Consider the following 72089-nt stretch of genomic DNA (forward strand, 5'->3'; position numbering starts at 1 on the left):
TATAGGCTCTGGGGTTGGTGGTCCCAATAAACAGTTCCCTAGGGATCAGTAGGGAAGCCCACATATCTTTATGAATAGGCAAAGCACAGAGCCTGTCACTGAGGAAGTGATTCAACCAGGTTGGACCTATGCTAGCTTCGAAGGGACAGAAACGATGATCAGGAAGAGCAGCTGGTAGTTGATGAAAGAAGGAGAAATAAAAGGCAAAAGTAGCTGGATAAAGTGAAGCATTGGCTAGTTTTATGCCATGAGTGAGAGAGTGTAGCCCAGAAAATTTAAGGCATTTGGATTGTAGTTCAGTAAAATAGGCAAAGAGCCAAAGCTGAAGAATCCAAAATGGTCCCCCTTGATTGGCATCTAGGGGTCTCTCACAAAAGAGGGAACAGACTCTATATACATGACCTAGAATGTATGGGGCTAAGGCTACTCTTTTCTGCAAAACCAAGGCTTTGGCAAGAGGAGCAAATTCAAGCATGATTCTTTGGGAGGAGGTGCAGAAAAGAAATTTGCAAAGCCAATATAATAAAAAGGAAAAGAATTCCCTATCAGTTACTGGACCCATTCTTTTGTTCTCGGCTCTAACAAAATCACTGTAAGATAAATTAAGAGAGGGGAGGGAGAAAGGGACTACTAAGTCAGGACAATCTGGTGTGATGGGGGTACCAATGGGGGATACTCCTAATAGATGGCAAATATCAAGAACAGTGGGAGCCATCATCCCACACCTAAACTGAAAGAAATTGAAAATAGGGTTCCAAAAACATAAAGCAGCGGGGATTAGAAAAGGGTCTTCTGAGATAGTTACCCTAGATAGTCGAAGAGCATCAAGAAGGCAGAGTTCTTGAAGGTTCAATGTCCTAGCAGGGACAACTCGGTCGTACCACTCTTGCCACTCTGGTCTCATCGTGGGCCAGCATCGGTGAGGACGATTGACTTTCCAACCTTGCCAGTCGAGACCACCCTCATACAGAAGGCATTGATTCTCCAAGCGAGGATATAGGGCGGGAAGCTCGGAAGGGATCTCCTTGAAAATGGGTCCTAGCACGTACTCTCGCTGCACATGGCGACGAGGGATAAAGATACGCCCATCGATAGCACTTTTCTCATCACTCTTGTATTTCTCACATTCAGCATCAATAAGCCGCTTCAAAGCCACAGATGAGCTTACGCGCTCTATGGTCGGAACATTTGATGGGGAAGAAGCCATTGATAGTGAGTTTTCGGAAAATATAGAAGGGAGTAGAAAGAAATGGAAATCTAGAGGGGGTTTGAATGTGTAAGCAATTCCGGGGCACAGAGTGAAAAGGTTTTAAATAACTTTTGTGTGCGGGGATACATCTCGTAAGTCATTAAGTACTAAAACGTGCGAAAACAAGGAATCTTTTTCAACATCGATAATTTCTGGAGGGAAAAGCACATTGATGCCAGCTTCGAAGCCACATTTTGGCGCTAAAATTTCAAACAACAACGGCTTCGAAATGCAGGAGCCGACTTCGAAGCATACTGCATGCTTAAAAATGTTTGAATATTCAAAGTATTGGTCTACTTCAAAAAATCTAAAGACCTGTTCGAAGTGACAACATTCGAAGCAAGCCCTAAGACTCTTTAAGGAAAAAAGGGCACTGTTCGGAACATCCAAGACCAATTATTGGTTTTTACATGAGCAAGAAGGAATTGCCATAGTTTGCCCTTCGAAGCCAAAAGAGATCAGTTTCAAATTGATTGGCTATATCAACTATGACCATATATTGGTTACAGTTAGTATAAAGTCATTGAAATCGAAGTACTAAAATAATATCTGCCAGAATTGTCAATTTTACTCCATGAATTGGAAGAAGACATGATTGGTTCTTTTAGTACTTCATTAAACAGTTGATTCGAAGGATGAAATTGTTCAATTCAAAGTTATGAATTAGCTTTTAGAGATGAAAGGAAACAGAGTCAAACAGTGTTAAGTACAGAAAGACTTTGTTTGTATTGAAGCCAATATAATTACATTAAGTAACTCTATCTCGGTACAAATTCAAGCTCATAAAAATAAGGAATGGAATAAATAACAAGGTCATGAAATTTTGTCCAGCAATGGTCAATAAATTTCTGTTCTTTCTTTATTATTTCTTCTATTTCTTCTAAAGTTGATTGCATAAGCTGATGAGCTCTCACTTCATAATAGAGTTCTTCAGCCTTTGCTTCGAAGGCCTCTTCCTTCAATTTTTGTTCATCTATAACCAAATCATCCCAGTACGCAGAATCTTTATTCCTGAAGTCATCGAACTCTTCGATAAAATTCTCTGCTTCATATTGGGCATGAATTCGGAGAGATGAAAGTTCATCCAGATTTTGGATAGTGATCTTAGAATTCTGATGCCAGTAGAGGAGCACTGGGAGTTGGTCCAAAAACAAATGGAGCTCTGCTTGAGCAAGAGGGTTGAGGACATGACCCCTAGTAAGGATATCACAAGCCCATTGAAAGTTCTTAAGAGGAATATCATCCTCAAGAACATTGAAGGGCAGGTGGGAGAAAGCCGCAAGCAAAAGTTGAGCTTGCTTTCGCTCGGCTGGAGAAGGGGGTGACGGAGGTTGATAAGGTGGAAAGACTTTGTCCATTGGAAGGGCAAGTCTTAGTTTTTCTGTCCAGGAAAGGACGGGAGGAGGAGAAGGAGAAGATGATTCTGCTTCAGAAGACGAAGGGGAAGGAGCAGGTGTTTCTATCTCAGAGGATGCAGATGCAGAAGAAGGTGTGGATGCTTCTATTATGGGAGATGGCACGGGAGCAGATGGAACAAAAGCATTAATGTAGTCAAGCCAATCAGAAGAACAAATCTTCGCCTTTTTGGCTAAAAATGAAGGGGTGTACCCTTGTGCTTCTTCTGAACGTTGGGCAGGATGCATTATCTTCGTAGGCATGGAAGAAGTATACCAAGCCACAAGCAGATTCTCCTCCAAGCTACGTCGAAGGTCAATGGGCACGTAAGGGTAGACCACTGAGCTTCGAGCGTAGGAGGGAAACTCCAAGGGGTCAGTAAACTCAACAAAATGGTGATTGACTCGCTCCCTTAGATCATAAGTCTCAGGAGTGGACCAGCTTGTCCAGCCAGAAGCTCCAGAGGATGAAGAGGTCACAGTTTCATCCCATACAGAGGTCTGTGAAGAAGAGTTTCCTAGATCCATATTTTCAACTTGTCGAAGCAAAGGCTCGAGGGTAATTCGGTCAGAATACAAAGGGAGCTTAGGGGAAGAACTCTTTGTATCTGTAAGTTTGTAAACCAAGGGATTAAAGGCAATGTGTTCATAGTCCAGAGGTTTATAATCTACAAAAGCCTCCATTACCTGAATATAGAAGGGCGGGTAAAGGTGGCTAATGAATGCATGGAGGTTCTTTCGAGGGGGAACAACATCACTCAAAGGCTCTTCATATGCTCGATCAATAGAAAGGGAAGTTGATGCAGCCATAGCCTGTTCGAATACTAAGGTATTGGGATGTTCGACGAGTTAATGTAGATGATCTCCAAATGGATGACGGTTGTGTTTCCAGAATATGGACTCCATACACGTTCTGGAAGCGCGGGAAAACTGCAATCCACTAATATCACCAAGTATTGGGTATATTAGTGCGGGGGGTAATGTTGGCTACATATTTTGTAAAAGCCAGTTACAGTTCGACACGTGGCATAATAAGGGTAATAAAGGAAGGTTATTCAAGCCTTTAATCCTGATCGTACACGTGACAATAAACATTGGTCCTCACATGATCCGAGTAACACTAGATCAAATAACGGGATGCAAGATGACGTGTCTTCAAACGGTTACTCATATTCAAATCTAAGTACAAGAGGGAAGCTCAACTGCCAGTAATGGCGTAATGGAGCTACTTGTAAGGGAGCATGACCAGCGATCATGGAGGAGCAGTTCGACAGTTCGAAGTGCAGTTCGAAGGTCATCACTGACGAGTATAAATAGCGGGGCAGCCCCCAGAAAGACGGACGGACTCAGATCATACAAACCAGTCATTTACTTCATATATTTTCTTTCCAGTCATTTACATTTCCAGTCTTTAAATACCTGTTCTTTAAATACCTGCACTTTAAATACTCGCACTGCACTTCGATTCATAGGAGTAGCTTCAAGTAGATTCAAGTAGATTGCTGTTGTAAACCTCTCCGAGGCTGAGTTCGGACCATTGTAAGTGTTCATTTTTATGAAATACTTCAATTGTTCTTCATATTACTGTTATTTCTCTTAATTTCTCCTAAGTCAAGCCACCAGTAAAAGTCCTCTTCATTGAGGCTGAAAAGAACTAAAACACAATCGTCTGATAATTGGTTGGCAATTATAATTTCTGCAAGGACTGATTGATCCTTGCTGGCACGCTCACATTCACAAAAATACCCTTCGAAAAGCCAAAAAGCCAACAATTATGTGAGAATCACAAGCTATTATTGAATAAGTTTTGCTTGTTTCAATAACCATTTAGAGCCATCCAAGATTGTACCAAAATCAAACCTAAAAGGACGAAGGCTTATGATAAAACATGAGACAAAAAATATTAAAAACAGAGCATCCTGAAACTCATCTTTTACCAAAAAAATTTCCCCTTAAATCAGTCAAATTACGTAACTAGGATTTCTACAAATCCAAAATTTTAACCGGAAATTTGCCCAGAAAATATAATATATGATGGAGATTTATTTTAGAGGGATTTACAAATGAGTGATATTTTTTCAAAATAATTATAGACTCATGAAAAAGCTTCATTACTTCAATCATTAAAATTTAGGGTAAACTATCAATAAGCCCTAATAGTTGGATTTTATACTCATAAAGTCTTATTGAAAATAATTTTGGATAAAATTGTCGCTAAAAATTGACAATTACTGACTTTTTTTATTATGATTTTATAAATTGTCGCTAAAACTTATAATTAGTGATTTTTTTATGACCAAATTTTTTTATAAAATCTATTAGACAATAAGTCCACTTAGGACCTACACGTAAGTACTCCTAAAATTTATATTTAATTTTTTTTTTTCAAACATATACTGATTTATTATTTTTCTTTTATTTTAAATATAGAGCCCATCATTCAAAAATTAAATCTGAACCATTCATCAAAATTTTAGATACAGATTTGAAGTTCTGATATATTAAAATTTTTGTTACATAACCCCTTTCACCATCTAAACTAACCATCTCTCTCTCTCTCTCTCTCTCTCTCTACCCTATATTTTGTGCACCATCCTCAGGCCTAAACACAATTAATATGAATTAAAGAAACCTGTCACCTTCTCTTTCCATTCCATTATATATAAGGGAATGGCTCCAATCCAAAAACCAACAACACCGAACTCACACAGAATTGGACGACTCATTCCCTCTTCTTCATTTGCTCAGCAAAAGTAATCACACTCTTCACTATTATACTCATAATTTCTATTCTTATTTCCTCATGTTCTTTATTTTCACTTCACTGCTATTTTTTTTTTTTATATATAATGATTGTTTCATTGTTTTTTTTAATCTAGGTTGATATACATAGATACTACAAAAAAGTTAATATGAATCATCACAAGGCAGACACAGACAGTGATCCAAAGCTCGATTTGAAGCTGAACTTATCACCTCCAAGTCCATACCCACCACAGGTAGAGTCCCCAAACGGTTCAGTTTCATTTTCCTCCATGGAAATGTCTCCTATAAGCTCATGCTTGTCGTCGGAGTTCAGCCTCAACCCTGACAATGGCCCGCTTTACTGTACCAGCAGTCCTGAGCCCGCCAAGCCGATGATGCTGGCGGGGTGCCCTCGGTGCCTCATGTATGTAATGTTATCTGAAGAAGATCCAAAGTGCCCCAAATGCAAGGGCACTGTCCTGCTGGAAATTCTTCCTGAGGAAATCACTGAGAAAACTACCAAGGAATGAGACTGATTTTAATCATAGTTTTAAATAACGGTATTGGGTATTTATCAGTATCAGTGATACAATCGTGTATATCAGTATCTGACGTTGAAAATCTCGATACTCATATTTAAAACACTCATTCTAAGCACCTTGGTTACTTTCCCTTAATTACTAGTTTAGTTTTTTTTCGTTCTTTATGTTTTCTTACTCCTTTTGTTTTTCCTTTTGTTATTTTGTTATATGCTGTGTTTGGTTGAGAAGAAAATAGAAGAGAGGAAAGACGCTTGTGAGAGTCGTTTGAGGTTGATTTTAGTGTGATTGTAAGATATTTAACTTGTACTCATTTTCGTTCATCTTCTCTGGAACGTACGTTTTGATCTTTAACAAGATTACTAGTTGTCCCTTTGGATCTCATTTGCTTATTCATTAAGATAATTTAAATATGGCACCTAATACTTTACACCGCAAAGTTATTCTAGTTAGTTGCTTTCATGCCACTCAATAGGTCATTTATTAATTAATCAAACACCCCTGCTTCATTTTCTTTCAAGCTTGAAAAAATATAAAAGACTAAAATAAAATGAAAGAAAGTTGTGTGACTTCTTGAAAGATGCTAGACATAAGATAAATTCGTTTGGGAACTTGCTATTTTAATTGTCTTTTTGGCTTTTTAGTTATTTTATAAGATGAAAAAAATTATGTTTGGAATGATTTGTACACCTTTTTGTAGTTTAATATATGATTGTGAGAGAAAAAATAATTAATTGTTGTGTAAGATATAACATTTTATTTTATTGATTATTTTAGTTTTTTTTATTTTTATTGACTATTTTATCCAAAATCCTCTTCCCCAAACGGGGCCTATATATTTTACCTTCTCGAATTATCATATCGTTTTATCTACTTATGCTAGTTTGGAAATAGACTATTTTACTTGGCTTTTTAATTTTGTATCTTTTTTATCTACTTATGCCTTGTTTGGTTTAACTTTTTTATTTGCTTATGCCTTGTTTGGAAATAGACTATTTTAATTGGTATTTTAATTTTTTTAACTACCTAAAAAGTTGTGTTTGAAAAGATAAATGACTTTTTTTGTAATAAATTTGATGGTTGTGAGAAAAAAAAAATGATTATGATTTGGATATGACACTTTATTTTTTTGACTATTTTAATATATTTAATTTTTATTGATTATTTTAGTCCAAATCTAACTTCCCAAACAGAGTCTTCAAAAAAAAATATTATATTTTGTCAGCTTGAACTATCAATTTGAACAATGTCAACATTATATAAATACATCTTAAATAGTATGAAATGCATAAAATAAGTGTAAGCTTTAAAAAAAATAATTACAAATAAATGATAAATTTTTATATTTATTAATAATGAAAATTATAAATTTTTCTATGAACATACCTCTGAAATTAAAACTAAATGGTAATTTTCCTGTTTTCTTTTTTCCCTTTCTTTCTCCTACTAAAGCAACAGGCATAGTAGCCATAATGTAGATAGTTATGACTGTTGACTTACGATAAAAGAGGGAAAGAGAAGGAGAGGTAAAATAGAAAATATCTTGTATGTTAATTTTTCTTTCCTTTATGTAACCGATCGTGAACATAATGTTTATATTGATACAAACTAATAATTTAATGTGACAAAATTTAACATTTTTTGATTAAAAATAGTAAATTAACATTGAGTAATAATTCAATTGGATAAAATATAATTTTTCTTATTGTTGAAAGTGGTATTTTTACCATGAAGATTCAGAGTGAAAAAATAATAATAATATTAGCAGATGATATGAATTAAGTATTGTAATTTTTAGTTCAAGACTAAAATGACATGTGACAATAATTGAGGGGATAAAGTGTGATTGGCTTCAAAATTTATCCAAAAAATTAGTAAATACTCTAAATTTAACTCTTATATAATAGAACCTACAAAAATTTGAACCACGTGTACACACAATAATTTTTTCAAATAAATTTCTAGTCATTAAAATAATTCTAGCAACATTCTAGCAACACATAACCAACAATAGTGATGAAAATTACCTAAAAGTTTGAAAATGGTGTCATGGAAATCAACTCACATTTGTGGCCATTGACCTCATTTGCAAACCATATAAATGAATTAATAAGTTATCAATTTGGTGATGTTAGGTTTTCAATATATATATATATTCAAAAAGAAATCTAAAAAACACAATGTGTGATATAAATTCATTTTAAATGTGTACTTCATAAACTATTAATCAGTCCCAATAGTTGGACTAAATTTCCATAAAATTATATTGAAAATAAGCCTTAATAAAATTGTCGTTAAAAATAATTTTGTGTGACGATTTTTTGTATATGTCATTAAAAATTAATGATTAGTGGCTTTTTTTGTCACAATTTTTATAAATTGTAGCTAAAATTTACAATTAGTAACGTTTTTCTATGACGAATTTTTCAAATTGTCAAAGAAAGATGAAACTTAGCGACTTTTTTTGTGAAGATTTTTTTAAACTGTCGCTAACACTTAGTGACATTTTTGTGACAATTTTCAAATTATCACTGAAAATTAACAATTAGTGACTTTTTTTTATTAATGTTTAATGAAAAGCGTCATTAATTCTCACAAGACCTATTGGACAATAAATCTATCTATTAGGATCTAGAAGTAAATTCCCCCTTTTATTATGGAGAAGATTTTCCACCAACTTATTATGTAGGAACTCCTATAACCCAAATAATGTTGCAACTTATGATTAGTCAATTGTTACACAATTTAAAACTCATTCACTCTTGTTCACTTTTCCATAAACTTCCTAATATGTTGGATACCAAATTTTAGAAAATATGCGATTTAAGAATGTTAGAGCATGTTTTTAAATCTCTATTTTTGAGGGGTTGTATAGGATTTGTTTATTTAGTACACCTTTTAATTTTTAACTAAAAGATGTGCAAAAAAATAAAGAAATGATATAATCTAAATAAGTACACTTATTTGGATTATCTCTAAACAACACCTAATTTTCTAAAAGAATAATATTATGCTTGAATCTCTAAAACAACCCTTAACATATTATTTTATTCTTACATAACCAAATAAAATGTATTAAAATTATTTCTCAATTTCTTGGTTTTAATGCTAAAGAACTTACGTGCTGAATTTTTTTCAACGAACGAAAACATTAGGTTAGATAATCAATCTTTGTTTCGCTTAAGATTTCTAGTCTTCCAAATTTTATTTATTTTTTTTTTTACAAACTTTTCACTGCCTCTAAATTATGAAACCAATTTAATTATAGCATAGTTAACTCGTTCCAATATATCAATAGTATACAATGAGTAACACCTTATAATTGGTTGGTTGCTAGATATGAGCCTCTAAACTTTAGGAATATTTGAGAAATTTAGCCAAAACCCTCCAACCTAATTTATTTTACTTCATAAACCCCTGAAAGAGAAAATACATAATTAAGGACAAAGTAAAAAAATCTTCTTTATTTATGTTTTTTTTTTTTGGACAACATGTTACTGTGAACCAGAGTAACATGTTACTATCAAATAAAATAATTGTCAAAAAGAGTAACATGTTACTGTTACTGTTTACATTAATTTCGACATTAATAATTTTTTTTTTAAAGAATTGCATAGTCAACATAGATCTTATTTGATAAATCTTGATGAGAGAATTTTAAAAATACTAATTTTATTAAAAATTGACATATACATCAAAAGTTATATTATTTTAAAGTTTAATATTTTAATAATAATGGTATGTGTTGAACTTTTCAACAAAAACCTTTTTATGTTTGCCCTTAATACATTAAAATTTTATTATAAGGAGGTTTCGACCAAATCCCCCTTATATTTTTCATAATAATTGTTTGAAAAATTCACTTACTATATAGTTTAGTTTACAAGATTTATTTTTTTATTTTTTTTTTAAGCTATAAAGTAGTTTGATGAAAATAAACACTAAAATATATTTTTCACCGCCAAAAAATGAAAACATATGTTAAAAAGATGAGTATTTTTTCCCCAAAATAATTTATTATTATTATTATCTTTCTGAAAACAGAATTTTTTTTTTTTTTTTTCAAAAGTTAAATGAATACCATAAGGAAAAGGTTTTATTTGGAATATCAATCATATTAAAAAATAAGGAAGAGTTGTTGCAGTTAATTTGGAAACAATTCTTCATATTAATTTTGCACGAGAAATATTTAACTTGAACGTAAAGTTTCTTGTGTGAATAAGAGTAATTTAGTTTTGAATTATATAACAATTGATCAATCATAAACAGGCACATCAATTGGATTGTAGGACTTCCTACATAATAGGTTGGAAAAAAAAAAACCTTCTCCTTTCATTATTCAAAATTTAAATCTAAATTTCATAATAAATTTTGTAGTCTTTATCTGTACTGTTACCAATTAACCACGGTAGGTGAGCTAATTTTGCTACTATTTTAAGAGCGAATATCAGATTTTTAATGAACCCTCTCCCTCAGATTCTTTCACAGAAGGTTGGTTCATAATAAATGTAAGTACATGTATTCTTCTTATCGGATTCTCATGCTTTGAGTTTAATTTTTTTATTAAAAATATTTGGGACCTGTTTTTTGGGATTCATGACTCCCAATTTGATCTTGGCTATGTGTGGGGTCCACTCGTGTATGTATGAGCCCCATATTATGAGTGGTTGGAATGAAAGTGAGAGTTGCGGGGGGGTCATGTATATGTGGGGTCTCTATCACAATTTTTTTTATTTTATTTACAAATATCACATGCGAAAACAGAACTTTGAAATTTAAAACCGAATCCACAAATATAATAGAGTTAATTATACGTAGTACCTTATACTTTCATAAAATTCTCAATTTTCAATTGGGACCGTTAATTCTTTACCCTTTATCTCAAATTGCAATGCCAGCCTTTTTATTTATTTAATGTTAGCCACGTTTGTGAAAACTAACCAAAGTGAGATTTTGGTAAAAATAAAAAAAATTAAGGTGTGGTTTTGATGAAATGTAGGAATGTATGGTCATTTCTAGCGTTGCATAAGATCTTTCATCAAATTTAAATTTGATGAAAAATTGATAATAACAGTACTCTATCCGTTTCATCAGATTGATATCAAATGAAAAGAGCGGTATATTTTTCATCAAATCAAAAGAGCATTTAACATTTCATCAAATTTCGTAGGTGAGTATTGTAGACAACTTCCCAGATAGCCGGATTTTGGGATGAATTTAATAAAAACTTATTTTTCACGGGACAATCGACTTGACGACAAATAGAATTGATGAAAACTATTGTACTGCATCATATCATATTAAATTTTTTATCAAATTTTTACTCAAATTATTAGAGATGCTTTGAGACAAGAAAAATGTCATGTATGGGGTCAAATCACAAGTTATGTCAATTTTATTATAAGAAGGATAGAAGGTTAATATTATAATTTGATTTAAATTTTAAGAAATTAATTATTATAAATAAAAGTGAGAGGATTAAAGTAAAATTTATGTAATTGTTTTTTTTTGAAAACTAACCATTTTTGTTAATTTTTTAATTTTTCATAAAATGACGGATAAAAAAATATATAAAAAAGTTGACATTTTGATGATTAAATTCATTTCCACCATGGCTAATTAAGTTGACAAGTGGTGAATCATCACCCTCCACCTTCTTGTTTTTATAAATCAAGGACTAACGTCAATAGCCAGATTTCACTGACGTAAAGAAATGGTATAAAAATCTTGTATTATTGTAAGGAAAAATTATTTGGTGGTCCAGATAACTTGACAATTTCCCTCATCAATCACTAAATACTATCTTGTTATTTCTCAATTATTTAATACAAAATCGTAAATTCCACATCTTATATCAATCACAACACACTTGACATACACATGACCATTGTTGGCCATATATTTTGTATCAGCCAATCACAACCTGACACGCGATCTATTAGAGGTAACTTGTGGAATTAGTAAAGGTCTCCCGTTATCAAAGGATACGTAGCAAACATATCAATGGCAATGGGTCTACAAAATACTTGAGCAATTGAAAAGAGTAAGGAGACGTGGCTAAACGCTTCTTGAAGACTTAAATTCGAATTCAAGATGGAAGCCTAATTGCAAGAAACGACTTAGTAGAGATAAAGTGCTTAGAGTCATGTCCCATGATCATGGAGGTCACTTCGATAGTTATCAATCACTTTGACGGTTACTACTAGGGCCCATAAATAGAGAGGAAAGTTGATAATGAAGACATTAGAATCAGATATAGAAACCAGTTTATTTACTTTTCATTTTTCTTTCCAGTCCTTTACTTTCCTGCACTGTATTTCAAATTCCTAGGAGTAGTTCTAAGTTAATCTGTTTCTGTAACCACCTTCGAAGTGTAAAAGTACGCAGCTACAATTGTAAACTCTTGTTTACTTAATGAAATTTGATTTCTAATATTGTTTCTCCCTTATTCTTTTACTTTTGTGATTAGTCTTCTGAATTTTCTCCTAAAACAAGCCACCAGTAAAAGTTCTCTTCATTGAGGCTAAAAAGAACTTCGAAACAATAGTCTGATTAATTGGTTGGCATTTACTATCTTTGTAAGTACTTATTGATCATTGCTAGCATGCTAAAATTGCGTTTCTAACCTTCAAAAGTCAAAAAAACCAATATATATTTTTTGCACGCCTAGTGGGATACATTATAATGGCTAGACATAGGAGATAAAAAGAAAATGAACGCCTTAAAGAAAGTGTAGAAGGAGATTTAGAAGCACATAACCCAAAGGATAATGTAGTATCATGTCCTATGGATGTGCCTGCTTTAAGTGATCCTACACAAGTGGTCGAAAAGACCAGCACTTCAAGATATGCAACGCACGTCCAAAATGTTGGATAAAGCCATGAAAGTAGACCTTCAATTGTTCTATCTACCCAACCAATGAATCCATGAGGAGGATTGGTTTATGTTATGAGACAGCAATTAATGTATACAATGGAAAGATGGGCTCCTTTTTGGATCGAATTAGCTTGTGTCAACCATCTGTCGTAAGATAGGCTAAAGAGAACATAAACTTATTTCAGCAGAGATTGGCTCAAGATAAACAACCTATGCAAAGTAATGGACAAAATAATGGGTAAACTAGCAGTCAAGCTAATAATCAAATTCATGATAGACCATCATCAGTGCCTCAATCATGGGACAAAGCCCCTTCTAGACTGCTAGTGAATCAAAATATGCCTTTGCCCACTAGCGAAACCATGCACATTGGTGAAGCAGGTCTAACACAAGGAAATGGCACATAGATGTTTTCAAATTCTATGTTTGAACCAATACCTGGTACTAGAGTATTCACTAATCCTGTGTTCGAACTTACATATGGAGGGTTGGAAGAAATTCTTGCAGTTGGAAGAGAAACAACACATGTTGCCCCTCCCGCAGTTCTCTTCGCAGCACCTTTTGTGGGACAAATGCTTGCTCCAAGAGGGCAGCCATACCCACAACATCAACCAGCACGACAGGGACAACCCATCCCTCGGGGACAACTAGTCCCAAATATGCTTTTATACGGACCAAGAGGGCCTCAAGCACAATGAGTTCCTCCAAATCTTGTGTTCACTCTTCTAATAATGGCCCAACCAGCACAAAATGTTGTTCCTAGGGACCAAATCGTTGACATTGTCAGGGAAATTTGTGGACTTATGGCCTGGGGGGTCCAGACCCCTATCTATAGAAAACCTTATCCAGAATGGATAAATAGGTTACATGAATACCCAAGGGGATATAAGATACCAGATTTTGCCATTTTTTATAGGAATGGAAACCAATCAACTGTCGAACACATTACAAGATTTACAGGCCAATGTGGTGAATTTACCGACAATGATTACATGAAATTGAGACTCTTTCCAAACTCTTTATCTGGGGCAACCTTTGTATGACACAAACCTTACACCAGGTTCTATTCAAACTTCACAACAAATGGAAGAAGTGTTTCATGCACAGTTTTTTCAAACAAAGCCTGAAGTATCTATGGCAGACTTGGCAAGGTTAAGCCAAAAGCCTGATGAGAAGGCTGCTCAATTCATTGCCAAATTCAAAAGACCACAAAACAAATGTAGGGTCATATTACCTGGACCTAAATTTGTGAGGTTAGCTCAAAATGGGGTAGAGTTTAAGCTTCAAAAGAAGTTTGACTCTATAGAGTTTCGAGATCTAGTAGAATTAACGTATAAGGTCACCAGAAAGGAAACTCTACTTGAGGAAGAACAAGATCAAAGTAATGCATCCTATAGGACCTATTATAGGGACCTTAATTTTGAAATTGATATAGTGAAGATCATAAGAAAAGAGCCTATGATCTGCGAAGCATTAATTCAGAAAGATACTACCATTGATCAATAGTTTAGAAAGAAAGACCTTCATAGGAAATATTTTTTTGATATATCAAAAGCAGATGACATATTTGATCATTTGCTAACAGCACATTTTCTAAAATTGCCTAAGGGAGTTAAGATCCCAACTTTAGAAGAAATTAAAGGCAAATGTACTGTAAATGGCATAACTCTTGGTCTCACTCAACTAAAAACTATATTATTTTTTGAGACAAGATTCAAGACAAAATTCGGAAAGGAAGATTGAAATTTCCAGCCAAAGTAGAAAATGAAATGGAGATTAATATTAATCCATTTCTGGAGATTAGAGAAGTGGCAGCCAATGTTGGCGTACCAGACTTCCTTGCCCAAAAAATGGAGAAGAGCCTCTCCTTGAAGGAATTGGATGAAGTCAACATGCAGATGCATGCTACCAGCCAAATTGCCTTTAAAAAGAACACAGAGGGTTCACCAGCAAGTGGGCAAAGCTTCGTGGGCCAAGAGGATGATTCCAGCAAAGAAACTTTAGATGATGACTCGCTTGAAGTAGCTGTTATGCAGTAAATGTGTCCCAGGTGTAGACTGAGTTACAAATGGCTGAAAGAGCTTCCAGTTGATAGAAAGCAGTACTACAAAGACATGCAGAAAGATCGTAGGCTAGTCAATACCTACAACAAGAGGGCATACCAAAGTGGTCCTAGCAAGCAGCCATCCTTGGTTAGGCCACCAGATACCAGGAATCTGTCAAGCGGTGAGAGACCTCTGTATGAAACTAGTCCACCAAACTACTATCGAATGGTCAACAAGCCTGTAAGTAAAAATGAAATTGGTTGAGGCAGGGAACCAAGGCCAACGATTGGCCTTTTAAGATAAAAACAGTAAGCCCAACGAATAGCACAGTAGGTTCATGGGTACCAGGAGTACTAGATTGGTTTATCATGCGAAACAAACCTAAAATGATATCAACCCAGGAGAAGGCCTTTGTAGGCAACGATAGAATGATCAAGCCTCTTTTGGTGACTCCAAATAATTGGGTCTTACTCAAAAACCCAAAGACAAAGGAACCAGACATGGCTCTCGTGATCTCTAGATCTCAGAGGAGGAAGATCCAACGAAGGTTCACTCAATACCAGAAGGATCTGAAAGGAGCCGGTGAGGGCATCTCTTTGGCATAATCAAGAGGTCAAATGGGAGAATAAGAGAGTTCAAAGCCTAATCCCAAGATCAATAGAAGTGCCAGTAGAGAGAAATTGGCTAAGGTCCATGCTGAACTAAAAGCCAAAGAGAAATCGAGTTTGGCAGACCTCGAAAAGGCCTTAATGGAAAGTGATGACGTTAATGAGACTGATGAAAGAATTGAGCCAGGCCAAGAAAACATATTGGCTGAAGAAGAAATGTTTGAAGCCTTCATGGCTGAACAAACAGAATCTGTATTCAAGACAAACCAACAACATAATGCTACTAAAGAGCCTACTAACTTAAAGGTTCCAGAATGCAGTATGGAAGATACATCCTGGGCATCAGGTCAAAGCAACACAAAAGGGGAGTAGATACAACCAGTAGTATAGTTTGGCTCATTCTTTCTAATGCCAATCAATATGGTCTACGTGCTGCCACATGAGTTTCAAGCTAAAGAAGGAAATCAAGAGGGTCAGGTGGATGATCCTATAGAAGTCTATAGTGAGGATTCGCAAATCTGCATAGTCCAAGATGAGTCTGAAATAGCCATGCCCATGGAGACTGATGAAGAAAATAAAGAGGTAAGCATAGTTACCCTATCATAGCCCTTTGAATATCCCACATTGACAATGACTCAACATGTTATACCCTTGTACATTAAGGCATACTTCGATGGCATAGAGATGAACAGGGTATTAGTGGATAATGAGGCAACAGTAAACTTGCTTCCTCATTTATCTTTGAGGAAATTGGGCAGGGGAAACCCCAGATTGATCCCAACGAGTACGACCATTGCTAGTTTTGCCAGGGACAAGCAGATGGCTCAAGGCATACTACCCATTAATCTGAGTGTGAGAACAAGGGATTGTATGACTGCCTTTTTTGTCATAGACAATAATGCCAAATACAATGCCTTGCTTGGTAGAGATTGGATCCACACCAACAAGTGTGTGCCCTTCTCTTCACATCAAAAAATGATAATAGCCTCAAGCAATGGGAAAACAAAGGAAATAAATGCAGACCCACAGCCCTTCATTGCATGTGCAGATTTTGCAGAAGCAAAGTTGTATACCGAAGGAGTGGTTCCACTAAGCATGCTGAGAAAGCCTGATGAAACAGCCGAAGTAGCGGCTGATGGGGAAGTGGCACACTTGAAACATTTGGTACAAGAAAGTGCTGATGATGAATACGACTACTTCATCAAGGATACCAACAATGCCTGGTTGTAGGCAAGAGGATCAAGAAGCCAGACCATTGGCTTTAGTCAAGTTCTTCACATTGGACATTGAGGCAATAGTCCAGAAAGTCCAAGAAGAAGAAAGGAAAGCCATGACAATTGGCTGCAAACATGAGCAACAATAAGCTAAATCATTGGCTCTAAGTAAGTATTGTGCGTTGGACATTGAAACTAAAGTCCAAGAAGAATAAGCTTTATGGATGGATTTTATCTATGAAGAAGAAGGTAAAGATACTAAACCAGGAAGGGTTGTGATAGATCAGAGTGAAAAAGTTGCTTCGAAACTAGAAAAAGCTGAATGGGAAGCATTGGTAAGCACTCCGATGCGAGATCCTTTGGAAGAAGTCAATCTAGGAGAAACTTCAGTACAACAACCTACCTATATTAGCGCTTGGTTAGATCCCATTGCTAGGGACCAGTTATTGGCTATCCTGAAACAATATAAGGATTGTTTTGCTTATAATGATCTACCTGGATTGGACAGGTCATTGGTGGACCATAGACTTCTAGTCAACCCAAACTTTAAGCCATACAAGCAGAAACGTTGACGAATGAGTCTTGAGGAGGTTTAGAAGGTGAAAGAGGAGATTGCTAGGCTCCTCAAAACAGGCTTTATCAAACACAACCAGGTATGTTAGGTGACTGTCCAATACCATGCTTGTGATAAAAAAAAATGGCAAATTGAGGGTATATATTGATTTCAAAAATTTGAATTTGGCAACTCCAAAGGATGAGTACCCCATGCCTGTAGTTGATTTGCTGGTAGAAAGTTCAGTAGGACACAGGATCTTGTCTATGATGGATTGACACTCTGGCTACAACCAGATAGGCATAGTTGAGGAGGATGTTCACAAGACAGCTTTCAAGTGTCCTGGGAACATTGGGACCTTTGAATGGGTTAAGCTACTATTTAGGTTGAAGAATGTTGGGGCAACATATCAAAAGGCAATGAACACCATCTTCCATGATCTCATTGGAGGGTATTTAGAGTGTTACACTGATGATATTATTGTAAAATCTCAATCTAATGAAGAGCATCTGGTCCATAACAACTTTCTAAAGAATGAGGAAATTCAAGTTAAAGCTCAATCAACTTAAATGTGCTTTTGATGTATCACCTAGAAACTTCTTGGGGTATATAGTGTACATGAAGGGAATACAGATTGATCATAACAAAGCCAAAGCCATCATTGAGGCCAAACCCCCATCAAGTAAGAAAGAATTGCAAAAATTCCTTAGTTAGGTTAATTTTTTGCGAACATTTATTTCTAACACTGCTGGGAAAACTAAAGTTTTTTCTTATCTGTTGAAGTTAAAAAATGAAGAAGAATTTATGTGGACAACAGAGCATCAAATTGCTTTCGAAGGAATAAAAGCCTATGAAGTTATACATTGCTGCCACTGAAGAATCATTAGGAGTTTTTCTGGCTCAAGACAATGAAAAAGGCAATGAGCAAGAAAACTATTACCTTAGTAGGTTTTTAAACTCTTGTGAATGTAAATACTTAGCTGTAGAAAAGCTGTATCTAGCCTTGTACTTTGTAGCAATAAAATTAAGATATTATCTTTTGTTTACTGTGATATTCGTAATTATAACCACATATTTGGTTAAGTATATGTTATCTAGACCTATATTAAGAGGAAAAATGGGCAAATGGATTTTAGCTTTGTTAGAATTTCATTTGGAATATGTCTCCCAAAAGGCAGTAAAAGGTTGGGAATTGGCCAACTTCTTAGCTGATCATCTATGTCAAATAGAAAGTCAAGAAATAATGGAACTTGACACAGTGAATTTGAAGCCATGGCAGATGTTGTTTGATGGATCAAAGGCTAATGGTCTAGTTGGAATTGGTTTTGTGATTAAATCGCCACAAAGGGCAGAAACCACACATGGTTTCAGAATTGATAAGACCTCATGTTCCAATAATCAAGTAGAGTACGAAGCCTTAGTTATGGGACTTAAGATACTTATTGGTTTACAAGCTCATGTAGTTGACATATTTAGAGATTTCCAATTGGTAACTAATTAAGTAAAAGGGGTCTTTAAATGTCAAGTGCAAGCATATTGTCATACTATGTTGCTGCTATACATTTGTTTTACATCTCAAGATTCATGAATCACAAGGCCAATGATGTGGCCCATAAAGCTTTGAATTTCAAAAGGGATTATACTCAAATAGACATGAGCCAAGCAACATACCATAAACTGATACCGCCTTTAGCAAAACAAGGTATATTGGTAGAAGCTAATCAAAATGACTTGGAAAAACAGGATTGGAGACATCCAATCATTCAGTATTTGATTGGCCCTTCTTCGAAAGAGAGTAGAAAGCTTAAACTACAATCAATGCAGTTCATAGTGTATGGGAATGCTCTTTATAAAAGAGGGGCATATGGTCTTCTATTGGAGTGCCTAGGACCAAAGGAAGCATTAACTACTATGGCTGAGGTGCATGAAGGCATTTATGGTGCTCACCAGCCTGGTGTTAAGATGAGATGGTTACTTTGAAGGCATTCTTATTACTGGCCAACTATCCTTAAGGATTGCATAGAATATGCAAAAGGTTTCCAAGCATGTCAGAAGCACGGTATGATAAGGCATGTTCCAATAACTGATCTACACGCAGGGGTGAAGCCTTGGCCATTTAGAGAATGGGCAATAGACATGATAGAGAAAATTTACCCACCTTCTTTGAAGAAACATTGTTTTATTCTAGTGACCATAGACTACTTTACTAAGTGGGTTGAGGTTAGGGATGACAATTGGAACCCGGCCCGACGGGGACTCGACCCCCAACCCAGATTTGAGCAGTTTTTCCCTGAAAAATACCCCAATGGGGCAGGGATGATATTCAAAAATCAATCCCCGATTAGTTTCGGCCCGGGGATAGGGATAAGTGTTCCAACCCTGTACCCGTCCTGTCCCGTCCCCATCCCCGTCCCCGTCTCCGTCTCCGTCTCCAGCCCCATCCTCGTCCCCGTTTGTGCCTGAAGTGAAATTACTATTTTACCCCTCTCTCTCTCTCTATATATATATATATATATAAACCAAGCCTCTTTATATTTTACCCCTTTCTATCTACCGCGTCTTTCATCTCTCTCTCTCCTTCACTTAGATTTATCTCTCTCAGTGTCTCACATCTCATCATCATCATCATCTAGAACAGATCTGAACAGATCCGCTGACATCACTCCCTCGTCTGTCGCAACACCGCTTCTGTCTAGCCTCCGCCGCAGCTCCGATGTTTGACCACCCAGATGACGGCATACGGCTTGAGCCAACAAGTGTGCCAATTGATCTGTGAGAACAACTCATATCTATATATGTGTGATGATGATTGTTGATGATGATGATAGATACATATATATGTGTGTGTGCGTGTGTGTGTGTGTGTGTGATGAACAATTTCAGTTTCAGATCTCTTTTTTTTTTTTTTTTTGGTTTTTAAGTTGTTGATGATGATGATGATAGATACATATATCTATGTGTGTGTGTAATGAACAATTTCAGATTTTTTTAGTTTTAAGTTGTTAATGATTGTTGTTGATGATGATAATAGATACATGTGTGTGTACTTGTGTGTGTGTGTGTGTGATGAACAATTTCAGTTTCAGATCTTTTCTTCTTCTTTTTCTTCTTCTTCTTTTTCTTCTTCTTCTTCTTCTTCTTTTAAGTTGTTGTTGATAATGATGATAGACACACACACACACACACACACACACACACACACATATATATATATATATGTGTGTGTGTGTGTGTGTGTGTAATGAACAATTTCATTTTTTTTTTAATTTTTTTTTAAGTTGTTGATGATTATTGTTGTTGATGATGATGAAACATATTTATCATTATTTGTTTAATTTTATTTTTTGTGTTAAAAAAAAAAAAGAAAAACAAACAAACAAACAGACAAATAGGTCGGGGATCTTTCGGGGTCGGGGAAACCCGATCCCTATTAGAGGGTGGAGGCGGGGGGGGGGGGGTGATGGCGTCCCCGTTGGGGATCGGGGGTGGGGGTAGGGATTTTTTTGCCTTCGGCGATCGGGGATGGGGAGTGTGATCCCCGACCCGTTGCCATTCCTAGTTGAGGTTTAGCCTTATAAGACTGTAGATCAGATTTAGGTAACTGACTTCATCAAGGAATTAATCTATAGGTTTGGTATTCCATAGACCATATCTATGGACAATGGAAATGTATTTGATGGAAAGCTAGTAAAAGCTTTCCTAGCAGAATTTGGAATTAGTCTTGTTAATTTCACCCCCTTATTATACACAAGCAAATGATCAAGCAGAATCATCTAGCAAATCCTTGAAGAAGGGAATATAGAGGGTTGTGGAAGATAATCCTAGAGATTGGCACAACTTATTATGAGATGTATTATGAGCTTATAGAACTTCCCAGAGATCAAGCACATGACTTACCCTTTATGCCTTGGTATATGGGCACCATGCAGTATTGCTTGTGGAGAACAATATAAAGTCCTTAAGGGTCAAATGCCAAGATCATCTAAGTACTAATCAATATCATCAACGCATGCATTTAGAGTTAGAAGATGTGGATGAAATTAGAATTTTGACACTAAATAATATCTTTGTACAAAAGAGAAAGGCAGACAAAAGCTATAATAAAAGGGTCCAACACATTAGCTTTGATGAAGGAGATTTGGTGTGGAAAACAATACTTCCAATAGAAATTAAAAGCCACAAGTTTAGCTAATGGTCACCTAATTAGGAGGGACCATACCAAGTCCATAAAGTCTTGCCTAGAGAAGCTTACCATTTGAAAAATCTAAATGGATATGTGCATTCCAAGAAAATTAATGACAGGTATTTGAAACCTTATTACCCAACTGTGAGGGAGACACAAGGAGTTTAGAGACATTATATAAAAACATCAAGAAGAAACAATAAAGACTTGTGTAAATAATAATATTTCATTTTATGAAAATTTAAGTATATTGTGCCATAAAATTCATTACAATGTTTCAATTGTTCACTTACAATAAGCTCTGTACTCTTAAGTGATGGGAACACTTATATAATTGTGTTCATTTCCTGCCTGCGAGTAGATAGCCCCTGATGAGTAATATGTAGCCTCTCTACATTGTGCTCCAAAGCCAGGTTGACTACTACTAACTTCTTCTCCAATTCTGCCTTCTTATGCAAGAGTTGAGCTTAAAGTTGAGAAGTAGGGAAGTGTTGCCCCTTCAATGCTGACACTTCAAAGTGAATGTGGGAGGCAATCTCCTTATCTTTTAATAGTTCCTTCTCTAAAAATTGTAGCCATTTGGCAGATATTGACATAGAAGTCAATGGTTGTTGATGCCTAGGTTAAATGGCTTCTAAAGGTAACATTGGATTGATTGAGTACTTGACAACATTTGAGGAATCCATTCTTAATGATTGCTTCTACAAAGCTTCAAATAGAATCCTTGAGAAGGTTCTCAGTAGCTCCAAACAAGTGCCTATGTCTACTTGGGGAAGAGGGATGGTCTCAACAGTAGATGAGCTTTTGATTATCTCTAATAAAGACTCAGCCAAGAATACTGGCTCAGTCTCACTACTAGTTTATAGGGTTGGTGTAGATATGTCAAACAATCTTGCTAGTTGAGCTTCGAAGATGTCCATCTCCTCTTCAAAAGGTGGCATTACAGAAGGGTCACTTGTGGAAGGGAGGGCTGGAAGCATTGGTATATGAGAAAGAGAGGAGGATTCCTCAACAACATCCATTGTCCTGGCTACTAGCAAGTCTAGGGAAGAAGGTCTAGAGCTGGGTAGTAGAGGAAGAATTGGTGTACCACCAGTGCCACCCCTAGAAGTTCCAGCTGCCACTGAAGTAGGAGTAGCAATAGATGTACCCTCAGAAGGTAAAAATATAGCCAAGAATTTGGAGGATAAGGAAGTATGCAAGGGTGAGGCAATGGACACCAAGGGCAAACTATGCAGTTTAGCAAGACTAGGAGTTAGGGAAGATATGATGATTGGCATATCAAGCCTCGAAGGAATCAAGAAAGAAGCTATGGGGAGTGTAGAGGCAGGGATTGGAAACATGGCTTGCAAGGGCTTTACACTCATTGGCAGGTTAGGCTCTACTTGTCCTTTTCCATTTAAGGCTTCTTTTAGCTCAAAGGGGCTCAAAAGTGGCCTTTTAGTTCTAGTTAAGGAAGAAGGGGATGGTATTGAAGAAGAGAGAGGTAGGCTAGTTGCTGCTGCATTTTGAAACAAAAGAAGTGTTAAGGCAATATTAGCACAAAAGATTTGAAAAACATATGGCATTATAGAATGCTGAAAATAATAACCAGCACCAGCAGTTGTAGTAATGATAATTGGAGAACTACGAAGGGTATGATGTTTAGCATGTCTACTTTTCCTTGCAGCCTCCATTTGTGTTGCCTCAGCAATAACAGCCTTTTCCTTCGAGATCTTTTACTGTCTTTTCTTCTCTGACCTTTGGAAGATTATCACCTCTTTAGCCTGCTCTCTTTCTACTGCCTTAGCAGCTGCTTCATGAGCAAAATCCATAATGAGTTTGGCAGTAAGAGAGCCTGGCCTCTTCCTTATTTTCAGAAGAGATTCTTCTTTTTCTTCCTCCTATGCCTCTAAAGGAACGTCAGGTGCCTCTTCCACAAGCTCAAGCTTGAGTTGGGCCTTTCTTTTCTTTAATTCCTTTTGTTTGCCCTTCAGTGTTTCCAGGGTTTGTGCTCTCTGAGGTAAAGACTCCTATGAAGCTCTTATACTAGTAAAAGAGACACTGAGTAAAAGAACAGTACATAAGAGGAGAAATGAAAGACAAAAGAAGCGACAAAGCCTATACATTTCTTAAGAGAAGCCCTAGTAACTCTAGGTTAGGGGTTTAAAGCAGTAGGGGTTGAGGTAGCAAGGGTGGAAGCTATAGTGATGCCAGCCTCCTTGGTTGTGGTTTTCCCACCTTGGGATGGCACATTCAACTCCTTCAGTAAGTCCAAAGTGGGAGTGGCAAGATGCACCTCCATATTGGTTGTCCAACAATCTTGGAATCTTTTCATGACCCCATTGTGATTGGTGAAAGGCACGAATTCAAAGTTGGAGAAATCATGTACAACTTTGATTATGGCCTCATCCAACCTGGATTTTGGCACTTTCAAATTTCTAGTCTTAAGGTCAGAATTGGAGAGGCTGCAGAGAGGGACAGGGATCTCCTAAGTAAGCCCAAACTACCTTGCAAATCGGGAGGGTTAGTATACCTTAGAAATGCATTTGTAGGCTCTGAGGTTTAGAGTGCCAATAAGGAGATCCATTGGAACCAAAATTGAGGCGCACATTTCTTTATGAATAGGCCTAGAGGAGGTGGTATCCGTCAAAAGGGCTTTCAACCATGCTGGCCTGATATTAGCCTCAAAGGGATAAAAGAAGGAAGGGCGAATGAATATTGGAAGTTGATGGAAGTAAGAACAATAGTCGGCAAAACTAAAAGGGTATGATGAGATTCTGGCATACTTTTCCTCATAAGTGGTGGGCTTTTGCACCAAGAATTTTACGCAATGGGAATGAAAGTCAGTAAAGTAGGAAAAAAGCCAGAGTTGAAGTACCCAAACTGGACCTCCTTGATTAGGCTCTATAGGCCTCTCATAAAATTTATAGCAAACCTTATATACATGGCCTAGACCGTAAGGGGCCAGGGCTATCTTCTTCTTCGGAGCTAGAGCCTTGGCAAGGGGGACAAATTCAAGCATTATCCTCTGAGAGGAGGTACAAAAAAGAAATTTGTAAAGCTAATAAAAGATAAAAGAAAAAAACTCTCGGTCGGTCATAGGACCTTCCCTTTTGTTCTTAGCTGCTACAAAGTCGCTATAGGAAGAATTCAAAAAATAAACAGACAAGGAGACTTTAAGGTCTAGGTAATCAGGACCAAAAGGATAGGTAAGAGCCTTAAAAGATGGCACATATCAAGAACGGTAGGGGCCATCATTCCACGCTAGAATTAAAAAAAGTTAAAAGTAAAATTCCAAAAACGAAAAGCAACAAGTATAAGATAAGGGTCCTCAGGAATTATGACCATGGAAAGTCAGAAGGCGTCGAAGATGCAGAGGTCTTCTAGGTCTTGTTCTTTAGCCTCCATGACTTTGTCATATCATTCCTCCCCATTTTGTCTTCAATGTTGGCCAACATCGATGAGGTTGAGTGGCTTTCCAACCCCCCCTCCCCAGTTGAGCTTTCCTTCGTAAAGGAGGTAGTGATCCTCCAAACGTAGGTACAAGGAAGGAAGTGTAGCAGAAGTCTTCTTAAAAATAGGGCCAAGAACATATTCCTCTTGTATATGGTGGCGAGGAATGAAGATCCTTCCATCCATTGCACTTTGACCCTCTAGTGTTCCGTACTTGGCTATTTCGTCATTTATACATCTCTTCAAAGCCACTGAGGGATGTAAACGTTCAACAACTGGTAGATTCATGGAAGAAGAAGTAGCCATTGGTAAGGGACTGAAAGAAAAGTGAGACAATTGAGAATAAGTGAAGGAAGAGTGAGAGATGAAGTGAGAACTGAAGTGAGAGTGAAAATAAGTAGAAGTGAGTAACAATGGGAGCAAGAGTTAGAAATGGAAAACTGAATAAGAGCATGAAAATTAGGGCTTCTTGACCTTCTTGTCCAAGTTGCCCATTTAGTTTGATGGGTTAAGTAGTTCTAAGTTGTTCGGGTTTTTTTTGACCCATGTGGAATTCAAGATCCATTTAACATTTCGAAGGTCTTGGAGATACATTTTTGGACTTTCTAGCCAAGAAAATTTCCTTCGAAGTGGATTCTTCTATCTTTAGAAGAGAAAAAGTGTGCTTCAAAATGCTTGATTTGGTTTCCAAAGGAATGGGTTACTTCGAAGCTAGTATTTGTTAAATGTGAGTCTTGAAATTAAAGGCATACATATTAAGCAAATATAAAACCATAAAACCATGCAATTGGAACAAAGAAACCCATATTTTATTAACATAAACATTTACATTAGGGCGGCCTATTTGGCTATATTCTCAATTTCGTAAAGTAAGGAATAGAAAAGGTTACAAAGTCATGGAACTTAGTCTAGCAAAATTCAATAAATACATGTTCCTTTTCTAACCTTTCCTCTATCCCATCTAAATGGGGCTTCTCTAACTAGCGTGCCCTTATTTGGTGGAAAATTTGTTGCTCATTTCAAATTCTGTTTGCTTAAGTGTCTTCTCCACCTTATCCACCTCATCCATGCTGGTATCCTCCCTGTATGTTGGGTCATTGTTCTTGAAGTCTTCATATTCTTCAAGGAGATTCTCTACATCGTATTGGGTTTGAATAGGAGTGGCAGAAATCTCATCCAAAGATTCGTTGGTGGACAAGGCATTCTATGCCAGTTGAGCAAAAGAGAGAGTTGGTCCAGAAACGTATGGAGTTTTGTCTAGGCCAGTGGATTGAGGATATAGCTTCAAGAGACGATATCACAAGCCCATAGGAGGTTCTTGTGAGGGGTGTCATCTCAAAGCACTTCAGAGGATATGTGGAAGAAGACAGCGATCAAAGTTTAGGCTTTGTACTGCTGGTAGGCAGTAGGGGGAGCTAGGGCCTAATAGGGGGCGAAGTGTTGGTCCTCAAAGAGGGTGAGCCTCAATTCCTCAATCTAGTTAGGATTAGGAGGAAATGGAGGAATAGTTGGGTCCCCTCAAAAGAAAGGTGGAAATTGGGGCTCATTCACACACTCTAGCTAGTCAGAAGAGTAGAGTTTTGCTTTCTTGGCCAAGTGTGAGGGGCTCAGTCCCAGAGCCTCGATTGGGTGATGGGTCTTCCACACTATTTTGGTCGACAAGGTGGAGGTATACCATGTCGAAAGAAAATTGTCTTCGAGGCAGCGGAGGCTGTCAAATGGTACATAGGGATATACCACGAAGCTACGAGAATAAGGGGGAACTGAAGTAGAGTCATCGAATTCAACAAGTTTATGGTGAATTCGCTTCCTTGTCTGAGGTTGGGTTGGTTTTGGCCAAGCATTCCAACTAGTAGTTTTTGTAGAAGAGGAGGCAGCCTCATCCCATGTAAAGATCTTTGGAGTAGATGAAGAGCCTTCGAGATCCATTTGAGCAAGTGTTTGTTCTAAAGGTGCATATTTTGTAAAAGCCTCCATAACTTATATAAATGGAGGAGGGTAAATATGGCTAATAAATGCATGAGAGTTCTTCGAGGTTGGCCATCGTTGTCCAAAACCTCTTTGTATGCTTGATCGATGAAGGAAAAGGTTTGATTGGCCATCAAGGAAAAGGTTTGTGGAAGTAAGGTTCAAGCACAAGAGGAAGTTCAGTGTTTTAAACATTGCGTAAAGACGGTTATACTTCCAGAACAATTAATTACCATGCATGTCCTGGAACGTGGGCAGTAGTGCATCAAGCCACTAATATCACAAAGTACTGGTTATATTAGTTCGAGAGATAATGTTGGCCATATGTTTTGTATCAGCCAATCACAACTTGACACGTGGTCCATCAGGGGTAACTTGTGGAATTAGTAAAGGTCTCCCATTATCAGAGGACACATGGCAAATCATATCAATGACAATCGGTCTGCGAAGTACTGGAGCAATCGAAAGAAGTAAGGAGACGTGGCTAAATGCTTCTTAAAGATAAATTCGAATTCAGGGGGGAAGACCAACTGCAAGAACCGGCTTAGTGGAGGCAACGTGCTTGGAGTCATGTACCATAATCATGGAGGTCACTTCGACAGTTATCAACTATTTCGACGGTTATTAATATTCTTCTTATTCAGAGCCAACCAATTTCATTATTAATATTTTTCTCATTTAGAGCCAAGAATTTTTTTTTTATTTTTAAAATCTTTATCACTTGGTAGATAATAATGAATAATAAAAATTATCAAGAGAAGGTTAAGAATTTAATAAGAGATATGAAGTTATAGATAAGGGCATTTCATAAGATAAAAATTTAAAATAAAAAAAGAAGAAGATAATATGTGATAGAAGGAGGAAAAAAATATGAGTAAATTAAAATAAAGATTTAAATATATATATGTTTTTGATAGATATATAGATTAACAAATCATATCTTTATCTGAATTTTATTATTTTAATTTTTTTTAAATCAATTATTTAATCTTTATCTTTATCTGTAGGCCACGAAATTAATTTTTATAAATTATTTATCAATTTTAATATGTTTATTTATCTATAAGTCATGAAATTAAAATTTTTAAATAATTTTTTTTAATTTTTATCTTTATCTATAGGTCATGAAATAAATTTTCATAAATTATTTATGAATTTTTATATGTTTATCTATAATGAAATTAATTAAAGTACAAAATGAAGGGGAAAAATGAGTAATTTTGTTTTTTTTTAAAATCAATTATTTAATCTTTATCTTTATTTGTAGGCCATGAAATTGATTTTTATAAGTTATTTATCAACTTTTATATGTTTATTTATGGGAAGAAATTTTAAATTATCTATAAGTTATGAAATTAATTTTTTTTAAATTAACTGTTTAATTTTATCTTTATTTGTAGACTATAAAATTAATTTTCAGTTTTCATATGTTTATCTATATGGGGGAATTTTGAAATTCAAATCTTTATCCAAAAGCAATGAAATTAATTTTAATTTTAATTAATTAAACATATAGAAAATGAAGAAAAATAGAAAACATGAAAGGCAATCAAAGAAGGTTGCCACGTCGAAAAGACAGAGTTTTAAAATTATGAGAATTTAGGAATAAATGTTTGGAGGTTTTTGACAAAATAATTACATTTGGTTATATATATAGTATAGATAGATAGATAGATTAAGATTATTAGAATTATGGAAAAATGGTAGAGGTAACTCTCAAATGAATTTTGTATTATTTTCTCAAAATGTTAAAATTTTGAAAATATTTTAATTTTCACAAAATAAAAACAATTACTATCCTATTTTTTTATTTTTTTTAAATTTCAAAAAAACAAAAAAAGTAAAAAAATGGGCTTTATTTTAATATTAGAGCAATTCTTAAGTGTGCAAATGCATACCATATGCACTTGCGTAAGTTCTCCTAAATATACGTAAGTTAACTCATAAAATTGCATAAATTTTCACAAATATATGTAAGTTAACTCATAAAAATTTGAGAAATCATAATTAACGTTAATTTGTAAAAATTTACCCGATTTGTAAAGCAATTTATATATATTATGTATATTTATGAGAACTTATATAAGTACCTACCATGCACCTTCCCAAACACTTCCATATGCTAATGTTATTAATTTGCCCCAATTTCCTTTTAAAACCATTCTCCAAGGGATGAGGGGTGACTTTTGTGCCTCAATTTGAGATTTATTATGGGCTTATTTTTATGATTCGAACAGTTCATGTTGTAGGGTTCGTTGATACTTCATGCTTACAAAAATCATATTAATTGGATATCAGTAACTATATGATCGAATTATATTTATTATAAAAAAACAAATAATAAGTTTTTCTTTGGAGAATAGTATAAAAAATATGTAATCCGAACATATAATTATTGATATCTGATGAATATAATTTTTAGTAAGTATAAAATTCTCAACGAATCCTATCAAATGAACCGTTCAAATAATAAAAACACGCTCATAATAAATCATAAATTGAGACATAATAATTACTGTTGCGCTAAAGACACAATAACAACTGGGTTATTGGCGGAGGGGAGGGGCACCCCATGCCCTCGAAGGGATTTAGACTTGAGAGAGAGTACTGTACTAATATCATGATGACTTTCAAAGGTACAGAGGCCATTTAAAGTTCTTCTCACTACTGAAAAGTGGAGGGCGTGTTTGGTGATAGGGAAATCAAAGCCTCAAATAGCTTGTTCAAAAAAAAGTCTTAAATAGTAGAAAGAATTGGCTTTTTTCTCTAAATTTAATGAATCAGCTTCCTACACTGTTGTTTTTCAGTTACAGGGAATGAAATAATTGTCAAAACAACAAAAAGGAAAAAGATTCTAAATCAAGTAGTTACGGTCACTAAATTTTATACCACACAGCTGCATTTGTACGCATATCTCTACTGATGTAAAACATGGCATTGAAGTTCTGACATGTGATTTTCAATTGGTAGTAGAAATTAGTATTTTAATTAAAAAGTTTATGGTAAATTATAAATACATCTTTTAAGATTTGTTTAAAATATAAATTGTTTCTTGTGATTTAAAAAATTATAAATATTTTTTTGTCAAAATTTTTTATTTAACAGAATTAATTGAAAAGTGAAATTTCTAACTGTTTACGTATACAATAATAAAATTATTTAAATTATTAATTGAAATAAAATTTTAATATTATTAAAAACTATTAATTAACTTGATAATTTATTAATAAAAGGACCTATTTGTTATGAAATTAGAAATCTTAAAAGGCATAATGTAATTTTTAGAATCACATTGAATAATTTATAATTTAAATAAACTTCAGGGGGTGTATTTGTAATTTACCTTTTATTTATTTATTCATATGTGATACTATTATAAAATAAATTATAATCATAATAATGAATATTACATACAACCCATAATTATTACCCAAAAAAAAAAAATCTCAACAAATATATGAAAAATAAAAATTTCACATAAGTGAAAAAAATCAAACCAATAACTTCCAAATAAAGTACGAAAATTTTAACCAAACAACTAACTCTATTAATTTAAGTACCTACGTTCGTCAAAAATTATAAATAGACATATACTCTCTACAAAAAAAGATATATACTTAGGTAGTGTTTGGTTTACGTTTTTGGTTTATGTTTACAAAAATTTTATGAATTAGTTTTTATTTATTTTTAGAAAAATATAAACTACAAACGCGTTTGTTTTAAACAAAATATTTCAAAAATTTTAAAAACATAAACTAAAAAATATATTTGTTTAGGTTTAAAATATTTATATTTATTTTTATTATTTATGACAATGAGATTATACACATTATAATTGAAAAAAAATAATAATTAAAAAAAATTAATTGAAAAAAAATTATTTGAAAAAAATTATTTGAAAACAAATAGTTGAAAAAAATATTATTTGAAAAAAAATTAATTGAAAAAAAAATTGTTAGTCAAATTTTAAAATTTCTGTTTAAAAACTAACGTAATCTTATTTTTTTGAGTTTATGTTTTTCCCTCAAATTTATAAACTGAGACAACCATTTATAAACCAAAAAAATCATCAAATAAGTTTTTATGAAAGTTTTTAAATTTTTGTAAATATAAATCGAAAACTGAAAACGAAATGATTACCAAGCAGGTACATTATTTAAAATGAAAGTTATTATTTCAAAGATTGTTTTATTATGAGTTATTTACGTAAAAATTCGATTTAAAAATGTAATGGTAGTTTAGATCATATCTAAGATTTTTTGAACCAATAAATTCTATTTAGTAAAATTGAAAATATTATCAGTTTTCTCAATTTTTAAAACTAAGAACATTATCAATTTTGCATAATAATGTTCCAGATAATTGTTTTGCTAACTGATAAAAAAAGAGAGCATGAGATTAAACGTTTTTGCCCTTTTACTTATTAGTTTCATTTAACTATCCAATAAAACTGAGAATATTATTAGTTTTTTTCTAATTTTAAAACTGGGATTATTATTAGTTTTTTTTTCTTTTTAATTTTTTTTTCCAATTTTGCACATATCATCATGCTCTTTTATAGATACAAAATTTTTTGTTTTGCACAAAAAATTAATTAAATTTTTTCAAAAAAGTTTTTTTTTTTTTTTGCACATAATTTTTTATTATTATAGATTTTTCAATTTGAAACTTGATGTTTTAAAATTTTGAAAATTAAAATAAATGTCAAATCATTATGATCCTTTATAGATAATTATAAATGATAAACAATCACTATTTGAAGGTGAACAATCGCTATTTGAAAGGCAATTTCGACTATTAAAACTTTAATGAGTCTTGAAAGTCTAAAAAATCTTAATTAAGATTTAATGGAATATAAGTCCATAAATTATGACTTGTATGTAAATTCCTCTTTTATTATTTTTATTTTTTTGAGAAAAAATGAGAATCTATTATCAAAATTATACATTACATATTTACAAATTTAATTTAATCAAGTGAGTACCAATATTCAATTTACTTAAATTTTTGTATGAATGATTAGCTTAAGGTGGTGTTTGGGAAGGAGAAGCCGAGCTGAAATAGCCACGTCGCGACAAAATTGGCTTTTTCAGCCACGTCCCGACAAAATGCCATTCACGGGTATCCAAAAACCCTTACTCCTGTAAATTGACTCAAATGCCCCGAAGACCCTCTTCATTCATCAATCTGTATTCATCAACGCCTCATTGCCATTCACACCCCCTTTGGAGAAAGACGAAGAGAAGAACCACTGAGGTATCGGAGGACAGCTGACCAGGGCCCCCCGCAGAGATAATCGCCACCGAAGTACCCATCGGCGGCGGCGAACACGTACCAAGCCTCTCAAACTCAAACCGATCTGATTCAGGTAATGCTTTATAGCCTATTGATTGATGTTTTTCTTCTTCCGATCTGTGTAGTATGGGTTGATAACGGCATCGGTTCATGACCGATCTGTTCATTTCCGGTCGTGATTGGGTTGATTAAGCTTACATTACACACATTTGGGGCACCGATCTGTCTCTGTGACAAATTTGGGTTGCGGATCTGTTCTTATGTTCAAACTCTGTTCGGTTATCACAAATTTGGGGCTGATTTGTATACATACATATATATATATATATATGTGTATATATATACGTATATATGTATATAAAATATATATGTTCTTATTCAAATATCTGTTCTTAGTTATGAACAGCAGATCTGTTGATCACAAACCGTTGTTAACACTGAAGGAAAACCACATCTTATCAGATCTGTTGATCACAAACCGTTGTTAATATCTGTTCTGATTTGCAAATATGTTCTTATCAGATCTTGTTTACAAAATGCTCAATTACTAGGTCTTCTATAACTCGGTTCTGTTCGGTTATCACAAAGTTGGGCCAGATTTGTTTTATTTTTTTTTTTTGTTTATACTCTGAATTGTTGCTAATGGAAATGCTCAATTCCCATTTGTATGGTTACATATGAATTACATATATATTAACAACAAATTACAAAATATATAAAACTTATAGTACAAATATATTACAAAAATTGGGTTTATTAAGCAATATATTTAAAATATATCTGAAATATATCTGAAATATATATTACAAATTTAGATTGCAAAAGGAAAGAGTGTCAAAATTTAGGTACACATATATGACACAATTTAATTATGAAAAACTATATTATTAAACATATATGACAAAATTTAATTATTAAAAAACAGTGTACAAATATATTCACAAATATTTTTAAAATTTCATATAAAATATATATAAAATATATTACAAAATAGTACTATATGCAAAAATATTTTGTAACAATCATATAAAATATATTACAAAATAGATTTATTAATTTCAAATTTTTTTTTACTCAATACGAATTGCTCAATTCTCATTTCTGCGCAATATATTAATTACATAAAAAAATATTTCAAACTAAATTTGGGAAGGAAGGTAGATATATTATCCATATATATTAACAACAAATTTTATCCAAAATATATTAAAATTATATTACAAATATAAATAGAAAAACTGGGTTTATTAAGCAATCTATTTAAAATATATCTGAAATATATATTACAAATTTAGATTGCAAAAGGAAAGAGTGTCAAAATTTAGGTACACATATATGACACAATTTAATTATGAAAAACTATATTATTAAACATATATGACAAAATTTAATTATTAAAAAACAGTGTACAAATATATTCACAAATATTTTTAAAATTTCATATAAAATATATATAAAATATATTACAAAATAGTACTATATTCAAAAATATTTTGTAACAATCATATAAAATATATTTAAAATATATTACAAAATAGATTTATTAATTTCAATTTTTTTTTTTTTTACTCAATACGAATTGCTCAATTCTCATTTCTGCACAATATATTAATTACATAAAAAAATATTTCAAACTAAATTTGGGAAGGAAGGTAGATATATTATCCATATATATTAACAACAAATTTTATCCAAAATATATTAAAATTATATTACAAATATATTACAAAATATGGTTTACTAAGAAATATATTACAAAGATATTAAAAATATATTAACATATATATGACAATTTTTGATTTCAAAAGTAAAAGGCGTGCAAATTGCATTAAACATATATGACAACATTTAATTATTAAACAATATAGTACAAATATATTCAAAAATATTTTTAAAGTATCATATGAAATGTATTTTAAATATATTACACAATAGATTTATTAATTTCAATATATTTTTCACTCAATACGAATTGCTCAATTCTCATTTGTGCACAACATATTAATTACATAAAAATAATATTTCAAACTAAATTTGGGAAGGAAGGTAGATATATTATCCATATATGTTAACAACAAATTTTATCCAGAATATATTAAAATTATATATTCTAATACATTACAAAAATATGGTTTACTAAGAAATATATTACAAAGATATTAAAAATATATTTACAATATATTTAAAGTATCATATAAAATATATTTCAAATATATTACACAATAGATTTATTAATTTCAATATATTTTTTACTCAATACGAATTGCTCAATTCTCATTTCTGAACAATATATTAATTGCATAAAAAACATTGTACAATTATCTTAAACAAAATTTCTTCAAAAATATGTTCAACATATGTCAGTAAAATTTGTAGTAAACATATATTAATTTAATAAATTATTAGAAAATATATTAACAATATATTCACAAATCTAATAAAAAATAAATTTCAAAATATATTACCAATATACCTAAATTCATGATGCACAATACTTTTACAAACAACGTAGTTAGTTCATGGAATAAAATATAAACTTGCGTTAGTCTTTGTATGTATTCATGTTGATTCATGTAAATTTAATTGCAATTTAAAGCGTACCATGGCGTCGTTCACCTCTACTGCAACTTCCAGTACATGGCCACGACGAATGTGTGCCTGTGGACATGGCCCCTGTATTGTTAAGATTTCCAGGTCCACCAAAAATCCAGGGCGTCCCTACTTTGTCTGTCCCCGCCCTGTGGTGAGTGACCCAATCTTTACCGATCATAACTGTATGAACATTACCAACCATTGAAACTAATAGTTACATAATTTCCACTCATCAGCCCTGTGTCAGTTGGATTGGTTGGTGTGAAGAACCAAGGCGAGAGAACCAAGGCTATGCGTCTCCCAGAGATGAAATTGCCATGCAATTGCGGGCTGATGTCATAGACATTCAACAATCCTTGAGTGTCCTTAAGACCATTGTGTATGTGCTCTGCATTGTGGTTGTCATTTTGTTGTGCCGTATGTAAGCACCATTACCATGTTTGGGGGTATGTACAAAGACGTCAGTATGTTGTCAGTATGTTGTTACTATGTACGAAGACGTTAGTATGTTGTCAGTATGTTGTTACTATGTACGAAGACGTTAGTATGTTGTCAGTATGTTGTTAGTATGTAGTTAGTACGTTCGCAGTCTGTTGGTAGTATGTTGTCGCATATGGGAGCCGTAATACTAACTACCGTATTTTTTTCCACTACTAACTTCCATGGAACCTGTTTACGTACGTTAGTAATTTTCAATGGGTATATGCAAATTTAACTTTAGCATCATATATGTCTGTTTGTTGTTAATAATGTGTCATGGCTTATGCGTGTGTATGTAACAACCAAATTTGTGATGGTAATCTTTTGTAACTGTACATTAGTAATGGCTTCCACACATACTTCGCCGCGTAACCACTCGAAAAGCAAAGGCATTGTCAGTGACAAGCCAAGCAACCTTGAAGAGACACAAAATCAGTTAAGCCACAAAGGCCTCATGGGACAGTAACTCAGTCCGAGTTTTCCTCCAGTTGATCGCAAATGAGATTAGTAAAGGAAATCGCCCATTCTTAGTCCTCAGCCAGGCAGGGTACAAGTCGTTGTCAAGGAAATTTGAGAAAAAAACAGGAAAAAAACATGGACTAAAACAGTTGAAGAATAAGTACATGAGCTTGAAAAAAGAGTGGCAGGCGTGGACAAAGTTGATGGATTCAAGTAAGGGAGTGTCCGGGATAGGCTTTGACTATGACACCGGTTTGTTTCAGGCACCTGACGAGTGGTGGGACAAGATGGAATCAGTAAGTACATGTACAAACAAGTTTCATATCTGTCATTTACAAGTACATTTTTTAGTTCTTCATTTAACTGCAATACAATTTATTTATATGAAATATAACGTCTGCCTCTGTTATACATCTACATTTCTGCAGATCAACAAGGTGTGTGCGAAGTTCAGGAAAAAAACTTTGGAACACCGTGACTTGATGGAGACGGTTTTCATGGGGGCATTAGCTACTGGGAAGCACCATTGGACCCCGGGAGAGATCCTCCCTGAAGCTGATGAGGCCTCATCTGATTCAGTGCGTAGTTTGGGAGCGCAGCCATTTGCAGATCCGATACCCGCAGGAGTACATGACGTGGATTCTGATTCTTCACTCGAGCATGTTCCGATTGAAAAGCCAAAAAGGAGAAAGACGCCATCAACAAGTGTTTCAAAGTCGAAGAAGGCAACAAGTGGTGCGTCCGTTATTGCGGAAAGCATGAACAGAATGACAGATGTGGTTCGTTCGAAGAATCAGCAGGTCACGGTTAGGCACCTCATAGGCAACGAATCGCTGTACAGTATCTCCGAGTGCATGCATAAACTGAGCAGTATTCCATCCATGATTGGTACGCCGTTATTCCACTTCGCCTCGACACTTATGGATAACGCCGATTACCGGGAGATCATGATGTGCCAGCCTGATGACGACCACATCATTGGATGGCTTACACAGAAGCAGCTCCAGTGTACTGCGTCGGCGCCTTTTGCAAACTTGTTTGGGGGTCGCCGGATGTGATGTAGCGGTGTTACGAGTGTTTAGAATGCATGTCCTTGTCTTCCTTTCTAAAATGTTGACTTATGGTATTGTTGGCAATATACTAAAACAGGATGGTGCTGTGTGAATGTTTTCATTATGTTGTTTTTTTTTTTCTTGCTAGCTACGGGCAGCAACAAGTTTTAGGTAAGTGTATGGGTGGACGAACCGGAAGCATGGTTGTGCTTCGTTTTTGGGAAATGAATGGGATGTTGGTGTTTTAATATTTTGTGTGCCTACGTTTAAGCCAGGGAATTACGTTTTACTTGCACGCTTTTGAATGCCTATATGTCTCAAGTTCATTTGTTATTAGTGTAGTTTGCTGGCTACTTTTGTGGTTGTTACCACCATGACATTTGTGATGGCATTGCTTTGATTAAAAACATTCTCGGAATTTTTTAATTGCAAACTTCAATATAATTTAAGTCAATGATTCACTTGCCAACTGAATGAAAGGCTGCCACTTTTGTAGGTTTCGCATGAACGAAGACGCGATGAATCCCTGGGATGCAAGCAACCATGATGACATAACAGAAATGCTTAATCAAATGGCGGACCAGGTGCAACAAGAACAGAATTGCACATTTGTACAAGCATGCTAGTGGGCGACAGAATGGTACGAGAAACACATGAATAAAACGCCGTGTCGCACTTCCATACTAACCGGGAATGCATGGATATGCGAACTATATGCGAGGCATATGGGTCGATTTGAGGAAAATGTTTGCATGCCGAAGGAAGTTTTTGCCGCATTGTGTGAGACATTAGTAAATGATTTTGGGTTACAAGTCCCGCAACGTCCACATGGCTTAGCTGTTGAAGAAAGCGTTGCGATGTTTATGCATGTGTTGAAAGGGAAGCAAAATCGGGAAATCCAAGAACGGTTCCAACATTCCGGGGAGACTGTGTCGAGGCACGTGCATAAGGTATTAACTTCCATGAAAGAGTTCACTGTTGTTCATTGCCGGCCCACATACAGTCAGCATCGCACACATCCATACGTGCGGTCTAGACGGAAATACCTACCGTTCAAGGTACTTCTAGACGGAAATACCTGATTGACATATAAATCAAGAAAATATATTTTGTTTTTGTTATGAACTGCACGTGACGCTTGGCAAAAACGAAACACTTGTTACCAATTTACGCAACAGAACAATTTATCCATGTTTGCAGGACTGCATTGGCGCAATAAACGGAACACATGTCAGTGCATGGGTTACGGGGCCAGATGCGGCAACATATTTCGGTAGGAAATACTGTCACACGCAAAATATAATGGCCGCTGTCGATTTTGACATGTGTTTCATATTCATTTCTTGCGGATGGGAAGGAAGTATGCATGATAGTCGCATATTCAACGAGATACTAACAAATGACAATGTCCCCTTCCCACATCCTGACGAAGGTAACACATGGTCATGTTATAAAATATATTAACAAAATACTTTTTTCTTGACAAAGCGTTATATGAAAATGACGCAGAATGTTTGTTTTGGTGTCATACATTGTCGTCATGTCTGCAGGCAAATATTTTCTTGTCGATTCAGGCTATGCAAACCGGATTGGTTACTTAGCACCATTCAAAGGCCACCGTTACCACCAACAAGAATTCCGGCATATTGCACGGAACGCGATGGCAAACACGCCAAGGGAATTATTTAACAAAGTGCACTCGTCCTTACGCAGTGTGGTGGAACGCACTTTCGGTGCCTGGAAAAATCGATGGGGGTTTATTCGAGACATGCCTCGATATAACTTTGCAAATGTGCAAGTTTAGTTAGTAGGTGCGTCAATGGCATTACATAATTATATATGGCGAAACACAGGTAACCCAACAACTGTTCAGCCAATCTGTGACGAGGAAGAGGCTATGACAATAGTAAATGCCATACTAGAAGTTGAACATGACGAGGATGGTTTAATGGTTGGAGATGAGGACCCCCATATGGCATTGGTCCGCCTTCACATACGTGACAAATTATGTTACATGCGTAATAACGGAATGTTAGGAAATATATAGTAGTCGAAATAATTTTCGTATGGTTGTCACGTAATGACACACATGGAACAGACTGTATTCAAATATATTATCATGTACAATATGTATGAGTTGTCACGGGAATGTAACCCCTTCCAGTTGCTGACGTGCCTAACTTTAAAAAACAACAATCCATACGAATTTTGCTTTTGGAAAAACAAAAAAATGTGAAACAAATAAAAACAAATGAAAAAGAAAACTAATACACAAATTGTCATGTGCGACGTAACTTACAAATAAATGAAACACATAAATATATTAAGGCACCGTTTGGGAAGCCAAAGCTGGGCTATTTAAGCCATGTCACGACAAAAGTGACTGTTTTAGCCACATGCTGACAAAACCCTCATAATCACTTGGCTAAAACCATTGCATCGGTAAATTTACGAAAATACCCCCATGAGAGAGGGGCATCACCTCAGCATTTCCCACAGACAAAAGCTTCAGCACTTCCAAAGAACACGTTTTCCCAGAAAAGGAACTAATGGACGTTGAAAAAAAAAATTAAAAAGATTTTTTTGATTTTTGTTAAAATATTTTATAAAAATAAATTCAAACTCTATTTATAAAGTTGTTTTTAAATTAAAAATATTAACATTTTAAATTATTTAAAATTTTTGAATATTTAAATTATTTAAATCTTAATTATTAAAATAATTTTTTGAATATTTAAATTTTTTGCAAAATAAATTTGTTACTCAATTCCCATTATTTAAATATTTAAAATAACATTAAAATTAAAATAAAAATTAAAATAAAATTCAAATTCAAATTAAATTAAATTAAATATTTAAAAGTAAATTAAAATTAAATTATTTAAAATACACATCCTAATAAAATAAAACCTCACTTTTTATCATTTCACCGAAAATTAAAATAAAAATAAAAATAAAAAACACATGAAAAAATATTTGCAAAAAAAAAAAAAGAACTTAAAATACATAAATTATTAACAATAATTTATTAATTGAGTTTTATTTTACGTGTTTGTTTACGATTTGAGTGTAAAGTTGTTTTTAAATTTAAAATATTAACATTTTAAAATATTTTTATTTTTTGAATATTCAAATTATTTAAATTTGTTTGTTAAAATAATTTTTTGAATATTTAAATTATTTAAATTTTTACGATGTAAATTTTTTGAATATTTATTTTAAATTTTTTCCAAGGTAAATTTTTTAGAATATTTACATTATTTAAATATTTTAAATACAAAAAAAATATAAATAAAATTAAAATAAAATTTTAATTAAGTTTTGTTTTATATATTTAGTTACGATTTGAGTATAGAGTTGTTTTTAAATTAAAAATATTAACATTTTAAATTATTTAAAGAACGTAAATTAAAGAACAATAACTAATTAATGTATAAAAAAATGTAAATGACAAAAACATAAATTTAAAAAAAATAAAAAAAATTTAAGCAAAAAATAAATGAAAAAATATTTTACCAAACTATGCCAAAATAAAACCCAAAATAAACAAATAAACAAATAAAAAAATTTAAGCAGAATACCCCAAATCGAACCCCCCCCCCCAAAAAAAAAAGTAGCAAAAAACGGCAAATCAAAACCGAAAATAAGAGAAAAAAAATAAAAAAAAAAAAAAAAAAAAACAACATTGGTGGACCGTTTGGGAAGCTAACGTGGATGCCAAAATCTTTGAATTACAGGTACATGTGGATCAAGGGCACTTTGGTAAATTAACAGGAGGCCACCTCACCAAAAAGTTAAAAAGTCAAAAAAGCCAAAATGCCCTTCCCAAACCAGGATTTTTAACCCCAGGATAAAATAGCCAAAAAAACTAAAAAGCTAAAAAGCCAACTCACTTCCCAAACGGAGGCTTAGTGAGCCAATTAATAATGTAAATCGGGGGCTGTTTTGGTAGTCAAGGCATGTGATCTGGGGTGTGCTCTCTCTCTATAGTCTTAAGTTCAAAACTAAATAATTACTTAGGTTGTGTTTGGTTAGATGAATTAATAAGAAAATAAAAAGAAAAAGAAAAATAGAAAGAAAAATGAGAAATAATTGATAGAATTTGAATTCTAAACCATATTCGATTGAGTTGGAAAATCGAGAAATAAAAGAATATTTCTTTTTTCTTGTCTTTCCATTATAACTAAACAAAAAGTGAGATTATATTTATTTTTTCTTTTAATTTTTCTCATCAAATCCTCAAATTAAATATAACTTCAAGATGAGTCCCTATGAGACTTTAATTGTCTCCACTAGTGAGTGAGTCAACAAACCTAAATGATTTTTTTTTTTGACCAAACCTAAATGATAGATCTCCGGTTAAATGTGCAACAAAAAATAATCTATTATGGTTCTAAAACTCGATTTAGTTGAACTAGGCCAGGCATGGTACGGTGTCAACTTGAATCAAATTAATCAATTATCTAGTAGCTTTGAAAACTGCAAATGTAGCCTCCACAGTCTCGATCAAACTCGAACAAGTTGAAGCAAAACTCAACTACTTTTTGACTTTTCAATATGTGTCCATTGTTAGCCTTGGATGACTACTAATATTTAAATGAAGACCTTATTTGTAGATTCATAAAATATATAACCTATAATTATTTTTAATTTTATGATAATCATTTCAAATAAAGCACTTATATGTAGATTCATAAAATATATAACATATAGGCCATGCTTGTTTGGGTGGACATGAGCTTAGGATTGGATTAATAGTCCAATAAAATTATTAATCCGATGTTTGGTTAAACAATTGAAGTACGAACTAATTATTTTAAACTTGACTATTAGTTAAGATAGGATACATAATCCAACGGATTTATAGTCGTAGGACTATTAGTCATGAAAATACTAATCCAGTCCGCCCAAACAAACATGACCATACAGTACAAATAATCCCACTCGCTATCTTTAAATCTCTTGTCGTGTACCTTGATAACAAAACTTTTTTCATTATGAATTCTTTTTTTTAAGTTGGTTGTTGAACTTCATCCTCAAAAAAAAAAAAAAAAAAATGGTTGTTGAGCTTCAAATATGTAATTCTCCTTATAATTATAAATCATTTACAAAATTAAAATAAAGACACATGGGGATGTTATGCGAGATTTCTTTTCAAATTTAAAAAAAAAATCCATTTCCTAATCATTCTTAAAGTTGGATTAAACATAAATATTAAAATTTTGAAAATCAAGTTGGTCCACTAAGCACACAAGAAGAAACACTGTACATTTATCTTGTTTGGTTTTAGAAAATTAAATTTTTTATTTTCTATTTTTTATTTTTAGTCAAAAAGTTATCATATTTTAAGAATTTGTTTTTTATTTTTTAGATACATCTAATTTAGATACGCTTAAGAAGTATAATATTTATAGAAAAAAACTTTAAAAATCCATCAAATAAAAAAATATATATATTTTAGTATATTTTCAAATTATTTGTATATTTGTTGAATTTTTAAAATATTTTGGATGCATCTAAGTTTTGAACATTTAGAAAGCAAAAGGTTTACTTAAAATATTTAAACAATTAAATAAATAAATAAATACATAAATAAATAAATCAATTTTCAAAACCCAATCAACCAAATAAGGTCATTAATCCCAAGTCTATCGATACCCCTTCACCTCAAAAGAAACAATGGCCCTATTTGATACAGCTTTTGTTCAGCTTATTTCAACTTTCAGCTTAATTTAAATTATTTTGATGTGTTTGGTTTAGCTTAACAATGCAGCTTATAGCTTTTTGTAAGTCAGAAATCAACTTATTCCTTGAGTGGGGCAGGAGAAATTTAATTTATAAGTCAGAAATCAGCTTATGTTCATAGTTATAAGCTATAAGCTGTTAAGGCATAAGCTATAACCACTTTCCCACACCTCTACCAAACAGGGCCAATGTACATGAATTAATCTCATTTTAATTCTGCCCTACTCAATATATGTTAAGATGATTTTAAAATATTATATATATTGATATATAGGAGGTGTTTGGGTGTGCAATCCCTTAAGGGTTGCACATCATATGTAGCCTAAGTATTAATCCTTGGATTAGAAAGAAATGATCAAGACCATTGAATTGTTTAATTGTGGAAAATGAAAACTGTTGGATCAATCCGGCTTGAATTTTTTAGTTAGTGGTCTTTGGGTCTTCAAAACTTGGCAATGATCTTGTCTATGTAGAACAGAAAATTGGCACTTCAAGTCGCGTTACTTAGTTACTTTCCCAAAGACAATATTTGCACCTACCAAAAGATGCGCATGAGGTTACAAGAAATTCACCTGCAAGATACAATGAAGCCTGATATAAGGATCAAATCTAACGGCGTCTGCACTGACAATACTAGATCATACTACTCTTGATATAATCAAGAAAACCAAGACATTGCTAATTAAGTCTTCAGAATTTGATTACCAGTAACAAAAGCAGAAACTCTTGATTGAAAACTCTAAATCAAGAGGGAGAGAGAGACAGAGAATTGCAGGAATGCTTCCAGGATTTTAGATGGATTGAAATGGCCGATTTCGCAGCCTACTTATAGGCCTTAATGCATCTAATCGAATGGTCATGTCCTTTGATTGCATCCGATCATATCGGACCATTGGATCGACAATCTATGGGACATATCAATCTCACACCAAATAGATGCCTTGATTAATCACACCTGATCACGATCGGGTTCCATCTCAATCGTATGATTATTAGGCACACAATCATTCGATCTGTTAGTTGACTCATTACCAACGGATGCCACATCACTGCCACGCAGAGTTGACTGTATTTCACATCACCTATGCTACGTTGGATCCACATCATCGCTCCAACCTGTCCGATGCAAATAGAAAAACATCATCATAGTGCCTTGCGCTGATGTGTTCGTGCTAAGTGAAAAGTGCGCAATCAAGCGCCACACAACCCACTGCCCACGTGAGACGCGCACATATGCGTGTGCGTGTGCAGATGGTGCGAAGCACCATCCTTGCGGTGTAAGTGCATGCACACTAGCATCCATTCCACAATTCCATATTTCAAAGGAATATTTCATATAGCACTTTATTAAGTACTCCATGTTTTCCTCTCTTTCTAATGTGGAACAAAGTCCCTATACTTATTTCAAGCTTTCCAAAGAAAAACAAGGAAGATTTTGAAAAGACCCCAAAACTAAATTGAAAATTTTGAAAATCATTTTGAAAATTCCTAACATTCCCATGCCATTTTCAAAATACCAGATAACGATTCTTGGTTCACTTGGCAGCCTACACGTAGGTAAAGATACCTTACAATTTGAATCATTCACTTAGTAAAGGCACCTCAAAGTTAGTCAAGATAGTATAGTAGCCTTGTCTTTGAACTAGCGATCTTATACAGCTAACCAGACGTGTCCCACGAACTGTATAAGTTATCTCAATTATTCAAACAAACCGACACGTGGATTGGCCTTGTGTCTATATCCTATTTCATGAGAGCTCTAGAGTTAAACCCTTGGACTCATAGGAAATGACACCACCTCCTACACTTACATAGGTAAGCTTATTGAGAGTATTCTTGTAATTTACAGTACCCTAACAACCAAGTTGTAAGCTAATCAAGAGTTTGGTAACTCATTCTTTTCTTTTCACATTACAAGTATCAAACACTTCAACGTTGGGATGAAAATAAAATAAAATTAAGTGCTTGTAATCACAACAAATGGTGTACTTGGGCTTATTGAACTCAAGATTTGATATTTCTTCAAGTGTTAAGTCGAGTTTCCACCACGAGTAATTATGTTAAGTGAGCTTAAGCCCTATCCTTTTTTATGTTTTCCATACCAAATCCCTTGCAAGTCCCTTTGTTAAGGGGTCAACCAAGTTTTCACTTTTACATAACCAATGGTAATCACACCTTCTGTGATTAACTACCTGACACAGCTATGTCTTAGTCCTATATGTCTGGACTTTGCAATATAGATATGGCTATAAACCCATGATAGAGTTGCTTCATTATCATAATGCAAATATATTGGTGGCATAGGTTTTGGACATAACTTAATCTCTAACAAGTGACTCCTTAGCCACTCTGCTTTTTTGCTACAAGAAGCCAATAGAACAAACTTAGATGCCATGGTTGAGTCTATTATGCATGTTTGCTTCTTAGAACTCCAGGAAATAGCTCCTTTTCCAAGAGTAAAAATCCAATGACTAGTGGACGAGTGATCGTCACGGTCAGTTATCCAACTGGCATCCATGAACCCTTTCAGCACTGCTAGATAGCCATTATAGACTATTCCATAGTCTATTATTTTCCTTAAGTACCTAAATACTCGGTTAATAGCATGCCAATGCACACTACTGGGATTACTCGTGTATCTACTAAGTTTTCCCGCTACAAATGTAATATCAGGTCTAAGTGCAACTCATGGCATACATCAGGCTACCTATTACTATTGACTATTCTAGTTGATCAATAACTCTTCCAATATTTAGGATACAAGTTCAAATTTGAATCAAAAGGTGTAGACATTGGTGTACAATTATATTGATTAAATTTATTAAGAATTTTCTTAATATAGTGTGACTGGGTAAGAGTCAAATTATTGTCCTCTCGTTTGATCTTAATACCCAGAATTAAATTAGCCAAGCTTAGTACTTTCAATGACATCATTGTCAATATTAAAAATAGGCATGTCATCTACATATAGACATATGATTACACCTTTATTGCCAGTAAACTTATTGTACACACACTTATTAGATTCATGTATCCTAAAGCCATTTGACACTTTTACTTTGTCAAATTTCTCATGCCATTATTTTTGAACTTGTTTCAATCCATATAGTGACTTGACAAGTTTACACACTTTGTGTTCTTGACCTTATACAACAAATCCTTTTGATTGTTGCATGTAGATTTCCTTATCTAACTCTCCATTTAAGGAAGCGGTCTTAACATCCATTTAATGGATTTCAAGCTTGTAGATTGAGGCTAAGGCAATCAATACTTGAATGGTGGCAATTCTGGCCATTGGAGCATATGTATCAAAATAATCGATACCCTTATTTTGAGTAAAACCCTTAGCAACTAATCTTACTTTGAATTTGTCTATTGTGCCATCAACTTTCATTTTCCTTTTGAATATCCATTTAAAACCAATTGGTTTGAATCTAGATGGAAAATCAGTAAGTATCCAAGTATTATTACCCATGATAGAGTCCATCTCATCATTTATTGTTTCTTTCCAGAAAGTAACATCTTGAGAGTTCATAGCCTTCTCAAAGGTTAATGGATCTGAATCCATCTTCAAAGAAATTAGTGTTTACTTGCAATAACCTTTCCTAGTTCCTTTACAAGGTAAACAATGAAGTAAGGGCCAAATGACTTCTCAATCCTAGCCCTCTTACTCTTCCTTAGCTTACAGGCTCATTAGGCTCAATGGGTTCATTTCATTCACTTTCCTCTGTAGACATCAAACAAGTTGATTCATTTCCTTGATTAGAATCCAACCTTGGAATGATTCTAAAACGATTCTCATAAAATACCGTATGTGATTCAATAATGATATTTATTTTTACCGAACAATTGGGTTCTATTACCAAAAACCTATATGCTTTGCTATGTATAGCATAGCCAAGGAATATGCATTCATTTCCCTTTTCAACTAATTTCTTTATTTTAAGTTCATGCATTCTGACTATTGCTCTACAGCCTCAAGTTTTCAAGTAACCTAGATTAAATTTCTTGTTTTTCAAAAGTTCATAAGGAGTAACATTTCTTCCCTTGAGAGGAATTCTATTGAGTATGTGACAAGTAGTGAATAAGGCTTCAGCCCAATAACCAAAACTTAAACTAGTGAAAAAAAGTATAGCATTAATCATTTATGTTAATTTTCTATTCTTTCTTTCAAGTACTGGTGCAGACTTCTCATGAATAATACCAACATTTTCACAATATTCTAGAAAATAGTATTCATTGCCTCTATCAGACCTAAGTCTCTTTATTTTTACATTACATTGATTCTATCTTAAAAATCTTGAATTTATCATGCACCTCATCTTTTGAATGCAAAAGATAGATATAACAATAATCAGAAAAACCATCAATGAATGTTACAAAATATTTCTTATCACCTGTAGTGGGGTACTATGCATGTCATATACATCACTATACACAAGTTCAAGCAGAGATATGGTTCTATCTATTTAAGGAAATGGAATGTGAGTAATTTTAGATTGCACACAAAATTTTCATTTTTCAAACATGTCAATGTCATACTTAGGAATTAAATCTAAATTAACCATTTCATGCATTTTCCTAGTAGTAACATGACCTAACCGAGTTGTAGACACCCCATTTTGACTGACCCTAAGACTTTGGGTGCTTGCAAGTCTCCCGATGACGAAATGGTACCCAATTCTTCTTTAGATTGTTAGAGTTGCTGTATAACCCGTTTTGGCCAAAAATTAATTTTTATGAAATGACCATTTTACCCCTGGACTAGTTTTACCCAAAAACCAACTTCTTAACCCCGAAAAATCCGATTGTGCTTTGATTGATCGTATTTTCGAAAATTAGTGATTTGTTTTATAAAAAAAACATTGATCAAAATGCAATTCGAGCTTATTTGTACTGCAAACAAGCGAAGAGCATAGGACCATGTAGTTGTGTATGCATGCATGGCACGTGTACCAAGGCAAAATGCACGTACACATGTTAGATGTGGGTGCACACATTGTTTGTACATGCGCACAATTGTTAGCGTGTGCATTTGGTTGTACGTTCATACATTGAAGCATCGTAGAGTTATTTTTGGAAACTTCATTTTGGTGCAATTTTGGTGGAAGCGGCGAAGGGGGAAGTGATGAAACCCTAGAGGGGTTCAAGACGCTTCCCCTAGCTCTACAAATAGAGCCTCTCCCTCTTTCTTGGAAGGGGTTAAGAAGTGAGAGCATTTTTGAGAGATTAGAGAACAAACATACCCTTTCCTCCCCTCCTCTTGCCTTAGCTCTGAAATACCCTATCCACAGCAACTCTAGGCCTCTAAAAATCATCCAAAGACTAAAAAACTGAACCTCAACTCAGATTCCAAGCCTGAGAAAGGCTTGCAAGTAAGGAATTTAGTGCTTTCTTGCTTTTTCTTGCATTTTCTCCAAACAAGCAAGTATTTTCTCAATTTGTTTCTCAACTTCAATACCTATTCCCTATTTAGAGTATTAATTCATCATTACATCATGTAGTCCATTAGTTTTTCCATCTTCTTGTTTATTTTTACATGTTCGTCTCTCTATCTTATTAGAATGGCATGTTTTTAGGTTTATTTTAATCATGTAATCAACATACATGGCTCGGTTTAAGCATCACGTAGGTTAGATTTTCATTATTTTATGCATTACTTGCCTTTTATGCATTAAATCATCTTAGAACCCTTAAACCAAGCCTAGGTACAAGTTTTGTATGATTAGTTGCATGTTTAGGTCATGTTTATTTTATGTATTGCATGTAAAATATATGAAGTGGACATTCGGGTAAGTTCTCTAAATCTCCATAGCATGTGTTTGTATTTCGTGCATAGTCTTTTTAATTACGCAAGTTAGATGCTTTTTATTTGAAAAATTTGTTGTTTTAAATGTTTTTACGAGTGTTGTTCATCTTAGTTCAAGTTTATGGCCATTGTTTTATCTCAAATCCATTTTTTGGTGGAAACTCTTTGTTTTACTTAAAGACATGGCTTTATTCTTGCAACTAAAATAAATGGCACTTGTTTTTTATTCAAATCATGTAGTATTAGGTTAGTTAAAAGATTTAGGTCTAAAACGAACTTTTGTGAACATTTGACCGCTAAATTCATAAAATAGAGAGTGAGTAGAGGCCAATCTTCAGATTGGGCAAAAGGGGGTGCTTCCATGTAAATGGTGTTTCCCTTTTGTACCTAAGCACCCGAATCCATAATGTTCTTAGTTATGACGGACTAGGCCTTAACTTAGTTTTCATTGTTAAAAGTTTCTTAATTCCCCTGTAAAAATTAAGTGGCGACTCTATATCAATAAAGCAAGTCGAAGTGGGATGCATGCCTTAAACTTGAAAAAGGAACGACGCCCACAGTTGGCGACTTTGCTGGGGACTTAAGTTAGCTTGACTTGAAAATTTCTATTTTATGAAATTAGTGGTTAATTCTTAATTGCATTACATCATTTTAGAATTAAGGAAACCTTCCTTATGGCATAATATCCCGGATACTATTTGGAGGCTACGTTATGTCAATAAGACAAGCATTAGATTATGCTATTAGTCCTATTTGATCATTCCCTTGTGGGATGCGATGTATATTGATAGTAATAACTGATGTATCCTTTTGTGACCAAACCTACCTTTTGTTTATAGAGAGCATTAGCACCTTCAAAAGTACGACATGATACCTTCATTTTTAGTGTTGTAATGTTGCCCTTTTGTATGATTTAGTGAATCTTAGATCCTCTTTCCAAAATTAGGACAGGGCAACCCTACCCTCAAATAGGCATGAATGCAAATTATGTGCTTACATGGTATCTTGTGTTGAATGGAAATGGTATGGTTTGATTTGATTTCGGGGATGAACAATCAGAAAGGTAGTGATTTAATTACAAAAAAAATTTGGGGTTCAATATAGGCAGTGATTTGATTATGATTATGTAGAAAATTAGGAGGTGGTTTGCCAAATTAAAGGATTTGAGTTTGAATTTGAATTCCTATCTTAGTGATCAATTGAGAATGATTGCCTCTTCCAAAATTTGAATCCCTAAGAAAATGCGATCAAAAGACAACTAAAAAAACAAAAACAAAAAAAAAATTTCCAACTTAAGTAAAGCTTTGGAAATTATGGAAGATGTTTGATTGAAAAAGAATCTTTATGTCATTGACTTTGGGTGGAATTTCAAATTTTATTAAAAAATGGTAGATAAGGAAGTGGTGATTAAGTCTTCCATTTTGAAATAAAATTCCAATTCCCTTAAAAGATATTTGATTACATGATGAATTTTGATTAGATACTTGGAATAAAATCCAAAGTTCTTTGTGAGGAAAGAATTTTGAAAAAAAAAGAAAAGTTTTGAGTAGAATTTTGGAAATTATGAGATTTTTCTGATTAGACGAAAATCTGTAAGTTATTGACTTTAGAGGGAATTTTGATTTTATGGAAAAGCGTTAGACAAGGAGGTGATAACCATGTCTTCTATTTTGAAATGAAATTTTGAAATTTCTTAGAAGGCATTTGACTACACCAAGTACTAGATTATCTACTACCTAGATTCGAAAAAGTCACATTCACCCACATACTAAGAGAGAACAACTAGTTTGCCAATGACAAGTTGATTGTTATAGTGGAAGTCGCCCAAGATGGACATCCTTGGTACTAAGACATCTGTAATTTTATAAAGAAAAAGGTCTATATACAAGAGGCAAAAGACAAGGACAAGAAAAGCATCCATTCTGCGAAGGACAATTGACAAATACGAAGATTGGCAAGCCAAACTGTCATTTGTACTGTAGGGTGTAGACATCCCATTTTGACCGCCCTTAAGACTTGGGCGCTTTACTCTGGACACTCGATGATGAAATGTTACGCTGTGCAATCGTTCAATTCTTTAGCAAAAGGATTCAGTTTCAAGCTTTAAAACCTAAACCTTGCATGTCCTTTGGACAAAAACGTTATTTTTTCTAGCACGACCACTCAGAGAATAACTAGTCAGCAGATAGCCGGCAGGTCATTTTCATTGGGCTAGCCGTACAACCTCATGGCCGGCCAGCCGGCCATGCTCAGCGTAGCAGAAATTTTAACAGCTGCCAGTTGCTCCCATGCACATGCTTTGGACTAGTTGTCTTTTTTACAGATATTTTCGACGTGAAAAACTGTTTTTCTATAAATAAAACACCCCCCTCATGGTTTGGGGTAAGAAAAAAAATCTCAAAGAGCCTATAGTTTGTCCAACACACTTCTCTTCTCTCTTGGAATATACATACACAATAGATACACCATACAAGCTTAAACTTAAAGCTTTTGATGAGGTTCTTAAACATAATTTTAGATACTTGAGAGTATAGAGAGTGAGGTTTGTCAACTAAGAAGTTTATCATCTCTTTCAAAAGGTGAATTTTGAACTCTTTCACTATCTTTCCTCTCTCTTTTCTTGCTCTTTACATACTGATTTCAGAGCTATTTTAAGCTTAAAATGTGACTAAAACTTGGTTAAAAGTGAGTGAGCTAGCCATCCTTTCATTGGCTAGTTCACTAGTTGTGCACCCCTTTGTTTTCTTTAATTTTTTTTGCTTTCTTTTTACTTCATTTGATTAAATTTCAGTACCTTTTAGCATTGTTTTTAGATTGTTTTTTGTGTGATATGAATTGAATATGGGCTTACAAAATAGTCCTAGTCCTCCCCGCTACATGTGCTCTTACTTCTTATGCTTTGAATATCATATTTGTGTTGTTGTAAGTCCTCTAGGATTTGGCATGTTTAGGATATAGCGGCCAATCTGTTTTAGTTGGTTGTTTTCACTGTGTTATAGCTTTCATTATGTCTCTTGGAACCTTGTAGTCATGGGAGGATTAGGGTTTAGGCTTAGCCACCCAGCCACAAGTTTGATTAACTAGTGTTAAATTTCTTGCTTTCATCGTTGTTGTCCACCTTGAAGCTAGGTAGTAGCTTTTGTGTTTAAAGTGTTGAAAAACTCTCCTGTCGATCATTTTCAAAACATGGAAATGGATGTCTCATCGTTGTTTCATGAAAAAGAGGAATTGTTAACAACTTTAGCAAGTTGTGTGTTTAAGCTTTGATAGATAACTTTCTCTTTTCTTTTCTTTTTTTTGTCTTTTTTTCCTTGCTTTGTTGCTCCTAGAAAGCTCTTTATTGAGAAATGTTGAAAACTCTCTCCTAGTTCCACTTTGAAGCATGAAAATGGATGTTTCATCCTTATTCTATTAGTAGGGAGAGGAGTTGACAATAATTCTTGAATTGTTGTTATTTTTTAATTTAGTGCTCTATGATCATCACATATTATCTTGTGATGTTTGATGATCTGTGAAGCATGTCTACCTCTTCCTTGAATACATTTCATGATAGGAAGTGATGATACAGTTCGTGATGGTAGAACGGGTTGGACTAATCCACGCTCGGGTCGGACTGATCCACGCTCCTTAAGTCTATGTCTGAATCACCAAGCCCACCTGAAGACCTGCACAAGAGTTCAACGGGGAACGGGGAGTCCCCCAGCAAACCCTCCGACGAGCAAGTTAGAGAGAGAAGTGGAGTGTAGAGATGGAATAGAGATAGAAAAGCTTAACCTTCTTCTTGTCTTCAACGTTTGCTTATATCCTTTGGTAATCATTTCGTTGTCCCTTCCGACCTGTCACCTTGGCCAAAAGTCTATGCTGTAGCTCACCTTGTTCAGGGTGAGGGGGTGTTGTCCCGACGGAGAGGTGTTGTCGTAATAAATGCTATGAGGGGCTGCATTAATGGCGATGTGCAGTGGCAATAACTTTGCAGATCTTTGTCTGCTGATGTGGTTTGCCCTTTGCCCGCCACGTGTCTGAATATCATTGGTCCTTCATGTCATGTTGACTTCCAGCTGTGCTGGGCCTTATCAGTTGGGTTATGTATTGGGCCCTAAGTGGTAGGCTTGGGTTGTTCACAGTGGGTTATGGCCTTTATGGGCCTACCCACGTCAGTAGTCTCTCATTCCCAAGTGCAGCTTTAGCCCAACGAAGGGAATAATGAGGAAGATGGGGGTTGTAGGTAACCGAGTGGAGGGACTGACCATGAGGAGGGCCGACCGCGAAGGGTAACTGAGTGGAGGGACTAACCATGAGAAGGGCCGACCGCGAAGGGTAGCCAAGTGGAGGGACCAACCATGAGGAGGGCCGACCACGCAGGGTAGCCGAGTGGAGGGACTGACCATGAGGAGGGTCGACCGCGAAGGGTAGCCGAGTGGGGGGACCGACCATGAGGAGGGCCGACCGCGAAGGGTGAGGTGGCGGGGTGCGGGGCTCGAGAGGCGGTGGGTCACGTGATGACTTAAAGTGGAAAGGACAGGGTAGGGGAAGGGGGCAGTGAATCATGGTCGTACACGTGGCAGCATCTCGTGGTGGGGGAGGTTAGGCGTTGGGCCAAAAGTGAAACGATAGGTCATAATGGGTGTTGAAAAGACAGTTTTGGCGGATGGTTGAAAATTTTTCAAACTGGTGAAAATTAATTGTGACCCCTGGAATACAGGCAAGCCTTGGGCTTTTGGGATTATATGTTTTACCTATTTTTTTCGAAAAATCAAAACATTCCAAGTATAGACTCCTTCGTTGCAAGTGATACACCCTTGCGACATTTTTAAAATTTCCTTGCGCCCGCATCCGAAGCTATTTGTAGACACACCACAGAAATGGCCCAAGAAGGAACTGCAAACGCCAGGGTTGATCCATTGGGGGATGACGACGTGGTGGATTTGGCAGAGCAATATAGGACGGAGAGGCGAGTGGGAAGTGGGGGGGAGCTGTCGGGGCAACCTCGTTCGTCCACAATGATGGCGGCATCGACGCCAATTAGTCAGGTAGAGCCAAATCACTGGCATACAAAGGCCGATAAGTCGATTATTATGGTGAAGGAGCTGGAGGGTATGCGGGAGAAGTACCAGATTCTCGCCGAGATAGAGTTGAAACTGCTGTCCACGAAGGAGAGGCCATCCGACGCCTGACCGGGGGAGTTTGCTCTCTACGAGGAGGCGTTGAAGGGAGGGTTGAGGTTACTGATTCCAGAGGTAGTGGTTGGTGTCCTAAACTGGTTAGAAGTGGCGCCGGGTCAATTGATGCCCAACGCGTGGAAGATTGTACTAACCTGCACGAGCGCATGGCCAAAGGCGAACGAGGGGGCGGCCATGACAGTGGACGAGTTTTTTGCGTGATACAAGGCGTCGGGGCAGCAAGAGACTTGGGTCACTTTGCAGGCGGCGGAAGGGAAGGGGTTGGTAGCGGGGTTACCGTTGTCGATAAAAGGGTGGAGGTCGCGGTGGTTTTATGTTTCTGCTAACGGAGGGGTTGGAGTGCGCACAGTTTGGAAAGTGCCCACCAAGTCTGTGGAGCCAAAACTAGGGGCAGCAGCAGAGGCGAGAGTGAAGAGGGTGAAAGAATGGAGGGAGAAAAAGGGCGCCCGATGGGATGAACTTGTTCAGCCGTTAGCCTTGTTTGCGGCAGGGTTGGGCCCTCAGCCGATCAGTGGAAACCTGGGACCGGCATAGTTAGAAGCGAGAAGAAAAGAGCAAGAGACCATCCTCGCCAAAGCCAGTAAGTTCAAAGAGTCCCAGGCAAATCGACCGCTGAAGTCGATCACGAGGGAGAGGATCCGGCCGCGCCCAAACCCCTGGGGGAAAAGGACTTAGATGGATTTGAGCCACGACCGCCACCAGTCGATCCTTTGTAGGAGAGAGCCTTCGAGGAGATGGAGGGTGTGGTAAAAAAGAAGAGGAGGTTGAGGAGGAGTGAAGGGGAGCCTGCCTTGAAGAGGATGAAGGAGGCGACGACGGAGTAGATTCCCTTGGCGGGGGAGGAAGAGGGGACCCCTGAAATGGGGTTGGAGGGAGAGGTCAAAGAGGGAGAGGGTGGGGCGACTGGCCTTGGGGAGCAAATACAGAGTGGTGGGGTCGGCGCTAAGCCAAGGGTGGAGCCAAGGGAAGAGCCACAACCGCAGGAGGGTCTGGCACCCCAAGGAGAGGGAGAGAGGCCTGTGTTGAAGACCGCCCTCTACCGCGTTCCTGCGGTGTTTGGGCGAGCGGAAGGGGAAGGGAGAGAGGCCAAGATGGCTGCAGATCGCCTCTTGGGGGTGGTGGAAGACGCAGCCGTTCACTCGGTGGCTTGTTATACTGAGGCTAAGCTGATGAAGGGGTTGTGCTCAGCCCAGATGGAAGCGGCTGCCTTAGCAGGAGCCCTATTGAATAAGGCGGCGGTGGCGAAGGGAGAATGGAGGAGAGAGAGGGAGAAGTTGGGGGGAGGTAGAGGCCCAACTTGAAAATTTCACGAGGGAGAGCGTGGGTTGGAGGAGGGCTGTGCGGAGAGTGTGTGCCAGGGGGTTGAAGGAGGCACAGAAAGCAAAGAAGATGGAAGTAATGGCGATCGTGTCGCGGTCAAGTTGGAGCTAGAGGACAATCGCTGCAAGGTAATGTCGCTCGAGTTCCAGCTGGCTGGCGAGCAGAAGAAGTTGGGGGATGCTCAAAATGCCTGCACGGTCGCCATCGAGCGATTTGAAGAGGCTATGACCAGCAATGAAGAACTGCGTGCCCATCAAATCAAAGAAAAGGATGAGGCAGACCTGAAGATCGCTGGGCTACAGAAGGAGCTGGAAGATGATCGTGCGAAGGAAATGGAAGAGAAGGAGAGATTGAAAAAAGAGTTGGAGGAAGAAAGAACCAAGGCAGCCTCTGAAAAGGCAGCATACCCCGACCTGTATGTCGCAGCAGTGGAGCAATTCAAGGGGTCTGCTGACTTTCAAATGGCAGTCGATGCCGCGATCGCCAGCAACTTGGCAAGGGAGGTGTCAGGGAGAGCGGGCCCGTCGGGAATGACCGCTATGCAGGACTAAAGCAGAAGTTATTGAGAGCTTCCAGCGATCGGACTTCTACAAACATGAAATGGCTGAGTTCTGGGACAGTGGCTGGAGGATGTTCAAGCAGAAGGCAGAAAAACTATTCCCAAACTTGGACCTTAGCGGTGTAAGGATTGATGAAGACGATGTGGCCCAGACCCCCCTAGATGAGGGCGTTGAAGAAGAAGACCTTGTTTCAAGTGAGGAAGAGTGACTGGTGTGAACAAAACCTGTACTTTGGGTTTGGGGTATTTATTGTGCTTTGGGTTGTACAAGTTTTTTTTTTTTTTTTTTTTTTTTTTTTTTGTTTGTTTGTAATGAACTTATGTACAAGTTTGTGAATAAATAAAATTTGAGCTGTGTTTTTATTCCATTGTTTTTGCTTATGCATCTGGAATGAATGAGAATGGTGACTTGTGTATGAGGCTTGTGTAAGGGAAACTCAACGCAAAGCCAAGGTTGAAATGTAAGGAAAACTGAATGCAGAGTAAAGTTAATAAGGACTCAATGCAAAGTGAAGTTGGACTTGTAATAAAAAACTCCATGTAGAGTGAAGTTGAAAATGTAATAAAATTATGAGTTTGTGTTTGCCACATTGCTGTCTTTCTTTTGCAAAAGTTGATAAGTAATAAAATGATCTTATTTGTAAAGGAAACATGTGAGAATGGCAAAGATGTGAAGTTTCAAGTTATGCCCAAAATTGGAGTTGTAAATCATGTTGCAAGAGTGTTGGTAAATAAAAGATGAGTTTAGAATTTGACTAAGTGAAGAGTGGTGTAAAAACATGGACTTGGAATTTTGACTAGGTGTGTCTACTAATGCCACAAGCATGAAGTTTGCATGAATGCCCTTGACTGAGCTCTACATGCGTGCTCAGTTGGGGTTAAGCTATGATTAACTGACTCTGCAAGTAATTCAGTAGCTTGAAGTAACTCAGTCTGGCTGAGGCTGTGTAGGCTCGGTCTAGCTAATGCTTTCACGCTCAGGCTGGCTAAGACTTGTCATGCTCGGTCTGGCTGAGGCTTTGTATGCTCGGTCTGGCCTAGGCTTTGTATGCTCGGTCTGGCTGAGGCTTTGCATTCTCGGTCTGGCTGAGGCTTTTATGCTCAGTCTGGCTGAGGCTTTGCATGCTCGATCTGGCCGAGGTTCTTATGCTCAGTCTGGCTGAGGCTTTGATGCTTGGTTTGGCCAATGCTTTTATGCTCAGTCTGGCTGAGGCTTTGCATGCTCGGTCTGGCCGAGGCTTTTATGCTCAGTTTGGTTGAGGCTTTGCATGGTTAGTCTGGCCGAGGCTTTTATGCTCAGTCTGGTTAAGGCTTTGTATGCTTGGTCTGGCCGAGGCTTTGTATACTCGGTCTGGCCGAGGCTTTGCATGCTTGGTCTGGCCGAGGCTTTTATGCTCAGTCTGGCTGAGGCTTTGCATGCTCGGTCTGGCCGAGGCTCTTATGCTCAGTCTGGCGGAGGCTTTGATGCTTGATTTGGCCGATGCTTTTATGCTCAGTCTGGCTGAGGCTTTGCATGCTCGGTCTGGCTGAGGCTTTTATGCTCAGTCTGGCTGAGGCTTTGTATGCTTGGTTTGGCCGAGGCTTTGTATGCCCGGTCTGGCCGAGGCTTTGCATGCTCGGTTTAGCCGAGGCTTTTATGCTTAGTCTGGCTGAGGCTTTGCATGCTCAGTCTGGCCGAGGCTCTTATGCTCAGTTTGGCTGAGGCTTTGTTGCTTGGTTTGGCTGAGGCTTTTATGCTCAGTCTGGCTGAGGCTTTGCATGCTCAGTCTGGCTGAGGCTTTTATGCTCGGTCTGGCTAAGGCTTTGTATGCTCGGTCTGGCCGAGGCTGTTATGCTTAGTCTGGCTGAGGCTGCGATCAAAGTGTTATTTGAAAGATCACACATATATTTGGAATATAAGCTTGTCGTCATTAAAGTGTGGCTCATTTGACCAGAAATTTACATTACAGGAGAGAAGAATAAGAGCAATGAAATGTGCAAATTGTCAAAAGAAAATACAGCAAAAAATTGATACAAGAATTAAACTTTTATTGAAAATAGCGCTTCAAGTGCTCGGCGTTCCATGGGTGGGGGAGATCGCAGCCTTCCATGTCTTGAAGCCGATACGTGCCTGGACAAGGTTTGGTGTTAACAACGTAAGGTCTTTTCCATTTGGCCGCCAGCTTCCCTTCAGCTGGCTTCTTAGTGGCGAGGGTTACTTTGCGAAAAACAAGGTCCCCCACGTCGAACTCCCTTGGTCAAACTCTGCGGTTGTAATGTGTTCTCATTTTCTATTGGTATGAGGCCCATCTGACTGCAGTTGTTTCTCAGAGCTCTTCAATCAGGTCTAGGTCTGCCCGACGCAGCTCTTCAGTCAGTTCTGGATTCGGATGTAGAACCCTTGGGGTAGGAAGACCGATCTCCACTGGGATGACCGCCTCAGTACCGTATGTTAAGCGAAAAAGGGTCTCCCCAGTGGAAGTTCGAGCGGTAGTGCAGTAAGCCCATAGTACATTCGGCAATTCTTCAGCCCAGAGTCCCTTAGCAGCTTCCAGCTTAGTTTTGATAATCTTGAGAAGAGAACGGTTGGTGACCTCAACTTGGCCATTGGCTTGGGGATGGCTTGGGGAGGAGAAACATGGTTGGATTTAGAGCTCTTCATAGAATTTCCTGAATTTTGCATTGTCAAATTGTTTGCTGTTATCAGAGACGATGGCTTGAGGGATGCCAAATCTGTAGACGATCGACTGCCAGATGAATCTAGTTGTGTTCCACTCGGTAATGGTGGCAAGTGGTTCTGCTTCAACCCATTTGGTGAAGTAATCGATAGCAACAATGGCGAATTTGGTTTGGCCTCGGCCAGTGGACAGTGGGCCAACCAGGTCGATCCCCCATTTGAAGAAGGGGTAAGGACTGCAGAGTGTGTTCAATTCTGCAGGGGGGGCGTGGGGGATGTTGGCAAAACGTTGGCACTTGTCACATTTGAGCACAAAGTCTGTCGCATCTTGATTGAGAGTAGGCCAGAAGTAACCAGTACAGAGTATTTTGTGGGCTAGGGACCTGCCGCCCGAATGATTGCCACATATACCCTCATGGACTTCTCTCATTACGTAGGTTGCCTGAGCAGGATTGAGGCATCTCAGGTATGGGCGTGAGAAGCCCCTTTTGTACAAGAGTCTGCTGACAAGAGTGTAATTAGCCGATCGGGCCTTGACTTTGGCGGCCTGTTGTTTGTCGTTTGGAAGTCCCCTTGTTGTTAGATACAGGAAGATATCTGCCGCCCAAGGGATGGGTTCAATTTGGAGGAACTGGACTTCTTGCTGGTTAGGGGAAATGGCAAGGTGGGCTAGGTAGTTGAGGCGAACACCATGGCTGAGGTCTGACTAGTCTGCAGAAGCCAATTGAGCCATCTCATTCACCTTAGAGTTTTCACCCGAGAGATGTGCTTGATGTGGAAGGTATTGAAGAGGCGAACAAGGGGGAGTGCTATATCCCTGTAAGCCCACATTGTGTCCTCCTTGGCATCGAATTCCCTCGTAATTTGTCCGACAATGAGCTGGGAGTCACTGAACACCCGGATGTGGCTGAGACCAATGTCCCTGGCTAGGCGGAGACCTGCTATCAATGTCTCATATTTGGCCTCATTGTTACTGGCCTCGAACAAGAAACGGAGAGCACATTTGAAATAACCACCCTCAGGGGCGGTGAGGATGAGACCAGCCCCACTACCTTTCCTGCGGAATGATCCGTCGACGTTGAGAGTCCAAGAGTAAGGGTCTTCTGGGTCGGTAGGGGTTGGTGGGGGTGGAGGGGCCGTGGTTGGGGTAGGATTAGTGAATTCCAGGATGAAATTGGCGACAGCCTGCCCTTTAATCATTGTTTGAGGCCGGTAGGAGATGTCAAACTGGCTGAGTTCCACTGAACACTGCATGAGTCTGCCGGAGAGTTCTGGTTGCTGCAGTACCTTCTTCAAGGGGTGGTCGGTGAGGACCATTATGGAATGGGCTTGGAAGTAAGGACGGAGTCGTCTGGAGGCGGTGACCAAGGCCAAGGACAATTTTTCTAACAGTGGGTAATTCTGCTCCGCTCCCCTAAGAGCCCGATTGATGTAGTAGACTAGCCGTTGGACAGAGCCGTCTTCCCTGATAAGAGCTGCACTGACTGCGGTGCTTGGCACGACTAAATAGAGGAAGAGGGGTTCGCCCATGATTGCCTGTGAAAGGAAGGGCGGCAACTCGGCCAGTGAGTCTTTGAACCTCCTTAACCGTTCTGGGTGACTTCATTTTAATCAAGGACTTGATCTTTTAAGGGTTGGCTTCAATGCCCCGCTGGCTGACCATGAAACCCAAAAACTTCCTGGATCCTACGCCGAAGGAGCACTTCTCCGGGTTGAGCTTCATTTGGTACTTTCGTAGGGTGGCGAAGGTCTCTCGCAGGTCGGTCAAATGATCAGCGGAGAGTTTGCTCTTGAGTAGCATGTCGTCGACATATACTTCCATATTCCGACCTATCTGATGATGGAAAATAGCATTGACCAACCGTTGGTAGGTGGCCCCAACATTTTTCAGTCCAAATGGCATCACACGGTAATGGTAGGTACCTCGGTCGATAATGAAGGAGGTGTGTTCCCGATCAGATGGGTGCATCAGAATTTGGTTGTACCCAAAGAAGGCATCCATGAAGCTGAGCATTTGATGACCGGCCGTGGCGTCAACCAGTAGATCTATGCGGAGGAGAGGATAGCTGTCTTTGGGGCAAGCTCGGTTGAGGCCGGAGTAGTCGACACGGAGGCGCCATTTACCATTGTTCTTACGGACCAGGACGGCGTTTGATAACCATCTAGGGTAGTCCATGTTTTTGATGAATTGTGTCTCAAGAAGCTTGTCGACCTCTGCGGCAATAAGAGTGTTGCGCTCCGGATGAAAGATGTGCTGCTTCTGGCGGTAAGGTTGGAAATGTGGTTCAATGCTGAGGCGGTGGGTGATGAGTGAGGGGTCAATACCCGGCATGTCTAAGTGGGTCTAGGCGAATACATCGTTGTGCTCGATCAGGAGGGCAGTAAGGTCGGCCTTTGCTTGGGGGGATAGTTGGCTGCCGATTTTGGCAGTTTTCATCAGGTTAGAGGGGTCGATGGGAACCTCAATGAGTTCCTCCACAGGCTCCCCTCTGACCAGCTCGTCCTTATCTCGGACGTCAAGCCCTTCAATGATCATTGCCTCCTTCAGCTTGACTTCTTTGAGTGAGGCGACATAACATTCCCTGGCTACTGTCTGCTCTCCCCTCACTGTCCCGACCCCCAGATCGGTGGGGAACTTAATGGCAAGGTGGTAAGTTGATGTGATATCTTGAAAAGCATTTAGGGCGGTGCGGCCAAGGATGATGTTATAGGCGGAGAGGCAGTCGACAACAAGGAAGGTGAGCAACTTGTGGTCTGCCGCGGGTACTCGCCGATTGTGATAGGAAGATCGATGGAGCCGACGGAGGTCACCCGGTCACCAGTGAAACCGACCAAAGGGGTTTGGAGAGGAGACAGACTTTCCTCCCCAATCTTGAGCTGGCGAAAGCAGTTAAGGAAGATGATATCGGAGGAACTACCATTGTCGACGAGAACCCGTCTGACCTTGTAGTTGGAGAGGAGGGTAGAGATGATGAGAGGGTCGTCATGAGGTAACGGATGCCGGTGCAGTCGGCGTCCGTAAAGGTGATAGGCTCCGTCCACTGTTTGGGCTGTTTGGAGGGTCGATCCAATGTGGCAACTTCTTTGTCCGAGCCTTGCCTTATTTTCCTGAGTTCTGCCCGTTGAGCCTAGCGGTATGGTCCTTCACAGGCAAGCCCGCCAGAAAAAACTCTGATTTCTCCAACAGGTGGGACGGGATTACCTTGTGCCCGAGGTTGCTGTGGAGGGCGATCATGGCCTTGGTTAGGTTGGGCTGGCTGTTGGGGAGGAGTGCGCCGGCGGTTGTTTCTGATGGGCATAGTCCTTTGCCTCTGCGTAGGACGAGTATCCGTGAATCGGCTGAGGCGTCCTTGGCGAATCAGGCCCTCTACCTGATCTTTAAGGTTAACACACTTCTCGGTATTATGGCTGTGATCTTGGTGAAAACGGCAATATTTGGATTGGTCTTTTCGATTGGAAGGAGTTCGTGATGGTTGGGGCCATTTTAGGGCGTAGTCCCATTGGATCTGATTGAGGACTTGTTCCATGGGGAATTAAGGGGTGTCTACCGCTCGAACTGACCGGGTGGTCGGATTGGTGCCGACCGGTCAGCTCGGGGGGTTCGGTCGGCATAATGCGGTGTTTGGTTATTGTAGTGGGTATTTCTGGCTTCTGAGTCTTTTCGCTTTTCTTGGGGGGTCGGATTTTTTGATGTAGGGTCTTGGCGAGCGGCTAGGGAATCTTCTGCGTTCATGTATTTTTGGGCTTTGGAGAGTAGGACTGCCATGGAGGTGGACGGGTTTTTAGAGAGGGCGAAGAGGAAATCAGACGACCATAGTCCGGCCATGAAAGCCGTAAGGATGACCTTATCATCGTTTTTTGCCACCTACAAGGCTTCGGTGTTGAAGCGGGTAACGAAACTGCGTAGGGACTCCCCCTCGGTCTGGCGGATGTTGAGGAGTTGTGTTGCCGGGCGGCGTTGGCGCTGGGCTCCAATAAAATGGTTGAGGAAAGAGTCATTGACATGCTGGAAAGTGGAGACGGAGTGTGTTGGTAACTGGCTAAACCACAGTCGAGCTGACCCCTTCAGTGTTACAGGGAAAGCTCGACACATGATCTCATCAGGGAATGCATGGAGGATCATGAGGGTTCTATAGGTCTCCATATGGTCGACTGGGTTTGTCGTACCGTCAAAAGAGTCAATGGTGGGCATTTTGAACTTGGGGGGTAGAGGTTTGTCCCGGATGGAGGCAACAAATGGTGAGTTTGCTATGGTAGAGGGTTTATGTTGGATGTTCTACATGACCCCTTGGAGTTGGAGCTTCATGGGTCGGAGTTCTGCATCCCAGAGAGGGATGTTATCACCACCGGAAGGCAGCGGGGTTAGACGCTACTGGCTTCCCCTTCAGGGGCTAGTGCCAGGACCGATGGATGCGGGGGTCGGGGTGGTTGATTTATATTAGGAGGAGGAGGTTGCAAGCCTTCCAAGTTGGGTGGATGGGGCTGCGGGATAGTATGGCTCGGGGCCCGTTCTTGGTTGGGCGGAATATTTGGAGGTGGTGGAGGGGGCATAGAAAGGTTTCTTTGGAGTAGGGCATTTATCAGGGCTTGGTTTTGCTCGGCCATGCGGTTAATGCTGCTGGTAAGCTCGCTAAAATACTGTGGTGGGTTGTTTGGATTGAGGGGGTCGGCTTGGTGGTCGGCAGCATTTTGGTGAGAAGCCATGGATCTAGTCGTGACCATACACTTTGATGGGTAGCAGGAAAGGGTTATTGGAACAGGGTCTCTGGCGACAATGAGCATAACTGGCGCACGGAGCAAAGCCGTTCGGCGCCAACTGATGATACAGTTCGTGATGGTAGAACGGGTCGGACTGATCCACACTCCTTAAGCCTATGTCCGAATGACCAAGCCTACCTGAAGAACTGCACAAGAGTTCAATGGGGAACGTGGAGTCCCCCAGTGAACCCTCCGACGAGCAAGTTAGAGAGAGAAGTGGAGTGTAGAGATGGAATAGAGATAGAAAAGCTTAACCTTCTTCTTGTCTTCAACGTCTGCTTATATCCTTTGGTAATCGTTTCGTTGTCCCTTCCAACCTGTCACCTTGGCCAAAAGTCTATGCTGTAGTTCACCTTGTTCGGGGTGAAGGGGTGCTGTCCCGATGCAGAGGTGTTGTCGTAATAAATGCTGTGAGGGGCTACATTAATGGCGATGTGCAGTGGCAATAACTTTGCAGATCTTTGTCTGCTGATGTGGCTTGCCCTTTGCCCGCCATGTATCTAAATATCATTGGTCCTTCATGTCATGTTGACTTCCAACTGTGCTAGGCCTTATCAGTTGTGTTATGTATTGCGCCCTAAGTGGTAGGCTTAGGTTGTTCATAGTGGGTTATGGCCTTTATGGGCCTACCCACGTCAGGAAGGATGTAAGGAGAATAACTTTGTTTTGTGTTTAGCCAAGTCTTTTCCTTTTTCTTTTAAAGATCATCATGCAACAAATTTGCAACGATTGATGATTTGGGAAGCAAACCTACTCCCTCCTTGAAAATCTTCATGACAGGGGGGAGCAGGGAGGATGAACAGCTTTTGGAAACACTTTGTTTTGCTCTGTTCTAGTTTCGTTACAGCAGGGTATTCCTTAAAAACAGTGGCCAGCCGACCATTATTATGTATGGCCAACCAAGAATGTTGTACGACAGTGGTAATTTTCCAATAAAACAGAGCAGATTTTGAGGCCGAAACAGAACTATTTTCTGACTGCTAATAGGGCAACTTCTGGCAGCAAACAAAGAGGTTTCCAAAGGATGTTCTCGCTTGTACGCATGTGACTCGTTGCTCATTCAAGTCCATTAGATTAGTAGTTTTGATATTTATTTTGTAATAATTAATTAATTAATTAGTGCATTCATTAGTGTTTGTAACAATTAGTTAATTAGGCCATTCAAACCCTCTTACGCGAGGGCAAATTTGTAATATGTGATGTATGTCTTTCAATCCCCTTTTATTTCTCCCTTTTATTTATATGCTTACCATGGTTGTATGTAGTATCATGTTTTCGTTTCATATCATTGCCATGCTTTGCATCCATTTTTGCATGCATTAAGGTACGGTTCATCATTTTTGAATATCATTGTCATTTCTTACTTGCTTGAATATGCGTGTTGCTGCATGATTTGAGTTAATCCATATGGCATAATAAGCCGAACGTAATAGTTGCATTCTTGTATGTATTGCATTAGTCATGTGCATTGCTAGGGTCATGATTTTTTCTAATTACTTTCTTTTTCTTTGGCTACCTCGGACCATTAGGTGAGCAATTTTTTGCTATTCATGTATGTAATTGTTGCCATGCTTAGCATCTTACCATGAGGCTACGTGCTTACTCGAAATGAACTGTCTGAATGCCTGTGGATAAAGGCTATTTTACTTTCATTGGGGATGATTTTGATCAAATAGATGTACTAGCTCATTTCTTTGCTTTTGAGTTGTGTGCACTCAAAACTCTTTTAAAAAAACAAATCACATAAAATCAAGTCATTTCCAAAATAGTCTATACTTGTGTGCCTCACATAGTAAGTTAGCATAATAAAATCAGAACAAGAGCATATAATGTTGATGAAATTCGCATCATCATTAGTAGAGGCCGATGTTTGATCGGGTGAGGGGGGTACTCAATTCATGACCTTTCCCTCTCATACCTAAGTTCCCAAATTGAGACAACTTTGGTTACGACGAACAAGTGACTTTTGGTACGAGTCACGGGTTTCCTAAATTTTCCAAAAATATTTAGGTGGCGACTTTGAAATCTGACAATGCAGTCCATTTTTTGGCATCTCTGATGATTAATAGATTTTCAAAGATTTGTCGGATTTAGACTCTCATTTGTTTTTTTTTTTTTTTTTTTTCTATTTCACATTGTACTTGTGAAACCATATTCAGAGCCGCGGGAGTCTAAACTATAAGTCAATTGCATCCGAGGAGACTAAACGCCTCTGAGGAGCGCAAAAAACTAACTATAGTTTTTGGCGACTCTGCTGGGGATTTAGAGAACTTGACTTGGACTTCATGATGTAAAATTTTATCTACACTGTGGAGAAGTGGTTTGGAAATACTCTTCTGATCCTGGAGAACGCTCGTGATCCTCTTCTGGTCACCTGAAAAGGAATAAACACTCCGATCGGGGGTGCCGGAATTAGCACTCTGACGGACAAGTCAGAATCCACACTCAAGAATGCTTGTATTCTAAGTTAAGCACAATAATTCTCACCTCCCTTTCTTAGTCTATTGTTCCTTTATTTATACTTGTTTCCTGGGCCTCGTGGCCAGGCCCACTTGTCATTCATTATCCTTTTTTTTATTCGGCTCCATAGCTCAGTATCTATTCGGCCTATCTATTATATTCGGCATCCTTATCATGTAGGGTAGAGCCGTGTAAAGTCTGTCTTCTAGAGTATGCTTCTGATTATTCCAATTATTTGGCTCTCACAATTGCCCCCCAAATACCTCGCTAGCATCAGTTAGTCGGCATGTTTGGCTAGAAGTCAAGAATTTCGCGGTTAATCCTCTTCCCGATGCGTGTCAGAATGCGTACGTGTTTTTTGGTCACAGTAACACTTTCCCGCCCCATTCGTGCTTCTCTCGCATTTATTACGATTTGAAACTCAAGTCCCTTCGAAAATATGCTTTTTCAAATATTTGAACCTCCTGGACTGCCAGTCGGTATCTCTTCTTTGACGTGTTTTTTGCAACTCCTATCCGTTCTCTCCTTGTCTCCTTTGCCTTTCATAAGTTTTCTTCTCTTCTCCTTGCAGTCCTATTCCGCTTTTATTTTTGATTTAGAATATCATTGAGTCCTTATTAGAATGGCTAAGCATTTGAAAGACCTCCTTTTCGAGGGTCGAATTTCTGGGTTCCGAAGACATTTTTCTATCCCTGAGGATGTCCATCTTTCTCTGGTAACGGACAATACCCTTGATATGGAGAGGGACGACCAAAACCTAATTGTCTTCCCTCTCCTGTCCATTGCGGAGGGCGGAGTTCGCTTTCCCCTACACCCATTTCTCTGGGCCGTCCTTCGCTATTGGAATCTGATTCCTTTGTAAACCAATGTGAATTTTTTTTGAATCCTAATGGGAATTGTAGAGTTGAACCGACGTCTCAGGATTAACCTTGGCATTCCGGTGATTTGGCACTGCTATGCTTTAGCCAAATCCTCCGGTTGGCTCGGGCGCTACTTTCTCAGGGCCAAGGACACCGACCATCATTTGGTAACGATGCTTGCCAGCTCTGGCAAACGAGTTGACGATGTAATGGTCAATGTCCGAGGCAATTGGGAGTTCGGTGAAGGTGAAGATCGCCTAGACCCTATTCCCAGACGGAGGGGTGAACCAGGTTGCCGTGTAACTCCTTGTTTGTTGATCTTTCTTTTATGCGGCTCTTTCTCCAAACCTTACCTTTTGCTCTTGCAGGCAATAAGTTGAAGAGGATTTTGACTTCGGTTGATGACGCAGTCCTTGCGGAAATTAAAACTGCACTAAAGTACTTTGGCCGTCCAAACGTACAGAAGCAAGGGAGGGCTGCTCATTCTCCTGCGGTACGAGCCTACCTACACTACGTTCTCGGCCGCAGACGACATCCTGATCCCAACCGACGAACAACACCTTACGACTCTTATCTTTCCCAGTTTCAAGATCCTTAGGCAAATTGGTCTCGAAGCTTCTGATTCGGAACAAAGCATAGAGCTGGTTGTCGAGGTAGATGCCGAATTATCGAGCGAGTTTGCTGCCGAGGCCGAAGAGGTCGACGAAGCTCTGAAATCAGCGTTTGAGGCAGCCGGTCTTAACCAGCCTAACTCACCGTCCACTTCGAGTCGGGCGGAGTTTTCCTTCGGAGATATTTTTACAAACTTGGGAGACCTTCCTGGCACTTTTTCAGAAGGCATGGCTGGGGAGAATCTCACATAGATGGCGAGAAAGAGAAATGCCGAGCGAATGGCCGCTCGAAAGAAAGCCGAGGTCGCTCATTCTGAGCCTGCCCCGGTTGAGTCTTTACAACTGGTTACTGGCGAAGAAACGACGCAAGTTGTTATGGCCGAGACGGAGGGGGCTGAACAACAGGTTACGGAAGAACGGCTGGTTTCAGAAGAGCGGGGCGAAAAACGTTCCGCCGAGGGAGAGGCCAGCTCAAAGGATAGCCCTGCTGACAAACGGCCTCGCTTAGAGGAATCCAACGTGGTTGTCCCCTTTGTTGTTCAACTGAAGATCAAAGACACGCCAATCTCCTCTGACGCATCTGCCATGAAGGATCCAGCCGTGGCGTTGAGCTTGGCTGCCTCGGTTTCGCTACCGGCTGACAAGGCCACCTTTCGAGAAGAGCCGGATTTGGTAGCTATAGCGTTCGCTGCCCAGTCGGCCCTTCTAGTATGTATACAATACTTTCTTTTTTGCCCATTTGGTTTGGTTTGCATACGATGTTGCTTGATGTGGTGATCCAAACTTGTTTTGCAGACAGTTGGAAGAATAGCCGAACTAGGCTGCTGGCAGCGTGATGCCATTAAAAGAATTGGTCATTTAAAGTTTGAAGCTGAAGGTGAAAGAAGCACGGCCAAGTTCGAGATGATGAGGGCCGCAATAGAAAGTGCTAGAGCCGAAGTTGAAAAGGAAAGGGCTTGGATTGCTGACCAGCTCAGATCCGAAGCCGAGGATACGGTGAACGCGAGTGAGGAGTCGCTCAAGTTAGCCTAGGAGGCGCTTTCCAAGGCAGAGGCCGAGTTAGAAGAATTGAAGGCGGCCAAGGAAAAAGTCGAATCTGTAGCTTCTACGGCGCTAGAAGCTGGGAAGAGCGCCGCCTTGAAGGAATACGTAGATGAGGTCCCTAAATTCGAGAATCGGGGATTCAAACATGGGTGGCTCAAAGCCCTTGCTGCCGCTGGAGTTACATTAGCCTTGCCAATTCCATACGAGCAAGTGGACGTTGAGCCACTTGAGTCTGATCCCGAGGATTGATCTGGGAGACATTCTAGTTTTATCAAGTATCTTTAATTTCAATATATGTTTTTGTTTAGTGGATTCAAGGTAATTTTCATGTATAAATTAGTTACTATCTGAGCTCAATTTATTAATGAAAATTTCCTTCCCGTTTCACTATTACTTGTACGCAGTTTTTGATATTAATGAAAGGTTTTGCCTTTCACTACTTTGGATAACAGTGTAATCTTGGCCATTATATTAGTTTAATCTCAATTTATCTGAAGAAGTAAATCGACTCTTTGTGCCGAATAGGACTAGTAAACCGATTATGAAGCGGCTGCGACACTCAAACCGAATAGATTGATGAATCTGCCCTTGCCCCAGCTGCTTCATAAATTTGAGACGCCGAATAGTACAATATTGACGAGTGTATTCGTGAAGTGGCTGCGGCACTCAAGCCGAATAGATTGATGAATCTGCCCTTGCCCCAGCTGCTTCATGAATTTGAGACACCGAATAGTACAATATTGACGAGTGTATTCGTGAAGCGGCTGTGGCACTCAAGCCGAATAGATTGATGAATCTGCCCTTGCCCCAGCTGCTTCATGAATTTGAGATGCCGAATAGTACAATATTGACGAGTGTATTCGTGAAGTGGCTGCGGCACTCAAGTCAAATAGATGGATGAATCCGGTCTTGCCCCAGCTGGTTCATGAATTTGCCCTTGCGGAAGTTAAGACTGCCTGAATCAGTATTTGATGGGGGCACGACTAGGTTGGCTTCGGGCTGTTGAGGTTTCGATATTAATGAGATTACCTTGGAGGCGCTGCCCTCGTAGGGAATCTATGAATGAAGGTCTTATTTAAGTGCTCTGTGAGCAACTCAGTCTAGGTCTTTGATGAAGAATAAACAAGCGCGAATGTCGAATAGACTATTCTTTAACAGCAAAGGGGAAGCGATGACGCTAGCTGAGCTGGGAGGAGACATGAATCGAAGTGGCGAACCTTTGTGCTAAGGAGGTAGGATTTCGAGGGATCGGGAGAGATGTCAATCTCCTCGTCGTCGAAGTAGGTCGCCTAGGAGGGACAAGGAGCAACAGGGCAAATCCCTGCAACCCCGTTCTAGAAGGGAGCCTGGTGAGAACCCACGCCCATTGAGTTTTGCAGTCTTCGTGGGGAATAGGCCCATGACAGATGTGGACTCGATCGTTCGAGATTCGAGTGTGGCAGTCAAATTGGTCGATAGATTTTTTCTCCTGAGGTCCAGCAGTCGATGGTAGGTCGACAGGACTTCGAAGTGTTTCGTGAAGGCATTCACGGTGCGGTGAAGGGGCTCTATACCGCCTACGAAATCGACATGCGTCTCCGTGCTTCCCGCTGAGAAATAGAGAAGAGGGATGAACGCATCTGAAGCTTGGAGGCTCGCCTGGAATCGGCTAAGCGTGAGCTAGGGATGGCCAAGGCCGTTCAGGCACAACCCATCGGACAGGCAAACCCAATCGTGGAAGAAAGGGTCACCCAGCGGCTTATCAGTACCGCGCTTGCCGATCGCGATACGGCGAGCATGTTCACGATGGAATCCGCGAAGGGGAGGGCCTATGAAAAAGGCTTCCACGATGGCCGAAAAGTAGGGATACAGAAGACCAAGGAAAAGCTCACTGAGGAAGTTTGCAAATGTGAAAATCGTGGATTAAACATGGTTAGATGAAGGCGCTTCAGGCCGAGGAAGCTCTCCGAGTAGCGGGGGTCGATTCGGCATTGCCACTGTACCAACGTAACCATTTTCCGTTTTCCGCCTTTGAAGTCGAGCAGAGTGAGGATGAGGGCGACACCGTATAAAAATATTCAATGTAATGTTCGAACGCAGATCGCGTTCATAACTATGTAATTATTGCTTGATTGAATAAAATGTTCTATTTTAAATATTTCTTTGTAAATTTCATTCGGCACACACGTGTTTGCATGCATTTCATTGTATAAACATTGACCGGCTCGAATCAACTAGGCATTTTAATTCCGAACGGTTATATGCCGGCTTGTCATGAGCATTCTTCACTAAATATATTTTTGGCGTGTCACGCAAGGTCAGTTGCGTCGATGAGGTTCCGAATTCGAAGGCTTAACCGGCCCAAAGGTGTCATGCACCAGGGGCTCCGAATCCGAAGACAGTCAGCCCATCTATAATTGCTATTTATATAATTAGGCCATTTTAAACCCAAAAACAAAAAGGCCAAAGATTGGTACATGGCGTAGCTACGGCCAATATCGCTCGGCGTCCGTCTTTTGGAGTTCAATGTTAATGAAATTGCCTCAGGGCCACTGCAAGGATTTTAGAAATAAATCGCCTCGGGCTTTTCACTCTAGTGACTTCACTTACTGTGCTCAGACTCGATTTAAAACGATTTTGTTGCGTGGGGTTAGATAAGTGTGAATGTTGAATGGAGTTTTTCTTTAGCAGCAGAGGAGAAGCTCGGACTTTGGCTGAGCTTGACATTGCAATGGATCGCAGCAGAGAACCCATTCGCGTGGGAGGTAGGGCATTCAAAAAATGGGAAAAACGTCAGCCTCTAAGTCGTCAAAGCGGATCACCTCTACGGGAGAAATAGCAATGGTGAAGCTCTCCACAATTGCGACCGAGAAATGAGGGCGACGTAGTGCCGCGACCATTGAGCATTGCTGCTTTCGTGGGGAATTCCTTTCTTGTCTTGGATCTTGGCCTTGATGTTGTTTATGGTGCCAAAGGTCCCTACCTCAAGGGTGATTATGTCATTGTTGTGAATCATGGATTCAAGCGCGGTCAGATCGAAGCATTTCAAGTTGCGGGTGCCCTCTGATCAGTGGGCGTTGATTTGGGGCTGCTGCTTGTATCAACGCGACGCCGTATGAGAATAGACATTGTCATGCTTTGAACGCAGATTGCGTTCTTTTGTAATTATTGTTTGATCAAATAAAATGTTTCATTCTAAAAGTTTGTCTCATTCTGAATTTTTGTATGCTGAATTAAGCATCTTATTTTGAATGCTGGAACATTTTGTCTTGTTCATGCGGTTGTACTGGTTCAACCTACATATCCCTACTTCAACGTGTAAATGTTTTCATTCTAGAGAGCGCTCCGAATTCAGAATATTACTCGACCCTTGAGCGTCGCTCGATGGCACTATTTGGTCAGCCGAATTTGGAGGCTTTATCGACCCAAAGACATCATGCGCCGATGGGGCTTCGAATCCGGAGACTTTGTTTGGCCAATCATGACATCCACGAAGGGCGCTCCGAATCCGAAGGCTTTATCGGCCCAAAGACGTCATACGTCGATGGGGCTCCGAATCCGGAGACCTTATTTGGCCAATCGTGATATCTACGAAAGGCGCTCCGAATCCGGAGGCTTTATCGGCCCAAAGACGTCATGCGCCGATGGGGCTCTAAATCCGGAGACTTTATTTGGCCAATCGTGACATCCATGAAGGGCGCACCGAATCCGGAGGCTTTATCGGCCCAAAGACGTCATGCGCCGATGGGGCGCCGAATCCGTAGACTTTATTTGGCCAATCGTGACATCCACGAAGGGCGCTCCGAATCCGGAGGCTTTATCGGCCCAAAGACGTCATGCGCCGATGGGGTTCCGAATCCGGAGGCTTTATTTGGCCAATCGTGACATCCATAAAGGGTGCTCAAAATTCGAAGGCTTTATCGGCCCAAAGACGTCATGCGCCAATGGGGCTCCGAATTCGGAGACTTTATTTGGCCAATCGTGACATCTACGAAGGGCGCTCCGAATCCGGAGGCTTTATCGGCCCAAAGATGCATGCGCCGATGGGACTCCGAATCCGGAGGCTTTATTTGGCCAATCGTGACATCCACGAAGGGCGCTCTGAATTCGGAGGCTTTATTGGCCCAAAGATGTCATGCGCCGATGGGGCTCTGAATCCGAAGGCTTTATTTGGCCAATCGTGACATCCACGAAGGGCGCTCTGAATCCGGAGGCTTTATCGGCCCAAAGACGTCATATGCCGATGGGGCTCCGAATCCGGAGACTTTATTTGGTCAATTGTGATATCCACGAAGGGCGCTCCGAATCCAGAGGCTTTATCGGCCCAAAGACGTCATGCGCTGATGGGGCTCCGAATCTGGAGACTTTATTTGGTCAATCGTGACATCCACGAAGGGCGCTCTGAATCAGGAGGCTTTATC

At 38.2% G+C, this 72089-nt stretch overlaps 2 protein-coding genes and 1 long non-coding RNA gene across 3 annotated transcripts; all 3 read left to right on the forward strand.

Annotated features, from left to right (window-relative positions):
* Positions 1 to 5171: 5171 nt before the first annotated feature.
* On the forward strand, positions 5172 to 6308 carry LOC114268116 (uncharacterized). Its single transcript, XR_014351053.1, has 2 exons — positions 5172 to 5396; positions 5523 to 6308. It is a non-coding gene; the product is annotated as an uncharacterized LOC114268116 (long non-coding RNA).
* A 12032-nt stretch (positions 6309 to 18340) lies between these two features.
* LOC145807199 (uncharacterized) lies at positions 18341 to 19203 on the forward strand. Its single transcript, XM_082905142.1, has 2 exons — positions 18341 to 18712; positions 18820 to 19203. The coding sequence occupies exons 1-2, from the start codon at positions 18341 to 18343 to the stop codon at positions 19201 to 19203; spliced, it is 756 nt and encodes a 251-aa protein (XP_082761268.1).
* Positions 19204 to 35676: 16473 nt separating this feature from the next.
* Positions 35677 to 36935, forward strand: LOC114272491 (L10-interacting MYB domain-containing protein-like). The gene is made up of 2 exons (XM_028214215.2): positions 35677 to 35931; positions 36064 to 36935. The coding sequence occupies exons 1-2, from the start codon at positions 35800 to 35802 to the stop codon at positions 36691 to 36693; spliced, it is 762 nt and encodes a 253-aa protein (XP_028070016.2). The 5' UTR covers positions 35677 to 35799; the 3' UTR covers positions 36694 to 36935.
* Positions 36936 to 72089: the final 35154 nt, after the last annotated feature.

This window comes from Camellia sinensis, chromosome 14 (assembly GCF_055761805.1).
Source record: "Camellia sinensis isolate YWXY chromosome 14, ASM5576180v1, whole genome shotgun sequence".
In the NCBI taxonomy this organism is placed as follows: Eukaryota; Viridiplantae; Streptophyta; class Magnoliopsida; order Ericales; family Theaceae; genus Camellia; species Camellia sinensis.

Excerpts from the sequence above, each read along its gene's own strand:
- LOC145807199 (XM_082905142.1), top strand. The coding sequence starts at position 18,341 with ATGGGCAAATGGATTTTAGCTTTGTTAGAATTTCATTTGGAATATGTC. Across the intron at positions 18,713-18,819 it reads TATTTAGAGATTTCCAATTG|GCCAATGATGTGGCCCATAA; the intron begins GTAACTAATTAA and ends ATGAATCACAAG.
- LOC114272491 (XM_028214215.2), top strand. The coding sequence starts at position 35,800 with ATGAGCTTGAAAAAAGAGTGGCAGGCGTGGACAAAGTTGATGGATTCA. Across the intron at positions 35,932-36,063 it reads GGTGGGACAAGATGGAATCA|ATCAACAAGGTGTGTGCGAA; the intron begins GTAAGTACATGT and ends ACATTTCTGCAG.